Source organism: Pristis pectinata, chromosome 35 (assembly GCF_009764475.1).
Source record: "Pristis pectinata isolate sPriPec2 chromosome 35, sPriPec2.1.pri, whole genome shotgun sequence".
Taxonomy (NCBI): domain Eukaryota; kingdom Metazoa; phylum Chordata; class Chondrichthyes; order Rhinopristiformes; family Pristidae; genus Pristis; species Pristis pectinata.
The window spans coordinates 13,354,084-13,406,971 of NC_067439.1; the positions used below are offsets into that span (position 1 = coordinate 13,354,084).

At 46.3% G+C, this 52,888-nt stretch overlaps 1 protein-coding gene across 7 annotated transcripts; it reads left to right on the forward strand.

Moving 5' to 3' along the window:
* The first annotated feature begins 406 nt into the window (after positions 1-406).
* LOC127586350 (galectin-4-like) lies at positions 407-30,812 on the forward strand. Of its 7 annotated transcripts, XM_052044227.1 has the most exons (12): positions 407-416; positions 694-757; positions 10,188-10,276; positions 12,635-12,842; positions 12,990-13,109; positions 14,844-14,894; positions 16,392-16,454; positions 16,908-16,961; positions 20,743-20,775; positions 22,963-23,048; positions 25,656-25,821; positions 27,687-30,811. In XM_052044227.1, the coding sequence occupies exons 2-12, from the start codon at positions 728-730 to the stop codon at positions 27,831-27,833; spliced, it is 1,047 nt and encodes a 348-aa protein (XP_051900187.1). In that variant the 5' UTR covers positions 407-416; positions 694-727; the 3' UTR covers positions 27,834-30,811. The 7 variants fall into 7 exon arrangements, with proteins under 7 accessions (XP_051900187.1, XP_051900189.1, XP_051900190.1 ...); XM_052044229.1 differs by lacking the exons at positions 407-416; positions 16,908-16,961 and having other exon boundaries at positions 677-757; XM_052044230.1 differs by lacking the exons at positions 407-416; positions 16,392-16,454 and having other exon boundaries at positions 677-757.
* Positions 30,813-52,888: the final 22,076 nt, after the last annotated feature.

A 52,888-nucleotide genomic window follows, 5' to 3' on the forward strand; every position in this document is an offset into this window, starting at 1 on the left:
TCACCATTCAGATAATAATCTGTCTTTCATTTTTAGAACCAAGATGGGTAATCTCATCTTTAATCATGTGATTCATGCTAGAAAGAACAAGGGAGCTGGAGAGAAAGTGAATTCGGGGCACTGTGGTGGCTGATCCATAATGGTGAATGGTAGAGCAACCCAAAAATTCCTGCAACTGCTTTCTCTATTTTAAACCTTGGAAATGATGTCTTGGGAAAAAGGAAAGGGCAGGGTTCATCCTTCTAATGAAAGGAGCCCGAGTGGTTAAACACTTTCGCACTCGCTCCTTAGGTTACCACGTACCAAACCAAAAGATCAAACGGGGACAAACTAGCCTCAGGAAACCTTTCAGATCCGGATGCTAGTCACCACCTGGTTGACAAGTCTCTTGGATCTGGGCGTGGGAAGCTAAAGGGGTAAGTGGGAATTAAGGAGAAACTGTCAGCTTGGATGGCCCCTGAACCAAATAAAATGTTTGAGATCACAAGACTTCAGAAGTCAAAGGGTGAGGGGCCCTTTTTTGTAGCGTCCAAAGTGCGCTGGGGAGTGGAAGGTGGGAGTAGGTTGTTGAGTGGTTTTTCAAAGAACCGAAACTAACAACAGTTAGTTTCGTTTCTGTGTCGAGAAGGAGGCGGTTCACCTCTTATGATTATTTCCTGCTACTAACTCGTTACAGCAATCTCTGTCCCGCAGCGCCCAGAGCAGAGGTAACCCGAGAGCAAACAAGATGATGGAACAACAACCCGTCTATAACCCGGTAGGAACCCAGAAGACCCTCCCGGTTAGACCAGGAGCGGTTCCAGTCCGCTGTTCCGCTACTTGGTCATTTTCCTGACAACACCCGCGGTTTATTTCATTATTTCTCCTATTCTGGGAGTATCGAGCCAATGAGGAGGAGGGGGGGGGGGGGGGGGGGGGGGGTGGGGGTGGGGGGGGGGGGGGGGGGGGGGGGGGGGTGGGTGGGGGGGGGGGGGGGAGGGGAGAGTGATGGGTGGACTTGTGTTGGAAGAGCTTTCGGGATGGAGAGGGGGGAAATGGAGATGGAGGTGGTGAGTGTAAGAGCTGGGGAACTGAGGGAGAGAGAGGATTGGGAGTGTGAGAGTGAAGAGGGGAGGATTGAGAGTGGAGGGGGTGAGGAGAGGGTGAGGGAGAGTGAGGGGAGGAGAGTGAGGGAGGAGAGTGGAGGTGAGAGAGTGAGGGGAGGGAGTGAGGGGAGGGAGAGGGTGAGGGAGAGAGTGAGGGGAGGGAGAGTGAGGGTGAGGGAAGTGGAGGGTGAGGGAGAGAGTGAGGGGAGGGAGAGTGAGGGGAGGGAGAGGGTGAGGGAAGTGAGGGAGGGAGAGGGGTGAGGAGAGAGTGAGGGGAGGGAGAGTGGAGGGTGAGGGAGAGTGAGGGGAGGGAGATTGAGGGGAGGGAGAGTGGAGGGTGAGGGAGTGAGGGGAGAGTGGAGGGTGAGGGAGAGTGAGGGGAGGGAGAGAGTGAGGGAGGGAGAGAGTGAGGGGAGGGAGAGAGGAGGGTGAGGGAGAGTGGCGGTGAGGGAGAGTGAGGGGAGAGTGGAGGGTGAGGGAGAGTGGAGGGTGAGGGAGGGTGAGGGGAGGGAGAGTGAGGGGAGGAGAGGTGAGGGGGAGTGGAGGGTGAGGGAGGTGAGGGAGGTGGAGGGGAGGGGAGTGGAGGGTGAGGGAGAGAGGTGGAGGGTGAGGGAGAGAGTGGAGGGTGAGGAGAGAGTGGAGGGTGAGGGAGAGTGAGGGAGGGAGAGTGAGAGGGTGATATTGGCTCTGTGGAACTGCGGTGAGAGAGGAGCAGCCAGTTCACCAGGAAATAGCCATTTTGTCTTTTGTGTCTGTGCTGCCCTGCAGGGAGAACATTGTTGATCTGACTCCCACTTCAACCACGAGGCTCATTCGATGCTCTATCACTGTTTGGCTGCCAAGCTATATAATTTTTGGCCCAGCAACAATGTACTGTTCGCAGATCAGAAATGATTCATTTTGGGTCTCCAAGAACTTTCTCACCATTTATCCTATCCATTTCTTTCAACATTTTAAACAACTTGATTGAATCATCCTTTCATTTTTTATTTCTGGGAATGCAAACTTTAATTTCTTGTGTCTAACTCCTGGAGTCTTGGTGGGATTTTGGTGAGCTTCTATGGTTGTCCTTTCCAGTGGCAATATATTCTTTTGAAAGTGTTTACAGCCCTGTAGTCTTTTTAGTTTTTAGGAAACTAGGTTCTCTATTACTTAAGTCAAGTTAGAATTAAAAAAAATTTATTTACAACGTGGTAACAGGCCCTCCTGGCCCAACGAGTCCGCGCCGCCCATTTTACACCCAAATTAACCTACCCGTATGTCTTTGCAATGTGGGAGGAAACCGGAGCACCTGGAGGAAACCCACGCAGACACGGGAGAACGTATCTGAATTAGGGCAAGGCTAATTTTGAAGGCATTGAAACAGGAACTTGCAAAGGTTGATTGGGAGAGGATGTTAGGTAAAGGGACACCTGGCAAGTGCGAGGCTTTTAAAAGTGAGATAGAGTTCAGGGGCAGCATGTTCCTGTTAGAGCGAAGGGCAAGTGTGGCAGGATTAGGGAACCCAGGATGATGAGGGATATTGATCCTCTGGTTGGGTAAAAGAGCAAGGCATATGTCAGGTATAGGCAGCTGGGATCAAGTGAATCCATTGAGGAGTAGTATGAGACAGAAATCAGGAGAGCTAAAAGGGGACATGAGATATTTTTGGCAGAAAAGATGAAGGAGAAATCCTAAAAGATTCTATAAGTATATTAAGAGCGAAAGAGTAACAAGGGAGAGAATCAATAAATTGGTAAATTGGTTATTATTGTCACATGTACCAAGGTACAGTGAAAAACTTTGTTTTGCATGCCATGCATACAGATAATTTCATCACAACAGGGCACTGAGGCAGTACAAGGGAACGCAATAACAGAATGCAGAATGAAGTGGTACAGTTACAGAGAAAGTGCAGTGCAGGCAGACAATAAGGTACAAGGCCATGACGAGGTAGATTGTGAGGTTTAGAGTCCATTTTATTGTACTTGGGACCATTCAGTAGTCTCATTACAGTGGGATAGAAGCTGTCCTTGAGCCTGGTGGTTCGTGTTTTCAGGCTTTTGTATCTTCTGGCCGACGGGGGGGGGAGAAGAGGGAATGACCAGGGTGGTGGGGTCTTTGATTACGTTGGCTACTTTACTGAGGCAGCAAGAAGTGTAGACAGAGTCCGTGGAGGGGAGGCTGTTTTCTGTGATGCGCTGATCTGTGTCCGCAACTCCCTGCAGTTCTTTGCAGTCACAGGCAGCGCAGTTGCCATAGCAAGCTGTGATGCATCGGACAGGATGCTTTCTATGATGCATCAATAAAAATTGGTGAGGGTCAACGGGGACATGCCAAATTAAGTTCCCAATAAGTATCAGTGTGACCGTCTATGTGTGCAGCCACAGGAGATGGGTGAATAATTCTTGTCTGTATTTACCGTGAAGAAGGTCATGGAAGCTAGGGAGTTCAGGGAAGAGAACAGTGATGTCCTGAAACATATTGACATTATGAAAGAGGAGGTGTTGGCGGTCTTGAAGATTATAAGGTTGGATAGATCCTTGGGGCCTGACCAAGAGTACACTAGGACATTGTGGGTCACAATTCCAACTCTGTCTTCTGCAACCTAACCGGTCTCCTAATAGGGTGAATGATTTCCTCCTGATTTAAAATCATCTCTCATGGGAAACCATAGGTGAGCAAGACCTGGTCACTTTGGTGTAACTAACAAGTTTCCTCTGGCAAACAACTAGCCCCAAAGGACAAGAAATCATACATTCTTTCTTTGTAACTGTAATTGCAATGCTTATTCACTGTGCTGAATTAAGTGTAGTCATCTGGATTACAGCTAAGGTGCATGAAAAGGGAAGAAGAGAAACCACAGTGATCAGACTTTGAGAAATAAGTAACTAAAGAAGTAAGTGGACAAATGAGTTAGTTGAGTGCCAGCTGGAGGCACTATGGTGCATCCACAAGGCTTAGAGCTTCGTGGACAGCACATTTTTAGAGGTTGTCACCCCGCAGCCTAGGGAAAGGCATTCAGAGAAGATGTGTCTGCCCACCAGGCAGAGGAAGGGAGGCAGTCAGGAAACCTCAGAGTGCATCTCGCTCCAAAACCGTCTCTCCCTGTTGGAAATTGATGAGGCTGAATGTATCCGTGGGGAGTCCAGCCAGAACCAAGGTCATGGCCCTGAAGGTGGCTCAGCTGCACAAAGGGGAGACGATCAAGAGCCCAAGGGTAGTAGCGGTAGGAGACTTCATAGTGAGGGCAATAGACAGGCGCTTCTGTGGCTGAAGACGTGAATCCCAGATCGTGTGTTGCCTCCTGGTGCCAGGGTCAAGGATGTCGTGGAATGGTTGCCTGGCATTCTAAGGGGGGACGGTAAACAGCCAGAGGCTGTGGTTCACATTGGGACCAACAACACAGGTTAAAAAAAGGGATGAGGTCCTACAACATGACTCCGGGGAGTTAGGATGCAGATTAAAGAGCAGACCTCTATATACAGTATGTAATCTCCATCAGGCAGGAGGTACAGAAGCCCGAAGTCCCACACCATCAGGTTCAAGTACAGCAACTTCCCTTCAACCATTTATGTCTTGAACCAACCTGCACAACCCTCATCATTATCTCAGTACAGCAACACTGTGACCACTTAGATCACTTTGCACTATAATGAACTTTTATTTGTTCTAATTGTTCTTGCTAAAATTGTGTATAATTCATGTTTAATTTATGTTTTTCTTGTGAATGCTACTTATCTGATGCCTTTGTGTTGCTGCTGCAAGTACGTTTTTTCATATCAATTGTGCTCACGTGTACTTCTGTACATGACAATAAACGTGACTTTTTACTCTAGATTACCACATTGCCACATAGCAATGGGAGCAGCAGTCAGATGGATGAGTGGCTAGAGGGATGGTACAGAAAGGAGAGCTTTAGATTTCTGGGTCATGGGACCATTTCTGGGGAAGGAGGATAGGTTGGAGGTTGCACTTGAGCTGGAATGGGTCCAACATCCTTGCAGGCAAGTTTGCCCGTGCTGTAGGGGAGGGTTTAAGCTGATCTAGCAGGGGAATGGGACACAGAGTAAATGTATTGTTGGAGGGAGGTGCAGTCAAATAAAGGAGGAAAATTAAGTCTTGTAGACAGAGCAAACAGCGTGATAAGGCAGCTGGGCAGAATGTAAAGCTAAATTGCATCTATTTTAATGCAAGGAGTCTGATTTATCAAGCAGATAACCTTAGAATGTTGACCACCTTAGGTGCGTATGATATTATTGATATAGTAGAGACCTGGTTACTAGAAGGGCAATTGACTGGTAACTCAACATTCCAGAGTACAGGATCTTCAGGCATGACAGGGGGAGATGTAAAAGAGGTGATGACATTGTAGCACTGATTAAGGGGTCCATTACTGTGGTAATGAGGGAGAATATCCGAGAAGTTTCTTCAAATGAGACAATATGGTTAGAGTTTAGGAGCCAAAGGGGAAAATCACTGCCGACATTCTAACAGTCAGCAGGAGATAGAGCAGCATATTGCAGAGTGATGAAAGATTAATAGGGTTATAGTAGGAGGGGATTTCTACATCCCCAATGTTAACTTGGGATCACTTTAGTGTGAAAGTGGGAGAGATGGTAGAATTTCTAGAATGTGTCCAGGAGAGCTTTTTCATCGAGTACGTTGATACTCCTGCTGCATGGCATGATGTACTGGACCAAATCTCAAGTGTCAGTAGGAGAGCTTTTTGGAGATAGAGTGTAACTCTGTAAGTTTCAAGGTAGTCATTGGAAAGAAATAAGAATGGTCGAGAAGTTAAGGTCCAGAATTGGAGGAAGGCTGACTTCAGTATCATAAGGCAGGACCTGGCAAAAGTGGACTGGGTGCAGGTAGGTCTATGTCGGACAAGTGGGCATTAATCAAAAGTGAAGTATTGAGGGTTCAAGGGCAACCTAGTCCCATTAAGGTGAAAGGTAAGGACAGCAAATCCAAGGAACACTGGATATGAAGAGATATTGAATGTCGGATTAAGGAGGAAAGGAAGCAGATGGCAGGTGGAGATATCGAAAACAGGGGAAACCTTTCAGGAGTGTAGAATGTGTAGGGGAGGGTACTTAAAAAAGAAATTAGGAGGGCAAAGAGGGGGTGTGGAACATCATTGACAGACAAGATTAAGGAAAATTCCAAAGCAGCTTCAAAGTATATTAAAGACAAGAGGGTAAGCAGGGAAAGAGTGGGGCCCATTGAGGACCAAAGGGACAATCTGCAATGTGAACAAGAGGACACTGGTAAGATCTGAAATTAAACCTTCTCGTCTGTATTCACTATGGAGAAAGATATTGTACTTGGAGAATTCAGGAAAGTTGGGGGTGGGTAGTGAAATTCCAGAACACTTCATTAAAAAGAGGGATATATTAGACTTCTTAGTGGGCCTGATGTGGTGTATCCCAGGCTGCTATGGGAGACGAGGGAGAAAACTGCTGGGGTCCTGACAGAGATTTTTAAATCTTTGCTGGCCACAGGTAAAGTGCCGGATGACTGGAGGACAGTAAATGTGGTATCCTTAGTTCAAGAAAGGCAGTAGGAAAAAGCCAGGTCTGAGTCTAAAGTCAGTGGTAGGAAAGTTATTGGTAAAAAAAATCTGAGGGACAAGATTAATCTGCATTTGGAAAGGCAGGGATCAATTAAAGATAGTTTGGCTTTTATAGTGGGAGATCTTGTCTGACGAGTTTGATAGAATTTTTCAAAGAAGTAACAGAATGTATTGAGGGCAGTGCAGTTGGTGTAGTCTGCATGGACTTCAGTAAAGCCTTTGACAAGGTCCCACATGGGATACTGGTCCAAAAGGTTAGAGCCCTTTGGATCCAGGGCAAGTTGGCGAATTGGATCCAAAATTGGATTGGTAATAGGATGCAGAGGGTGATGGTGGAGGGTTGTTTTTGTGATTGGAGGCCTGTGACCAGTGATGTACCACGAGGTCCGGTGCTGGAATCCTTGGTTATATACATTAACAATATGGAAATGAATGTAGGAGGTATAATTAGTATGTTCACAGGTACATGTAAATATGTATGGTGTTGACAGGAGGATAATCATAGGCTACAGGATGATGTTGTCAATTAGTAAGACGGGCAGATCAATGGTGGATGGAATTTAATTCTGGTAAGAGTGAGGTGATGTACTTTGGGAAGACTAATAAGGGTAGGGCATAGACAATGAACAAGGGAATATTGGGGATCAGAGAGACCTTGGTGTGCAAGTCCAAGGATCCCGGAAGGTGGCAGCATAAGTAAGTAAGGCAGAAAAGAAGATATATGGGATACTCGCCGACATTAGCTGGGGGATAGAATACAAGAATAGAAAGGTAATGCTACAACCTTTATAAGACATTAGTTAGGCCACAGTAGAACTGTTGCCACACTGTGGAAAGAGTGTAAATGCACCACAGAAGGGATTTACCAGGATGTTGCCTGGGATGGAGTGTTCAGTTATGAGGAGAGATTGGATTGGCTGGGTTTGTTTTCCTTGGAGCAGTGGAGGCTGAGGGGGGGAGCTGATAGAAGTGTACAGGATTATGAGGAGCGTAGATAGGGTAGGGAGAAAACTTTTCCCCATAGCAGAGGTATGTAAAAGTAGAGAGCTTTTAGGGTAAGAGTTTTAGAGGGGATCTGAGTAAGAACTTCTTCTCCCAGAGGGTGGTTGGAATCTGGAACACACTGCCTGGGAAAGGTGGTGGATGCAGAAATTCTCACAACGTTTAAGAAGCATCTGGACAAGCACTTGAATCACTGAGGCACAGAAGCCCTCGGACCAAGAACTGGTAAATGGGACTACTGCAGATAGGTACTTGATGGTCGGCATGGAAATGAGGTAATGGAGGGGAAATGAGGTTAAAATGAGTTCAAGTCCAGGTAAAAATACCAACACAAAACCTCAGATTTCCACACGCAGGTTGTGAAACTGTCCACAACCAGACAACAGCAAAAGACAACGGGAGAATCTTTTATCCACTTTTAGGGGCTTGTTGTTAATTGGAATTTTATATCCATCAATTCCCATCTCATGGATGTACACAATTGTAGGCACAAATATATTTCGACTGTCTTTTTACAATGTGGCTTCTCTAAGGAGCATGAACTTGTTTTTCAAGAGATTAAGGCAGCAGTATATACTTTTGTTTCCTCTTTCTGTCAGCCTCACTTTAACCACATAAAACACTTTATGCTGCATTTTTAATCGTGCGACTAAACAAATCTGCGTGCTGTTCCTCACCTTCATTAGCGAGGGGAAATCAGGGTCATAAGATCACGGAATCTTGAAATCATAGTGTCACAGAGTCTTGGAGTATTAGAATCAGAGAGTGATACAGCACTGAAACAGGCCCTTCGGCCCACTATGTCTGCGCTGACCGTAACGTATTTATCTACACTCATCCCATTAACCAGCACTTGGTCTGCAGCTTTCTACATGAATCCCCTCACTGACTCTCCTCTCACCCCAAACCATGGGAGCTGAGGGCACAAGCAGTTTGAGGGGTATGGAAAATTTAGGTGAATTAGGTATTGAACCAGCATATAAGATTCCAGAAACTCAAGCATAAATGGTAATGAATGTAACACACTAATGTTTTAAATTCTGTAATTATTTATGCAGTTGCTGTCAATTCTGCCAAGATTGGGCAGAAACTCCCAATAGCTTATATCGGGTTATTGTGTTCCTAAGGAAGGCAGATCAGGCTAACACCATTTAACTGATGTATTTACCTGTTACGGAGCCACACACAGAACAGAAGCAAGCCCTCCGGCTCACCGAGTCTACATTGACCATCAAGCCCTCATTGTTTACACTAATCCTACCCTAACCCATATTATTCTTCCCACATTCCCATCAACTCTACCATTTATTAGGGGCAACTTATAGCAGCCAATCAATCTGCAAGCCCACACATTTTTGGGGTATGGGAGGAACCTGGAAGAAAAGCATATGGTCACAGGGAGAACGTGCAAACTCCACACAGAAAAATAGGGGGCTAGGTGGGAGGGAAAGGTTAGATGTATCTTAGAGCAGGATAAAATGACAGCACAACATTGTGGGCCGAAGGGCCTGTACTGTGCTGTAGTGTTCAATGTTCTATGTTCAGACAGCACTGGAGGTCAGGATTGGGTCGCTGGAGCTGTGAGTTGTTTAAACCTACAGCTCCCAACTGCTTTATTATTGCAGCCTCTCATGTCACACTGGGGTTTTATCCCATTTATATATTCCAGATTTCCTTACAACATAGGAGTCCATTTAAACCCATTAACTCTATGCTTGCTTACTGAGCAATCACATTCCCTGCAAACTTTCCCTGTAACATATTCTCCCCACGTTCCATTCAACTCACCCAGATTCTACCCCTCACCTACACACTAGGGGCAATATACAGCAGCCAGTTAACCTACCAACCCGCAGGTCTTTGGGATGTGGGAGGAAACCAGAGCACCCAGGGGAAACCCACACATGCTAGAACCAGAGATTACCGTCTCAGAGCAAGGGGCAGGTGATTCAGGACAGTGGAAAAACCTTTTCACCCAGAGGGTGGTGAATCTTTAGAATTCTCTACCCAAGAGGGCTGTGTAGGATCAGTGGCCAAGTATATTCAAGGCAGAAATTGGTAGTCTTTAAGATATTAAAGGAACTAAGGAATATGTGGTTAGTGCAGGAAAACGTCACTGAAGTAAAAGATCAGCCATGATCCTATTGAATGGTGGAAGGGCTATCAGTGAGTGAATGGCCTAGTCGTCCTCCCATTCCTTATAATCTTTTGTAGTACATGGGCAATGCTTCTTGTTGCTGTTATATTGAGTGTAGTGTTCATCTTCTCACTCCTAGTAATGAGTAACCAAAGTTTTGAAGTCACAACCAACCTCCTCTCCAGTAGTTTAGTCTATGATTTTCATAAGCAAAAGAAAAAAAATCACCGTCAGCTGGTGTGCAACCGTTTTATGGGGCCACGAGGAAGGAGTTGAGGGAAACTTTGGAAATGGTAATCTTGAGGAGGAGGATGATTTTCACATTGCAGCCACAGAATCACGAGGATAAAAAGGGGGGGGGGGGGTGGTGGGGTTTGAGTATCCTAAGCATTTTTGTTCCTTCTTTCAGATTATCCCATTTACTGGGAGTATACTTGGTGGACTTCAAGATGGGAAGCTGGTGATAATTCAAGGCCAGGTGCCAGGACACGCCAAGAGGTAACACAACTAGATCTTTGACAATCCAGGCTTAAAAGGTTATGAGATTTTGTCACTCCACCAGTTCTGGCCTCCTGACCATTCTCAGCTTCGTTTTTGGCCTGTCTTCATATACGAAGGTCATAAGCTTGGGAAAAAAAAACCCTGAAAGTCCTGAAAACACTCAGCAGGTCAGGCAGCATCTGGGAAGGAGAAACCGTCAAAGTTTCAGGTCAATGACCTTTCATCAGAATAGAGAAAGCTTTAGAAATCAAATATTTGAAGTTGCTCCCACTGTGGTCCAAATCAGACTCTTCTCTTGCTTGATGCTTCTGTTTCCATTTTAGGGGACAGGTCAATGACCAATGTCCATTACAAGCCCACAGACTCCCACACTATTGAGGTGACATCTTCTACCCTGCTTCCTGGAGGGTCTCCACTGCATTGTTCCAGTTTCCCTGGCTCTGACACCTTCTACGCCAGTGCTTCTGATATCTTGGTATTGGTATTAGTTTATCATTGTCACTTGTACTGAGGTACAGTGAAAAACTTGTCTTACTTTCTCCAAAGGAGCAACAGCACTTTCTCCATCATCCACACTTCCACACTTCAGCTCTCTCGAGTCGAGTTTATTGAGTCAAGTTTATTGTCATATGTACAAGTACATGTGTGCACAGGCGCAATGAAAATCTTACTTGCAGCAGCGTCATAGGCACATGGCATTGGAGATACAACATTCAAAGTAAAAACAAAATTATACATAAATTATACAAAAATTATATAATAAAGAACACAATTAGAACAAAAAATAAACAAAGTCCATTGTCTTTCCTTCCCACCCAGCGTAAGTACCTGGTCCTCCCCTCCCCCTATCCCCATACACCAGTCTCCGCATTCAGTGGATCATCCTCCATTATTTCCCCCAATATCAATGTGACATCACCTTCAACACATTTTCCCCTCTCTTTCCAGCATTCTAAGAGGACCACTCCCTGATCCAATCTTCCATCTCCATCTCATGGGATCACCCTGTGCAACAGCAGGTGATGTAGCACCTGTCCTTGTGTTGCATTCAGTGCTCACAATGTGGTCTCATCTGCACTGCAGAAACCAAGTGCAGATTGGATGGCCAATTTGAAGAACACCTCCGTTAAGTCCACAAGGGCGACCCTGATCTGCTGCTCATTCCTCACCATTGTCCATCCCACTCTCACTCTGCCCACTCTGTCTTTCACTCTCAGACTGTTCCAGTAAGCTCAGGGGACAGACTTTCACCATATTGCAGCCCAAAGGATGGCATTGAATTCAACAATTTCAGATAACCAGCCTTTCTAGTTTACTGGCCATTCCAATGAAGAGTCATTGACTTGAAAAGCTGAGTCTTCTCTCACCACAGATGCTGCCTGACCTGCTGAGTATTTTCAGCATTCTCCATTTTTATTTCAGATTTACAGCATCTGCGGCATTTTGCTTCTCCAATATGTATCTGACCTATCCAGCACTGTTTCCCCCCACCCCTCTCCGGCCTCATTCATTGCCTTCCATTTACACTTCCTGCAGACAGAGCAGCTGTGCTAAACAAACCTTCACCACCCTCTCAGCCAGAACCACCAACATTTTGTTGCCATTCAGTCACTTTGGTTTCCATCCTATCACAGACATTCCCTTTGTTCTCTCCATCACTCCTGCTTCTCTATAAATTAGAACATATTTGATTTCTAAATCATAGATCAATTTGAAATGAATCAATCTGTAGTTGATTGAAACATTAACTCTGTTTCCCTTTCCACAGATGCTGCCTGGCCTGTTGAATGTTTCCAGCATTTTCTGCTTTTATTTCAGATTTCCAGCATCTGCGTTTTTTTGCTTTCCTAAGCCTTCTCCCACAACGTCCGTTACATTCCCTGTAGAGCCTGACCCACACAAGTGTTTGTTATTAAAAACAAAAGATTCACTGAACTGGAAAGGAGGTACTGAGCCAAGAGCAAAACATTGCAGATGCTGGAAACCTGAAATAAATACAGAGAATGCTGGAAACACTCAGCAGGTCAGGCAGCATCTGTGGAGAGAGAAACAGAGTTAATGTATCAGGCCAATGACCTTTCTTAAGAAAGGAGAGAATTCAGCTTTTAATTTAAAGATATAAGAAAGATGTCTACCTTAAGAAAAAGCTCTCAATATGTGCTGTATATCAGCTCTTCCAAGTGACCTTCCTTAAGTAACAGTATTAGTCTGCAGATACTCCCTTAAAACTGGACAACAGGTTTCAGATATGACCTTGTTCCCAGTGCCCTGCCATAGGTAGTTCTCTGGCTATCCAGGCTGTTTGGGACCTGTGGGCATCTCAAGGAAGCTAACCGACTGAACTTTGCTTTGCAGGTTTGGGGTGGATTTCATGTGCGGTTGCTGTGAGAAGCCACGTTCTGACGTTGCCTTTCACTTCAACGTGCGCTACGATGAGTCCACCGTGGTCTGCAACACGCTGGAGCGTGAACGTTGGGGAACCGAAGAGAGGAAGCCCCACATTCCCATCAATGCGGGGTCATACTTCGAGCTGATTGTTAAAACACAGAGTTACTGTTTTCAGGTATGAGGACTGACCTCTGTTATAGCTACAGCAATACCAGTGTAAATGGTCGGCATGGATTCGGTGGGCTGAAGGGCCTGTTTCCATGCTGTTTGACTCTATGCCCTGACATTTTATAGGTAACAATGACCTTCCTATCTTCCACAGGTTTCTGTGAATGGACAACACTTCCTGGAGTACAACCACAGGCTGCCCTTGGTTAGAGTGGACACCCTGAAGATTTCAGGAGATGTTCACGTGAATGCCATCACCTTCAAAAACCCAAATGTAGGTAGCACACTGCTGCTTGTCAAGCCCAGACCAAGTGTGGAAGGCAGAGACCGAGGCAGCTGAGACCACTGCTGATGTTCAGTGCTGTTTCTGCTCAGGATGGAAGTTTGTTTGCAAATCTTCACGGCCAGTTATGTCCCTCAGTGGGAATATGCACAATGGAAAGCCAGGCCTTCTAGGGCTAGACCTACATCCAAAATAGGAGCAGGGGTAGCGCATTAACCTACCCCACCATTCAATTAGATCATGGCTAATCTGCTTCTCACCAACTCCACACTCCTGACCACTCTTGGTTACCTTTCACTGAGTCTCTGCTTCCACAGCCCTCTGAGCAAGGAGTTCCAGAGAGGGAAAAAATAACCTCATCTCTGCCTTTGTTTTTAATGCACGGGTTTTGGATCCTAGTTCTGTTGAAGAACCCTGCCAACGTAGGATACTGCCCTAATGTAGGTAAATGGGATTAGTGCAGGTGGGTAAAAAGGTGGGCGTGCATGTGGTGGGCTAAGGGGCCTGTTTCTGTGCTGTACAACTCTATGACTCTATAATGTTAATTTGCCCTCTTGACTTTGCACTGATATTACTGCCATGTGGTTTAAGAGCATGGGACCTCTTCTTTGGATTTCATAATGTAAGTGGTGCCAAGTCCAATTGCTCCTCACCTATGTGCTTGGTGAACTACATTGGCACGTGGATCCTGAACACATTTATTTATAGAATTCTTGCCACTGTTCAAACTCCTCCAGGGACTCATTATTCCCTAGGTGTAACCCTTCTTAGCACCACAGCCCGCTGACGTCTTGGCTTCCCTTCTGTCCATCACCTACCCCTCTCCTAACTTCCGTAGGCCCCTGAACTGTACTTTAACTTGCACCAGTTCTTGTACCCATCAACCCATCAGGTCCCTGACTTGCGATGGTTCTGAATGCAGCAACATCTCATAACATTCTCACCCTCTTGACGCAGCAACATAGAGTCATGGAGAGATGCAGCACAGAAACAGGCCCTTTGGCGCATCGTGTTTGTGGCAACCATCAACCATCCATTTACACTAGTCCTGTATTAATCCCATTTTTTAATTCTCCCCACATTCCCATCTCTCTCTAGATGCTACCATTCACCTACACACTATGGGTAAATTACAGGGGCCAATTCACCTAACAACCTGTACGTCTTTGGGATGTGGGAGGAAATGGGAGAACCCTGGGGGAAACCCATGTGGTCACAGGGAGAACATGCAAACTCCACACAGACAGCACCCGAGGTCAGGTTTGAACCCGGGTTTCTGGCGCTGTGAGGCTGCATCTCCACCAGCTGTGCCATATAACGGGTATGTTGTAATTCTAGTAATCCAGAGGCAAAAGATCCTAAGTTCAAATATCACCCCAACGGCTGTGGAAGTTAATTTCAGTTAACAGTATAATTCGGGTCTGAAAAGGTCCTGTCAATAATGGTTAGCATGAAACTGGTGTTCAGTAAGCCAGGGAAAAAAGTCTTGAAGGAGACTGCAGTTTCGTTAGGAATGGGAATGAACTATTTTTTCCAGCATCTTCAACAGGGTGCAGGGAGGGAATGCCGGGGACATCCACATGAGGAGATCTCTTTGACTGCCCCAATATGCCCCTGGATGTTGATGTTTGTCTGATAATTGCTTGTGTGAAGGACACTGTATAAATTCAAGCTGGTTTTTACTGCTGTTTGTCCTCACTGTCACTAACTCATTTTGTGTTTTAGGTTCCTCCAGCATATCCTCCTCCTGCTTACACTCCATCTCAGGCTTTTGCTGTAAGTTGTGTTGTTTTGCTTTGTTCTGCAATTATCTTCTGCCGAGTTTTATGTTGCATACTTGTCAGTTATTGACAGCAGGTTTGCTGAATTCCCCTGGTGAGATATCTGTCTCCCTTGACTTCCTTTTATTATTATTCATTCAAGGGATGTGGGCTTTGCAGGTCAGTGTTATAGTCGTACTGGAACAGCTTGGCCAAGGGCACACAAAGTTCTAGAGAATGAGCCTTAAATACTATTGCTGGAATGTTGTCAGGGCCCAGAGACATGCCCTGGAATTCACAAAAGCCCCTTGTGTGAATTAAATAACAAGTAAGGCCAAAACTGAATTGCCATCATGTGGATTTTGCAACATCACAATAAACCTGATCTTACTCCTGCTGCGTGCCTCCCCCCCCCCCAACCAACTACCTGGACTCCCACTCAGCCTCTCCCGATGCTTGCCCTTTGCCTGCCCAACCCCAATCCCCAACCCACCTGTTTCTGCAGAGAGATCCTGCAGAGTTTAAGCTGCTCCCCAGGGTTGAATGTACTGATTGCCTGTTGCAAATCACCTAATCAATAAAACTCAAATGTGTTATTTCTAACAAATTTGTTTCCTACCTTAAACGTTACACCTTCTCGACGAGCTGGTTGCTTCCAATGCTACTTTTCTGCATTTTTTTCCGTCTTGCCTGATACTCAGTCACAATTTTTGATGTTCTTCCTGCAGCAGAAGTCAAGCCTTAATAATGTCCCATTCACATGGTGCAGGCAGTGAGGCTAGATCATTTTCATCCCTGCATGGGGTGGAGATTGGGATTGCTCCAACTACCAATCTGCACTTGTTTGGGATGGGGGAGGAAATGGAAGCACTCGGGGAGATCCACGCGGTCACGGAGACTGCACCCGAGGTCAGGATCGAACCTGGGTCACTGGAGCTGTGAGGCAGCAGCTCAACCAACTGCTCCACTGTTGTTTTCTGTGGAATAGAAGAGGCTGAAGGGAGAGTCAATTGAAATGATTGAAGTTATGAGTGGCTCAGTGTAGAGTAAATATTCCCTTAGCTGAGAGCTCAAAACTCAGTGGCAGAGATTTATAGTAATTGGTAAAAAGATTGACGATGGGGGAAACAAAGAAAGTATCTTCCCCCAGAGGGAGGTGGGGGAGCTCGCTGCCTGAAAGGGTGAGAGAAGCAGACACCCTCACCACGTTTAAGTAATACTTTAGTGTGGACTTGAAGAGCTGTGGCCTGCAGGACTACACACGCAGTGCTGGGGCTTGGGAGAAGCCTGGGAGCTCTTTGAGGCAAGATTGATCTGATGGGGTGAAAACCTTCCATGATCCTATATTTTGCATAGTGGAAGGTATTATAAAATGCCTTGGAGTGAATTAAAGTATCTGGTCAACAGGAGTTGACTCTAAATTAGTTCCTCAGGTCTGTGTTTGGTGCACAATTGTGTTATTTCTCAGAATTTTGTTTTGTCTTAAAACGCTCCACATTATATTTTCTTGTAGGCCTATTCTGCAGTCAGTGTCAATCCTGCCTTCACCATGCCTGCCCAATGTGGCAAAAATATTGTAAGTGCCACAATTTTAACTTTGTTTTTAGAAAATGTTTCAGTTTCTTGAGGAAGTTGTATAAAGTCAGGCATGTGGCCAACATCGAGTGAACCACTGTAATCTGTCAGAGGCAGAGGCAAGTCTTTCAGATGGCACTGGATGAAACCCCCTGCATGTGTAACAGATAAAGTAAAGATGATTGAAATATATGAGACTGCATGGAAATTACAACAGGCCACTCAGCCCATGTTCTTGTACTGTGAGAGAATTGGGGAAGTTGCAAACAGTTCTGGGGCTCTGTTTTCACCATGATGCTATGGAAGCAATGGGATGAATCCTGAGCTCTTTGACCATCCAGTCACTGGAAGTCCTTCAGGAGTGTAACCGTGTATGACTGGGAGCTGGTTTCAGGCTGCCCCCATCGATGAGAAGCTTTGTAATTATATCAACTTTTCTCCCTCCTCACCACAGGCCTTGAATGTAGTGCCTAGACAAAAAAATAGGAACAGGCACACTCACGTCAAGGTGAGTCGAACTGAAGGGATATAGGGCCAGTGTGGCACTTACAAGCCTCAGCAATCACGAGATTTAGGATGTCTCAAACCACTTCACAGCCAATGAAGTATCTTTGAAGTGTGGTCACGTTTGGAATGTTGGGGATGTGGCAGCTAATTTGGTCACACAAACAACAGCCGGATAAATTATTTTTAATGCCTTTCACAGGCTTATTGCCTCCCCCTGCTCCTGCTCTTTTCTATGGGATCTTTTGTGTTCAGCTGAGAGAACTGAAGGGGTCTTGGTTCAGTCTAAAAGATGTCCCCTTCGGACAGTCCAGCACCCTCTCAGCACTGAACTGGAGTGTGGGCCCCCATTATTATGGTCAGGGCCCTGGGCATGTACTTGAAACCTGAACCTTTGGCTCAGCTGGAGGTTGGTCCCTACTGGGGACACATTTGCCTCCTGGTGTGGGACAACCTCAAGGTGAAGAGAGAAATAGAGAGAGAGAGAGAGAGAGAGAAAGTGTGAAGAAATGGTTGAGCTCAGAGAAGTTTAGGATGTTAAGGCTGCTGGATCATTGGAGGCTGAAGGTCCCACAGTACAGGACCAGGCCCTTCATCCCACCGTTGCCATGCCAACCATCAAGCACCCACTAACCTTGCTTTACTCTCTATTCAACTCCCGCCAGATTCCACCCCTCACCCACACACTAGGGCCAACTTACGGCAGCCAACTAACCCACCAACCTGCATGTCTTTGGTATGTGGGAGGGAACCGGAGTACCCGAAGGAAACCCATGCAGTCACGGGAAGAACGTGCAAACTCCACACAGCAGCGCCCGAGGTCAGAATTGAATCCGGGTTACCGGAGCTGTGAGGAAGTGGCTCTACCAGCTGTGCCACTTTGCCGCACACTATCGTATTGTGGTAATAAAGTTAGGTTCAGGCTGATATGTTTTTGGAGGGGCCGACTTTAGGATGAGGTGTTAAACCCGTCTTCTTTCTCAGATGGATATAAAAGCTCCCACAGCACTATTTTCATGAAGAACAGGTGTCCTGGTGTTCCAGCCAACATGTAGTAGCTAGTATCACTAAAACCAGTTAATTGGATCTTATCACACTGCCTGGCAGAAACCCCGCTGCATTTCCTACCTTAGATGAAAGCATATTTCATTGACTGTTGGTCACCTTGGGACTTCCTGAAGCCAGGATAGATGTAGAAATGCAACTCTTTTCCTTGTTAATTGAGAGGTGAATGCACTGGTAAGGACTGATTGCTGCACTTTCTTTAAATCAAATCTTTCTGCTTGAGAGCGGTCAACTGCAATTCCACACTGGTAAATCTGATTGAACAGCCAGTGAGGAAGGGAGGGAGAAGCCTTCTAGTTACTAGTCTGATTTTAAACTGCGCATAACTCCAGATCTCCTTAGATAACAGGAACAGAATCTGACCTGTTATTCCCATTGCTGATTATATCCAGTGACCCCTGAGCCCACAGGGATGGAGTGAATGTGGGATTAGCACTGGTGTGATGGCCTCTGTGGTTGAATAGAACGCCAACGCTCAATGTCAAACTGGAAGAATGTGTAAGGAATGGTTGGTGTGGGGAGGAAGAGGATGGGCATATGGGGGGGAGGCAACCATGTATAGGGAGAGGGAGGAGTAGGGGTTTGTACTTGGAAACACAAGAGACTGCAGATGCTGGTATCTGGAACAAAAACTGCTGGAGGAACTCAACAGATTAGAGGAACTAATCTCTGCAAGCATGGTCAATAGTTAGTCACAGAGGTGACAGCAGAGGAACTCAATTGGCTGCACTTGCAGAGACCTTAAAGGGTCTCGACCCAAACCGTTGAGTGTCCATTTCCCTCTGCAGATGCTGCCTGACCCCTGAGTTCCTCTAGCAGTTTGTTCATTGCACTTGGAAACTTGGGCTCACTGTTGGACTCCACTTCCAGAATTTGGTTCTATTGAAATAAATGAGCAAGGATTTGTAAGGAGAGTGCAATGTTTAAGTGTCTGAGGAAGAATTTCTCCCCTTGGGTGTTGAAGGGTGAAACAAAGACATAATTAGGCCACTTCTGGCTTCTTATTCCCCTGACCTTAAGTAAATTTAATTAAGCCCATCCTACAAGGAGTCGGGTTGTGTTTCACTTCCAATGTGTTCCTCCTTTTCCAAAGGTGCTGACATCAGGTGTGTCATGAGCTCCCCGATATCTCACCATCTTACTTATTCTTCCTGTGTGAGGCTAAACAAGAAGTGTTGGTTAGCTATTTGACTACAGGAGGCATCTCACGTGCTGAACCTATGTTCATCCAGCAGTAATATTCCTGCGTGTGTCAGGGGTCATTGGATGGGGAGTGAGAAATTCCACCCCATGGACCTACAGCACAATGTGTTGCCCATACCAATCACCTTGCTGGGATTGGCCAACTCAGTACAGAGTGGGGGAGAAGCTGGCAGCCAATTAGATCCACTCCCGGCTGTGCTTCCACCAACAGGGAGTTTTGATGCAAATTTAAACAGTGTTAAGCAACACACAAAAAGCTGGAGGAACTCAGCAGCAACTATGGAGGGAAATGGACAGTCGACGTTTTTTGTCGAGACCCTTGGTGATATCCTTTTTATACCAACGTGAAGTTCCTTCCTTTACTCCTTGCTCACTGCCACCCATTTGGAAGGGACGGAGCTCAAGAAATTGCTCAAGGCGCCCTTTATCGCTCTCAGTCCTTCCTCGGGTGAGACCAGCAGACTTGACCAGAGACAGTCTGCATGGAATTCTGCGCTCTTGGCATTTGTTTCTGGCTGTATGGACTGATAATGAATGGCTGATCACGGTTCTGTCTGCGCTGATTCAAGTGGGGGGTCAGGGTCCAACAGAGGGCTGGGTTTGTATGTGCTTTCGACGTTGGCTGCACAAATAATGGCCTTGTAGGGTAGGGCTGAGGCAGTTAATTTAACCCTTTCAGTTGGCAGCTCTGCTTATTAAATAAAGACCTTGGCTGAGGCAGAGCCTCCTTTAACTTGTTGTTGACTTGCAGTCTGAGTGTTTAGAGGGGAAAGTGCATCATATCCAACCGTATGAATCTAATTACTGGTACTAATGAACGCATTTCTCCTCGTTGCATGACTGTGATTGCATCCAAATCGCTGCAAAATTAAAGGTCAATACGTCTCTCCATCAGGCAGGAATCTGAAGTAGCAATCAAGTTGGTTTTTCCACCCTGGTAAAAGGATCATCATTGGCCCCTCCTCAGAACTAATACTGTTGGAAAACGTCAACGTTTTGAGTGTCAGGATCGAACCGGGGTCCTCTGGAGCTGTTGAGGCAGTGACTCTGGCCATCGTGCCACTGATATCTCCTTTGTCCTTCAAAATACTGGCTGCTTTCTCGACTAGCACTTTCCCCCAGGATGTAATGCAGGATCTGCGATCTCAGTGGTGCACCTTACCCTCTCACGCAACTCTCACCTTGTGAGAAACGGTCAGGAGAGATGGTCAGAGTCCAGGGTGTGGTGCCAAGTAGATTCCGAAGCCTGGGATGTTGCAGGAGAGGTGCGCGTAGTGTAGGGGGTGTAAAGTGCATGAGTACTAAGGAACATTATCGCTCTTACTGAGTGTCGGGTGGATTGGTTTGGCAAGTGTTCTAAGTATTATCTTGGGTAATTTTTTCAAGGAAATTCCAATCCTTTGCTGCTTCACTGTGCTTCCTGGTGATGGTATCTAGATACTGTGGCTTTGTTGGATTGTGGTGCCAATCATAACTCGTGATGTAAGTACTAACATATTTTATTATTTGTTTTACAGAGCACATCTACCCCAGTGACTGTGTCTAATCCGGTAAGTGTTTGTTTAGATTTTGTAAAAAATAGCTCTTGTTTTCTTTCCTGCCGCAATTGCTATTGTTTCTTTGTTTCCTCGTGACCTGTTCCTTTTCCTTTTATTCACACGCTTTCCTCTCCTCCCACCCCCTTCCCCCCGTCCCAGCTCCTTGCCCCCTTCCACCGCCTTCCCCTCCCACCGCCTTCCCCCCTCTTCCTTCTCTTCCCACCGCCTTCCCCCTCCCACTCCTTCCCCTCTTCCCACCCCCTTCCTCTCTGCGCACCCATCTCCTTCCTCTCCATTTCCTTCCCCCCCCCCCCATTTATCTGTATGCCACCCCCGTTTCCAGGATACAGGTTGTACATCCCATCACAAGATGGCCGTCTGCCACCCACTCCCTGCATTGTGCATGTACTTATCCTGGAACGGAGTGAACCACTGGGACTCGGTTCCCGTTGAGGAGGTCCTTGCAATCAGTGGCCTACTCCTTGAAACACCTCACAACATTCTGACAAGCTGCCTGTTGACTGGCCCCTGCCCATGAGGTGCTTTGTCCAGGAGGGATACTGGCAGTACCTGGGGAATCTCTGCAGCTCACCGTCTCCACAGTCTGGCTTGTTGATCCCTTCATCCCAACGGGGGCTTGAGGAACACGCATGGGAGCTGGGCTGTCCATTGACTCCTGTGTCACACAGCACAGAGACAGGCCATTTGGCCCACCGGGTCTGTGCTGACCATCAACCATGCAGTTACAGTAATCCTACACTAACCCCATTTTATTTCCCCCTATGTTTCCCTCAACCTCCCCTTCCCCACACCCCAGATTCTACCTACACACTGGGGCAATTTACGGTGCCCAATCTGCACATCTCTGGGATGTGGGAGGAAACCGGAGCACCCATGGGAAACCCACAGTCACAGGGAGAACGTGCAAACTCCACACAGACAGCACCGGAGGTCAGGATTGAACTCAGGTCACTGGAGCCCATGCTGCCTTTGGTGTGCTACTGCTGTGTGTTGGGTCCCTGAGTTACTCAGCAATTATAACATTGCTATAGTCACTGCCATATCCTTTGTCACCTTCCCCGTCAAGCTCTGCAGTTACTACGATAGAACGAATGGAAGGGAACTAATGATGGGCTATCATTTTACAGTGAATGGTGGGAGTCCATTCATGTGCAGCTTTTGAACTTACTGTGAAACAAAAGGAGGCCATTCGGCCCATTGGATTTATGCTGGCTGCCAGGGGAACAATCCCATCAGTTCCATTCTCCCCTTGTTTCCCTTCAGTTTTGCAGCTTATCCTCTCTCGCACATGCCCATTAACTCCCCTGTTGTTTCCCTTTTACTTTTAACCCACACTAAGTGCTAACTCACAGTGGCTAATTCACCTACCAGCACCTCTTTCGGATGTGGGAGGAAACCAGAGCACCTGGGGGGAAACCCACACGGTCACAAGGAGAACATGCAAACTCCACACAGACAGACAGTGTCGGACGTCGGGATTGAACCCGGGTTGCTGGCGCAGGGTGGTAGCAGTGCTAACTACTGCACTACTATATTTTATATGAACACACACCTTTTATACATCCAAAGTGAGCCCATAGTGTAGGTGAATGGTGTGGATTGGCCGCTGTAAATTGCCCCTAATATGTAGGTGGGGTAGAATCTGGGGGGGAGTTGTTGGGAATGTGGGGAGAGTGAAACGGGAGCAGTGCAGGATTAGTGTAAAATGGGTAGCTGACAGACAGCGGGACTCGGTGGGCTGAAGGTCCTGTTTCTGTGTTGTATGACTCCAAGACACAGGGGCCTGTGGACAGCCCGACTCCCAGGCATGTTCCTCAAACCCACCCCTCCACTAGCCCCCCCCCCCCCCCCGTAGGGAGGAAGGGGCCACCAGGCCTGATTGTGGGGGTGTTCTCCCATGTGACAAGGAGGCGGTCACTGGCCTATGATGGAGGCAGTGGGTTAGGCCAGTGGTCCATCACCCCCACAGTACTGAGGTGTGACTGACCTGTGTAGGGTGATATTTCACTCAGGTACTCACTGGCCAACTTTGCTTTCAACTATAATAGTTTTGTGTTTGCGTTTAACTCTCTCCATGACCCTACCTCTCCGTACTGCTGTCATCTCCTCCAGCCCTACAAACCTCAGCCATTTGCAACCTTGATCTCTCGTTGATGGACGTACCATTTCATTCCTCAGGTTGTTCCGTACCAGGCCTACATCGGAAGCATCCTGCCACAGCAGCTGATAAAGGTTATTGGGACTGTGAAGGTCAAGTCTCACAGGTAAGTTCTGATGAAGGGGTCTTCAGCCTGAAACATTAACCCCATCTCTATCTCCACAGATGTGGGCCTGAGTGGTTCCAGCATTTTCTGTGTTTATTTCAGATTTTTAGTGTCAGTTTTTTTAAAATTTTCACTCACTGGTAATTGTTTGTCCTTTGGTGAGGTGCTGGGGCTTAAAGCTGAGATCTGATTTTCTTTAGTGTGCGTGCGTGCGTGCGTGTGTGTGTGTGTGTGACTTTGTACGTATGTGTGTCTGTGACTGTGTGTGTGCTTGTTTGTGAGAGAGAAGGAGGTGTGTGTGTGACTGTGTGTGTGTGACTGTGTGTGTGAGACTGTGTGTGTGAGAGGGATGTACGTGAGAGAGAAGGAGGTGTGAGAGAGTGTGTGAGACAACCTTTAAAACTCTTGTATAGCTCTGCCCGGATCCCCACCATCTAAATGCAAAGGTGTGGGCTAGGAGTTGTGGCAGGTAGAAACCAACTGCCTATCTGATACATGTGGGTTGATACGGCAGCTGCTCTGCCCGAGACCGCAAGAAACTGCAGAGAGTTATGGACACAGCTCAACACATCACGGAAACCAGCCTCCACTCCTTGGACTCTGTCTGCACTTCCTGCTGCCTTGGGAAAGCAGCCAGCATAATCAAAGACCCCACCCACAACGGTCATTCTCTCTTCTCCCCCCTCCCATCAGGCAGAAGATACAAAAGCCTGAAAGCACGTACCACCAGGCTCAAGGACGGCTTCTATCCCGCTGTTTATAAGACTATTGAACGGTCCCCTAGTACGATAAGATGGACTCTTGACCTCACAATCAACCTCGTCATGGCCTTGCGCCTTATTGTCCTGCTTGCACGGCACCTTTTCTGTAATTGTAACACTTTATTCTGCATTCTGTTACAAGTTTTCCCTTGTACTACCTCGATGCACTGATGTGATGAAATGATCTGTATGGATGGCATGCAAAACAAAGTTTTTCACTGTACCTTGGTACATGTGACAATAATAAACCTATTTAATTTACCAATTACCAATGATACATCATTGGAAGTCATCAGCCAATTACTCTCATTCCCTACTTTCTCCCAATAGCCTGCAACTTCTCCTCTTTGTACTTATTCAATTCTCTTTTGGAAGTTACTAATGAATCGGCACCACCACCTTTTATTACAGCTTGGTATGCTTTATTTTACAAAATTAAGGGGTGTTATAGTCACAGAAACGTGCCCTTTGGCACACCACGTCCATGCCAGTCTTTGTGTCCATCCACACTAATCCCATTTGCCCACATCTGTCTACATCTCTGCCTTGCCTATTTAAGTGTCTGTCCAAATTATATCTGACTCCACCACCTCTTCTGGCGCATTCCAGATATCAACCACTCTCTGTGTAAAAAAAAAAACTTACCCATCAGATCTCCTTTAAAACTCCTTCCTTTCACAAACCTATGCCTCTTGTTTTTGATATCCCTACCATAGGGAAAAGATTTTGACTACCTATCCTATCTACGCCTCTCTTAATCTTATATACCTCTGTCAGGTCACCCCTCAGGCCCCTTCGCTCCAGGGAAAACAAGCCCAGCTTTTCTAATCTCTCCCCATAACTAGATTCCTCCAATCTGGTGAATGTCCTCTGCACTCTCTCCAATGCAATCACGTCCTCCTTATAGTGTAGGCCCAAGGTGAAAGCTTATTTAAAACCGAAGTGTGTGGAAAATTCTTCTCGCAGAGAGTGCTGAATCTCTGGAGGTTGGATTATTGGAGGTAGTTAAAAAGGAGGTGGACAAATTTTTGAAAGATTGGGGAATTGATAGTGCATTAGCGGAGTTGAGGCTAAGGGCAGGTTAGCCACGGTCACATTGAGGGGCCAAGTACCCTGCTCCTGCTCCTATTGTGTTCCTGTGCCAATCTTGTCTTTAAATCCAAATTCCTGACTGACAAACTGCCAATGGAACCAATTTCTCAAACATATTCTAATTCTGGACTGCACTATCATACCTCCTCTGCTGTCAGAATGATTCCTGCTTCTCCAGTCTCTCTATGTGAGTTAACATCTTGGTGATAAATCCAAACTTTCTCTGATGTCCCCCACTATACAAATTGGACAACCTTCTGGCCGATGTGGGGGGGTTAACATGGGGGGGGGGGGGTGGGTTGAGACCTAGGTCACACCAAGGGTAAATCAGGAAATGGAACTTATACCTGGGCAGTCTGTAAAGTGCCACCAGAAAGTTGTGGGAGTGAAGCTGTTGGATTAGCATAACAATAAGTTCCACCAGTTCACCAATGCCCTTCAGAGGAACAGTAGCACAGGGCGTAGAGCCGCTGCCTCACAGTGGCAGAGACCCGGGTTCAATCCTGACCTCCGGTGCCGTCTGTGTGGAGTTTGCATGTTCACCTTGTGGCCGTGTGGGCTCCCCCCCCCCCCCCCCCCGGGTGCTCCGGTTTCCTCCCGCATCCCAAAGACGTGCGGGTTGGTGGGTTAATTGGCCACTGTAAGTTGGCCCTGGTGTGTGGGTGAGGGGTAGAATGTGGGGGCAGGGAGTTGTTGAGAGAATAAACCAGGATGAGTAACCCACCGAGTCTTAGTCGTGTTATTTTTTTTTCAGGTTTACCGTGAATCTGATAGCGAGTTATTCCGATAACATTGCCCTCCACATCAACCAAAGATTCGACGAGAATGCGGTGGTGCGAAATAGCAGGATCAACCTGAACTGGGGAACAGAGGAGCGAGGTCTGCCATTCCTCCCTTTTATACCTGGCCAGACGTTTGAGGTATGTCATCCACCTGGGCACTGAATGAAGTGATGTCTCACGTACGCTGCAGATTAAGTCCCTGCCCCTGAGCGAACTGATAACGCTGCTGTCAACTACACCTAGCTCAGGAGAAATAAAATATCCAGAGCATAGTAACTTTTTCCTCCATGTAATTACTATGGATGTGAAAAGTTAGTCCTTGTGGGACAGAGTGACAAACCAAGAGGTTGTGTGGTCAAATCTCGCCATGGCAGTTCTGTAATTGGAACAGTACAGCACAGGAACAGGCCCTTCGGCCCACAACGTCTGTGCTGAACACGATGCTGAATTAAACTAATCCCTTCTGCCTGCACATGATCCATATCCCTCCATTCCCCGCATATTCATGTGTCTGTCTAACAGCCTCTTAAACACCACTGTTGTATCTGCTTCCCACCACCACCCCTGGCAGCCCGTTCCAGGCACCCACCACTCTCAGTGTAAAAAAACCCGCCCCGCACATCTCCCCCCTCTCACCTTAAAAGCATGTCCTTCTAGTACTTGACATTACTGCCTGGGAAAAAGATTCTGAGTGTCTAACCTATCTCTGCCTCTCATAACCTTATAAACTTCTATCAGGTCTCCCTCAGCCTCCGATCCAGAGAAAACAACCCAAGTTTGTCAATTAGCACCAGAATCCCAATTATTTTAGTCTTTATTATCCATGACAGATAGAGCCACTAAGGCCCCCTCTGATGTATCCAATATACCCCCCAAATAGACGTAAATGTATTTAATGTAGTGACACTCACAAGCAGTGATTGGTTTTGAGATTACAATATGCAATTGTGTAAGCAAAGGTAGTGGAGGGAGATACTCTTACAACTTTTAAGCAGCATCTAGACAAGCACTTGGATTATTAAGGCATAGGAGGCTATAGACCAAATGCAGGTAAATGGGACTAGTATAGATAAGTACAATGGTTGGCCTGTTTCTATGCTATATGACACTATGGATCTCAGTAAGACCACAGCTGTGATATTACACTGCCGGGAAACACATGGCGCAAGTGGACCATCTCCTTGTAACTTTATCCCCTTGTCTGAGATTCTCCCACCAGTGAAAACATCTCAACATCTACCCTGACAAGCCCACTTAGGATGTTATATGTTTCAATAACATCGCCCCTCAGTCTTCTAAACTCCAAAGAATACAGACCCAACCTGTTAGAGCCTCTCTTGAAGGGACAATCCTCTCATCCCAGGAACTGGCCTGGTGAATCTCCTTTGTGCTGCCTCCAATGCGACTGCATCCTGTGGAGACATCATCAGACTTGATGCAGGGTCTCGACCTGAAACGTCGATTGTTCATTTCCCTCCACAGATGCCGCTTGACCCATTGAAGTCTTCCAGCGGTTTGTTTTTTGTTGCTACCATATCCTTTCTAGGGACCAAAACTGTGCAAATATAGTGTCAGTCACAGAGAAAGTGCAGTGCAGGTAGACAAATAAAGTGCAAGGGCGATGACGAGGTAGACTGTGACGTCTTTATTGTATGAGAAGTCCAAGCAAGAGTCTTTCAACAGCTGGGTAGAAGCTGTCCTTGAGCCTGGTGGTACGTGTTTTCAAGCTTTTGCACCTTCTGCCTGACGGAGGGGGGAGAAGAGAGAATACCAGGGAGGGAGGGGTCCTTGATTATGTTGGCTGCTTCCTGAGGTAGCATGAACTGTAGACGGAGTCATTGGAGGGGAGGCTGGCTTGCGTGATGGACCGGGTAAGTGGTTAACTGTTTTATAATCAAAATAAACCATATATGAATGTACTTTGTATCTGATTAGATTGAAATGACTTTTTGATGTGTTGGTGAAGGGCCTTTGTGATTTATCTGCATTTCTTTTCCTGCCAGATGCAGATCCACATTCAACCAACCTGCTACAAAGTCTTGGTGAATGGAAGGCACCTGTTCAACTTCAACCATAGGGTCCAGCCCCTGAACCAGATTGATAAACTGGAGGTCACTGGTGATGTCACCCTTTCTCTTGTGCAGTACTAATGTCTTAAAGTAAATAATCTGTTTTATCCAGAAGATAAAATTAGAGTAGCATAATGTTCCCACATTTCTCATTTTTAAACTCTCTACCTTCCTTGGCGTACATTGATTGATCACCCATTTCACAAAGTCCAAAAGGAGGCCATCTTGTTGAGTGCAGTGAAGGTCAACCCCTCTTCTGCATGGATACATTAACCATTGGCATTGATTCCCATCAGGTTAGCTTTGGCTGGTGTTTACAATGTACTAGTGTAGTTCTGTATTAGTAAAATAGAATGAAACAGCTAAACGTTATCATGTGTTGATATAGAGCAAGAAGTGGGTGTAGACTTGTTTGCCACTCGACTCCCAATTTGACACTGCTAATGTCCCTTAAGACCAGAGAAGAGCCCAGCCATTCTTGAGTTTTCCTCTACCCCTGATAATTGCACGAGGGGACACTCATTGTAAAGTTGGGCTGCAAAATATACCACTCTGGGCAACCTGGTAGATTAAAGAAAAACAACACACTAGCAGTGGACAAACCATTGTCAGCCACCCATTCCACAGCACAATCTACATTAATCTTTGCTAAATTCAAATCTAGTGAAAATGATGTTTCAGAGTTTAGTCTAATTTGGGAAAAGAGTGGCTGTTTCAGGGTGTTCCAACTAAGGTTTATCCAATAAAAATCTGTTCAATATTGTGGAGGAAACACAAGGATGAGAATCTTCTTATCATATCCCAATGATTATAGAATTGTAGATTAGCAGAACACAGCAGATCCTTCAGATCATCAGGTTCATTCTGGGTCTTGGAAAAAGCTGTGCAATTAGTTCCAGTCCTTTGTGCCTTCTCCGTCACCCCAAGACACATACCACCAGTTTTTTGATTCCATTTCATTTGTTTGGTCTTTTTTGCAACATTTCAATGTCTTCAATTCTGCTGCCTAGTTCAGACTGTTGCCTGTTTTATGTTTAATCCCAGGGATTTTCTGCAGTTGTCAATTTGAGATCACGGTCAGAGGGCAGTATGTAATAACGAGATGAACTTCAGTCCTGGTCCATGTTGGGCACTCAGAGTTGGTGTGAGGGAGTGATGTACAATACTTTGGTGGGGAGGACCAAACTTACAATTCACACCTCTTCCAAGGGCTACTCATGATAAACACACTTTAGTGTGACTGTACATCACCAGATACTGATACTTCTAGTGAAGTTTCAAGACACAAATGCCAATCAAACCACCTCTTCCCCTCACCTCTATCTTTCAGTCCAGATGAAGGGTTTCAACCCAAAATTTCTACTGTCCAACTCCCTCCACAGATGTTGCCTGACCCGCTGAGTTCCTCCAGCAGCTTGTTTTTTGTTCCGTCATTCTTACTGTCCGTTCTCAGGGTCCTCGCTGCTACACTCACAGACCCTCATTATCACTACCCTGCTGACTCTTCCAGTTGATGCTCCATGAGCCATGCCCCTGGTGCTCCTTTCCACCTCAGCCCTGTGCTAACTGGAACTAGTACTGTACACTAACACACCACAGCCCCCAGGATTGTACTTCAGTGTTAGACAGCAACAGGCCTACACCCACCACTACCATACCTGTGTTATAGTGACAGACCCAGAACGGGGTCTTGAGCTAAATACGGACTCCTTGGATCTGAATGCTGTCCCAAAACCATGGTCATGGGCCTCTGGTGCTTGGGTCCCGGGATCCTGAGCCCAGTCAGGTTTCTCTTCCAGGTCCCATCAGAGAGTGGGAAGGATTCCATTCCTATGCCACAGCCTCTGAAGTTTTCCTCCTCGTCCTCCAGGCATTTTCTCATGGTCTCCTTTGAGATAGAGGCCGTGGCGCTTTGCATCTCCTGCCTGTTCCATAGCTCAGGTTTCGAGGGGCAAGTCATCCTTGACTCACGGTCCACGGTTTCCTTGCACCCAGAGGTACGTCTGCGTCGTAATGACACTGTTGGCACCTGCTACAACTTTGGTTTTACAACTGGTCCAATTGTGCCCTCTAGTGTGGCTAAGCAGGAGTACAACTGGGCAGACGCAAAACTTACAACCTACTAGCTCCCAGTACCATTCTCTCCCCCTCCATTGTCCCCAGTTGGCTCAAGTCTTTGAGCACATCCTTCTCCACTCCAGAGTAAGTCTGTCTCATCCGGGTAGACATGCTCTGCCTGCCATAGAAACAATGGCACTTGTGTCTTGAAACGTCACTAAAAATGTCAGTATCTGGTTATGTACAGTCACACTAGAGCGTGTTTATCATGGCTGCAGATGCTGGAATCTGGAGCAACAAACAATCTGCATCCTGATGCAGGGTTTTGGATGTAAACATCAACAATTCCTTTCCCCCCCACAGATGCTGCTCGATCCACTAAGTTCCTCCAGCAGATTGTTTGCTGTTTGTAGCTACCCTGGACTGTTATAATTATCTTGGACACCAGCTTATCCACATGCTGACCCACCATCAAGTTTAGATTCAACAGGAAAAAAGCAATGCTCAGCTTTGTCCTTAGAAAGGTCCAATCTTGACTCTCTAACCTTTCCACAAGAGTGGAGACCATAATCTCTTGAGGCAGGAGGGATGGTAGGGATTAGTTCTCCAATTAATACCTTGAAGTTAACTCAGGAGTCCAGAATGTGATATTACTGCACAAAACCTTACCCTTTTGGGGATCAATTACCTTCAGCTGTTTTGAGGGAGGTGCTCTCCACTTACTACATTTAGATTAATTGCTCGATGTGAATATATGAGATGTGCAAAATGATGTTAAGTTTATTTAGTCCTGATTGTGGTCAGAGGTATTCTGGCAGAGGCTGAGATGGGCTTCAGAACACAGATTTAACCTCTCATCTGACATATGTGTTACCAAAGCAAATCATTGCAATTAATGCTTTATGACATTTCACTGTAAGGAGATAACTAAGAAGCTTCTGACTGATAAAGTGTTTTTATGTCTTTTTCGCCGGATGTCTTTTAAGCAAATACATCATTGCAAAAAAAAAGTGCCTGTTGTCCTTTATTGCTTTTCTTGCCAGGCAGGTTAAATCAGCCCAAGTCAGCCAAGAGCACCGGGAAGTGTTGGAAATCTGTGCTGGAAGGTGCTGGCCACACAGGTGTCTTGGCATCCACAGGAGAAAGGGCACGGGCTTTTCTGCCACGGGAGATTGCTGTGTGGTACACGTTACCATATCATACAGTGACAAAGCTCACTGATCACAAAGTCCATGGTGGTGGAAAGTGGTTGAAGTGGTCATAGTGTTGGTATACTGAGGGAGTGATTAGGGTTGTGGCAGTTGGTTCTTCTCATTTCCATTTCTGCTGTGGACTGGGAAGAAGGCATGACTGGTTGTTTTTAACTTCTGTGACAAAGAACAATGACTTCACACTGCACTTGCTGCTTCTTGGACAAGGAACATGGTTGAATCATGTCTTTAAAGAACTGAATAAAGGTTTTGACTAACCTTCCATCGTCATAGAGGATCCAAACATAATGGAGCTGTTCCCTCACATCTCCAGTGACCCGGGTTTGATCCCAACCTCCGGTGCTGTCTGTGTGGAGTTTGCACATTCTCCCTGTGACCACGAGGGTTTCCTCAGGGTGCTCTGGTTTCCTCCCATATCTCAACGACAGACAGGTTGGTAGGTTAATATGCCACTGTAAATTACCCTGGCACAGCTAGCTGGTAGAATCAAGGAGTTCATAGTTTGTAGTGGAATAGGATTGATGGGATTGCTCTGAGGACCATGGACTAATTGGCCAAATGCCCTGAGGGAAGATGAAATATAAATGAACAGACAATGTAGTGAGGTGTAATTCCACTGAAGAATAGTTCCTGCATCTTCTCTCTTGATTCCAAGTTCTCAGTGTCATTGACTTGATAAATCAGACGAGCCATTGCTGGCTATTTCACTGGTTTAAGAGCTGGTGAACCAGCTGTCAAGACATTGATGGATGGAACCACACACTTATGATGGGAAAGGTGCTGAGCTGTGGAGGAACTAGCTGATTGGCTGGGGCTAGTTCCAGAAGATGCAGCATACTCCAAAGGCATGTGACTGGGCAACCCGGGCAGCTGCTGGAAGTTGAAAGATCCATCAATGTGTGTGTACAAATCCATAGTTCCTTTAAAGTAGCAACACAGGTTGAGAGGGTGTTGAAGAAGGCATGTGGCATGTTTGTCTTCATGCTAGGACATGGAATCTAAGAGTTGGGATGTCATGTGACAAACCATGGGCTAGGCCACACTTGGAGTATTGCGTGCAGTTTTAGTTGCCACATGATGCCAAGAACGTGATTGTGCCGGACAGAGTGTGAAGATTCACCAGGATGTTGCCTGGGTTCTCACCACATTCTAAAGGGGTACCATTGAGAGTGTCCTGACCAGCTGCATCTCTGTCTGGGACAGTAACTGTAACATCGCTGACCGTAAGACTTTGCAGAGAATTGTGAGTACAGCGGGAAAGATCATTGGAGTACCTCTTCCCTCCATCCTGGACGTCTACAACACGCGATGCACACACAAGGTCTGCAGAATCATAGACGACCCTTCTCATCCCTCCCACAACCTTTTTGTCCCACTGCCGTCTGGCAAGTGGTACCGGAGCAACCGGGCCAGAGCTACTAGACTGTACAACAGTTTCGTCTCCCAGGCTGTCAGGCTCCTGAATACCCTGGAGACAGTTTCAGACAAATGCCGCGTCAAAAGCCCTGGTTTGCACAACAGTGTATAAGAACTTTGGCTGCTGCTGAACACGTTTATACACTTAGTGCAACAACACCGAGTTCTGTATTTTTTCGTCCAACTCGGTTTTGCACTAACCCTGCGCTAACTTTGTATCCTGTATATACCGTTTTTTGCACTATTTGTACTTAGTCTGGGGGAAATGACATTTCTTTCCTCCATGTGATTTTACAGCATATAGGTGAATGACAATAAAGGAACTTGAACTTGAACTTGGAGGACTTCAGTTATAAGGAAAGATTGGATGGACTGGGTTCATAGACTGGGAGCAAAAGGGAGGCTGAGGGGGTGACATGATAGATATATGGAAAGTTATAAGAGGCAGATATAGGGTAGACATTAAGAATCCTTTTCCCCTTTGGTGGGGTGTCTAAAACAAGAGGGCATAGGTTGAAGATGAGAGGGAGGAGGTTCAGAGGGATTAAAGGAGAAGGTTTTTCACACAGGGAGCGATTGCTGCCTGAGGAGGTGGGGGAGGCAGATATGATCACAATATTTAAGAGGCATCTGAATGGCCAAGACACAGGGCTTCAGACCTAGTGGGGGCAACTGGGATTAGTGCAGATAGGGACCACGGTGGGCATGGATGTGGTGGGCTGAAGGGCCCATTTCTGTGCTGTATGACTCCATGTGTGGATGTCCTTTCCTCCACTAACAACCAGCTGTAGGGAAAATCTTACAATGGCCTCTCGGCACTTGGCTGCCCTTCATCTCATAGGGTCATAGAGTAATACAGCAGGGAAACAGGCCCTTCAGCCCAACTCATCCATGCCGACTATGGTGCCCATCAAGCTGGTCCCACTTGGCCCACATCCCTCTAAACCCCACCTATCCATGGACTTATCCAAATGTCTTTTAAATGTCAATATTGTCCCTGCCTCACCCACTCCCTCTGGCAGCTCGTTCCACACACGCACCACCCTCTGTACGAAGAGGTTGCCCCTCAGGTCCCTCTTAAATCTTTCACCTCCCGCTTTAACCCTAAGCTCTCTAGTTTTTGATACCCTTACCTTGAGAAAAAGACAGTGTGCAGTCACCCTCTATGCCCCTCATGATCTTATACATCTCCATACGGTCACACCTGAACCTCCTAAATTCCAAGGAATAAAGTCCTAGCCTCCCCAACCTCTCCCTGTAACTCAGGCCCTTGAGTCCTGGCAGCATCCTCGTAAATCTTCTGTGCACTCTTGGAGACACAGAGACTGCAGACGCTGGAATCTGGAGCAACAAACAATCTGCTGGAGGAACTCAGCGGGTCGAGCAGCATCTGCGGAAGGAAACGTCGACGTTTTTGGATCGAAACCCTGCATCAGGACTGAGAGTGGAGAGGGGAGATGGCCGGTGTAAAGAGGAGGGGGAGGAGTGGCGAGACAGGAGTCTGAGGTGATTGTTGGACCGAGGAGGGGTGTGACGGGCAGGTGGTGCCAGGTAGGGGAGGGGAGCAGGAGTGGAGCTGGGAGACGGTGGCAGGTGGATGATAGATGGAGGCAGACAGAGAGAGAGAGAAAAGGGGGAAGAAGGAGCAAGGTGGGAGGAGGGGAGGGTGAAGGTTGGACACAGCTGCTGGAGGGAGATCAGCAGGAACACAAGGGCTCCCAGTGCTGGACTCTGATAAGTAAAGGAGGTGAGACCGGAATCATTAGGGGAGAGGCGTACGGCAGTTGGAACCAGATGGTGGGGGTGGAGGGTGGAGTGAAATCTGTGTGTGAAGTGGGTGGATGGAGCCAGGAGGGAGAAAGGGATGAAGATGGGTGAAGGAGGCTGGGGGCGGGGGGGGGGGGGTGGGAGGTGGTGGGTAGGAGGACAAAAATGGGAGGACTGGAGAGTCAGAAGGAGAGGGAGAGAGGTGGAAAAAGGGGGACGGAGAAGGAAGATAAAGAAAAGAGGAGGTTACTTAAAACTGGAAAAACTCCATATTCATGCCATTGGGTTGTAGGCTATCCCGGCGTTGCCCCTCCAGTTGCGTTGGGCTTCATCCTGGCAGTAGAGAAGGCCAAGGATGGACAGGTCAGTGTGGAAATGGGAAGGGTCTGCAACTGGGAGCTCGGGACGGCCATTGCAGACTCAGAGTAGGTGTTCTGTGAAATGGTCGCTGAGTCTGCGCTTGTCTCGCTGATGTAGAGGAGGCCACATCGGATGCACCGAATGCAGCCGACAATGTTGGAGGAGATGTACGTGAACCTTTGCCTCACCTGGAAGGACTGTATAGGTCCCTGGATGGTGGTGAGGGAAGAGGTGTAAGGACAAGTGTTACATCTACTGTGAGGGCAGGGAAAAGTGCCAGGGGTCAGGGAGGAATGGGTGTTCAGGGACAAGCGGACCATTCCCCTGGCCTGCTCCAACATCACCCCCTCTGAACGTGCAGCCCTCCATTCACTTCGCACCAATCGCAACCTAGTCATCAAGCCCACAGACAATGGCGGTGCCATTGTAGTCTGGCAGACTGACCTCTATCTTGCATAGGCCAGACGACCGCTCCCAGATACCTCCTCTTACCAACCGCTGGACAATGATCCCACCAATAAACACCAGGCCATCATCTCCCGCACTCTCACAGATCTCAATACCTCAGGAGATCTCTGCTCCACAGCCTCTATCCTGACAGTGCCTCAATCCTGCACTTCCTGCTTCTATCTCTTACCCAAGATCCACAAACAGGACTGTCCTGGTAGACCCATTGTTTCTGCCTGCTCTTGCCCCACTGAACTTATCTCTTCGTACCTCGACTTCATCCTGTCTCCCCTTGTCCAGTCCCTTCCCACCTACATCCAGGACCACCTCGCATGCCCTTCACATTTGGACAACTTCCAATTCCCCAGCCCTCACTGCCTCATCTTCACTCTGGATGTCCAGACTTTATACACCTCCATCCCCCATCAGAAGGTCTAAAAGCCCTCTGCTTCTTTCTCCAACAAAGATGTCCATCCCTGCCACATATACTCTCAAGACGAGGCTTTCTGTTCCAGGACATCTGAAATGTCCTCCTTTTTCAGGAGACACAAGAGAGACTGCAGATGCTGGAAATCTGGAGTAACACACACTGTCCACAGTCTCCTCCACTGCTAAGTTGAGGTTAAATGTAGATTGAGGAACAACACCTCATGGTAGTCTCCAACCTGATGGCATCACATCGATTTTTCTAACTTCCGTTGATGGAGCCCCAATCTCTCCTGTTTCTCGTACCTCTGCTCTCACTTCATCTCCTCCCAGATAGAACAGTGTTAGAACTCCCCTGGTCTTTACCTTTCACCTATGAGTCTCCACAACTCGGTGACCATTTTGCAGACACCTACTCTCAGTCTGCAATGGCCTCCCGAGCTCCCAGTTGCAGAGCACTTCACTCCCTTCCATTCCCACAATGACCTGCCCATCCTTGGCCTCTCTACTGCCAGGATGAAGCCCAACGCAAACTGGAGGAGCAACACTTATATTCTGCCTGGGTAGCCAAAGGCATGAATATGAGTTTTTCCAATTTTAGGTAAACCCTTTTTCTTTTTTATTCCCCTCTCTCTCCCCCCGCAACTTTCTGTGCCCCCCCCTCCTGACGCTCCGGTCCTCCCATTTTTTCCCCCCTTCCCACCTTCCCCCCAGACCCCCCTCCCCCTCCTGGCTCAATCCACCCACTTCACACACAGGTTTCACTCACCACCCCACCCTCCCCATCTGGTTCCATCTGCCGTACACCTCTCCTCAATGGGTCCTATTCTCACCTCCTTTACTTATCCGAACCTAGCACTGGGAGCCCTTAGTGTTCCTGCTCATCTCCTTCCAGCAGTTATGTCCAACCTTCACCCTCCCCACTTCCCACCTTGATCCTGTGCTGTGCATCTGTCGTTTTTTCTCTTCTTCCTCTCTCTCTCTGTCTGTCTCCATCCACCATCCACCCGCCACTGTCTCCCAACTCCAACCCTGCTCCCCTCCCCTACCTGGCACCACCTGCCTGTCAACTTACACCCCTCCTCAGTCCACCAATTGCCTCGGGCTCCCTTCTCGTCACCCCCCCCCCCCCGCCTCTTTACACCGGCCATCTCCCCTCTCCACTCTCAGTCCTGATGTAGGGTTTCGACCCGAAAACGTTGACGATTTGTTTCCTCCCAACAGATGCTGCTCGACCCCCTGAGTTCCTCAGCACATTGTTTGCTTCCCTGCACTCTTTTCAGTTGAATGTTGTTTTTCCTATAACAGGGTGACCAAAGCTGTACACAGAACTCTGTGCGGTCTCACGTGTACAACTGCAACATAACGTCCCAACTCCCAGACTCAATGCCCTGACTGATGAAGGCCGGTGTGCCTTGGTGATCTCGCGTGCCTTGGTGATCTCACGGCCCTTTTTTGGGGCTGGTTCCCTCTACTGGTGGTCCAGGCAGCTTCAACATGGGTCAGCACACCCGGTTACTGCAAGTGTGAGGCACAACAACCCTCTTGGCCATTGGAGGCAGATTAACCTGAGCCAAACCCTCAGGGTGTCCTGTGCCAAGAATCTGGAGCCTTGCTAATTTGATTCATAATATTTTTAAAAGTATAAGACAATACATCCGTTTACTGTCATTCACAGCACATCTTACAAGATGTACATTATGTCAGCTTCAAAGAACAATAAACAGTACAGCACAGGAACATGCCCTCAGGTTCACAATGTTGTGCTGAGCTAATTAAGCTAGTAATTAAATGCTGAACTAAACTAATCCCTTCTGCTGACACAGTGCCATCTCCCTCCATTCTCTGCACATCCATGTGCCTATCTAAGTGCCTCTTAAATGCCTCTATTGTACCTGCCTCCACCACCACCCCTGGCAGCACATTCCAGACACCCACCACACTCCATGCAAAAAACTTGCCCCGCACATCTCCTTTGAACTTACCCCCTCTCACCTTAAATGCACGCCCTCTGGTATTAGACATTTTGACCCTGGGAAAAAGACACCGGCTGTCAACTCTATCTATGCCGCTCATAATTTTATAAACTTCTATCAGGTCTCCCCTCAGCCTCCGATTCTCCAGAGAAAACAACCCAAGTTTGTCCAACCTCTCCTTATAGCACATGCCCTCTAATCCAGGCAGCACCCTGGTAAACCTCTTCTGCACCTTCTCCAAAGCCTCCACATCCTTCCTATAATGGGGGTGACCAGAATTGAATGCAACACTCCAGAAGTGACCTAACTAGAGTCTTATAAAGCTTCAGATGAATTTTCCTTGCATGTAACCTCCCGGGCGACATCGGAGGGTTTTTACCCTAATTCCAGCCCCTCATGACGCAGTGGTGGAAGGGTCTTGAATTGTGACCTTTCCCCGTAGACCCACTGTGATGGCTGAACGTGGTCCTGCACCACTATGTTTAACAACATATGACATATAATGTTATATGTTTAACAAGTTTAGCCACACTATGACCATTTTGATCACTTTGCACTAAAATGGACTTTGTTTTTTTTTTGTTCTAATTGTGTTCATTCTCGTAAAAATTGTGTATAATTTATGTTTTTCCTGTGAATGCTGCTTATGTGATGCTATGTGCAGTGATGCTGCTGCAAGTAAGTTTTTCATTGCACCTGTGTACACATGTACTTGTGCATATGGCAATAAACTTTTGACTTTGACCTTGGGAATGTGCTGGTTCACAACCTTCGGTGGTGGGTGAGCTCTTTGTGCTGGAAGACCAGTGAGTTTCGGGCAGACCAGAGGGCAGTTTCCCACCCCACTGATGGTCTCCCAGTGGCAGTTGATGCTTCTCTTTGGGAAGAGTCTGTAGAGCAGAGGCCTGTGTCCTGCAGCTGTTCAGGGCGAACCTCAGTGAAGCCCACTGCACCTCCTGGATGGTTGTCGAGGGAGAGAGCAGTATTGGTATTGGTTTATTATTGTCACTTGTACCGAGGTACAGTGAAAAACTTGTCTTGCCACCGATCGTATAGGTCAATTCATTACACAGTGCAGTTACATTGAGTTAGTACGGAGTGCATTGAGGTACCACAGGTAAAAACAATAACAGTACAGAGTAAAGTGTCACAGCTACAGAGAAAGTGCAGTGCAATAAGGTGCAAGGTCACAACAAGGTAGATCGTGAGGTCAGAGTCCATCTCATTGTATAAGGGAACTGTTTGATAGTCTTACCACAGTGGGGTAGGACTCCAAATGAAACTCCAAGTGCTCATGGGGTCCTTCTCACCACCAGCCAAGCGGGGTCTTGGCGCTTGTTCGAAAGTTCTGATGATGAGGCATTCTGCCAGGTGACCTCAATCGGTTGCTTGAGGAGCCAGCCAATAGGATCTACCGTCTCCTTCCCCCTCAAGCTTGCCAGGATGTCCTGTGACTTGAGGTCTAAGGTGACCTTCTGCACAAACTTTTCCATGAGGGACAGGTGATACAGCAATTCATGGAATGTTCAAATGCCAGTTTACAGGGCACATGCATCGTGTATATGCGTGATATTCTGCTAAAGTTCTTGTCCAAGAGTTGGGACTCTTGGTCCAAGAGTTCCCACCCCGTATCCAGCAAGACAGTAATAAGGTATCTTTATAAGATAAGATATCTTTATTAGTCACATGTACATCGAAACACACAGTGAAATACATCTTTTTGCGTAGTGTTCTGGGGGCAGCCCGCAAGTGTCGCCATGCTTCTGGCGCCAACATAGCATGCCCACAACTTCCTAACCTGTACGTCTTTGGAACGTGGGAGGAAACAGGACCACCCGGAGGAAGCCCACGCAGACACACCTGGAGAACTTACAAACTCCTTACAGACAGTGGCCGGAATTGAACCCAGGTCACTGGTGCTGTAAAGTGTTATGCTAACCGCTATGCTACCGTGCCTTGCACAAGGCTATCAGAGATCTTTCTGCTGGGGATTGGAGGTCTAATCTGAGTGAATCATCAGCTCAGCTCAGACTTGACTAAAATGGCCACAATAAGCAGGTTGCCAATTTCTTCTTCACAGGGAAACATGGGGAAAGAGGCTGACGGGATTGCTGAGAGTCAGCATAGATGGACTCAATGGCCTCCTTTAATGCCAAAAGGTGATGTGGGAGGGCATGAGCTCAGTTAATGCAAATCCCTTAATAGGGGACAATGGGGAATCAAGATTCTTTATTGAAATACGGAGAGGTTGTGCTTTGCTTTACAATATGTGAGAGTTTTGCACATAGACAAGTATTTAATAAATTACTGAAATTATTTAGGTTTTCTCCAACTGGACCAGGTCTGCCACATTCCTAACAATGAAACAAAAGATTCTTTTGTGTTTTGAAGTTTATATTTTGATGAGTGCAATTTTCTTTATCATCTTTTAAATTGCCCTTAAATTCTCTCAATCAAACATATCATCACAGCAAAGCGTGTGATAGAGACAGAGTCATACAGCATAGATACAGGCACTTTGGCCTACTGTATCCATGCCAACTATCTATACTAATCTCGTTTACTAACACTTGGTCTGTGGCCTTCTTCTTGTCAGGTACTTGTCTAGATACTTATTAAATACTGTGAGAGTCTCTGCCTCCACCATCCACTCAGGCAGTGCGTTCCAGATTCCAAGCACTGTCAGGGGAAAAAAATTCCTCCTCAGATCCCCTCTAAACCTTTTACCCCTCGTCCTAAACCTATGCCCCCCCTAATCCTTAGACACCTGTGCTGTGGCGAAAATTTCCTACCATCTACCCTATCTGTGTGTGTGTGTGTGTGTGTGTGTGTGTGTGGTGTGTGTGTGTGTGTGTGTCTGTGTGTGTGTGTCTGTGTGTGTGTGTGTGTGCATAGTTTCTCATCGGTCGTTAGCTGAATTCTGTTGTACGACTTGAAGCCTATAGTTTGGGGAGTGAAACCACAACTGACACTGACTTCACACTAGCCAGTTGCTCCCCATGGTGCTGCGCAGATCTCTTCCTTTCCCCCATACCTATGTCCTCAGATATTTTAGATACCTTTGTATCTCATCCTCCAACACACACCAGTGACGTACAGATAGGCTGTCTCATGGCAACTGGGAGGCCTGCTGCAGCTGACCAGCTGCTCAGAGCTCTTGGGCCATGAGCATGCAGTGGGACTTGGAGGACATTTTTGGCAGTGGTAAGTTTCACCAGTAACTGATGATGATTTATTTCAAGTATCAGTGGCAGAGGGTCAAGACGCAATGACTGACCTGCACAAGGACATATTTACACACAGCTGCGGGCTCCCTCCCCACTCTCCCTGCTTGGCAAAGCCAGGATCAATAAACAACAGTGAACACGGGAAATACTTGACAAGTTAGCCAGCTTCTGTGGAGAGAGGGACAGTGAATGTTTACACAAGAGACTGCCGATGCTGGAATCTGGGGCAACGCACAAAACGCTGGAGGAACTCAGCAGGTCAGGCAGCATCTATGGAGGGGAATGGACAGTCGACGTTTTTGGGTTGAGACCCTTCATCTGGACTGGCTTATAGGTGGTCAGGGCCAGGGAACTGAAAGTTGTCGAGATGAAGGGTCTTGCCCCGAAACGTTGACTGTCCATTTCCCTCCATTGATGCTGCCTGACCCACTGAGTTCCTCCAGCATCTTCACAAAACGCTGGAGGAACTCAGCAGGTTGAGCAGCATCTGTGGAGGGAACTGGACAGTCGAGGTTTTGGATCAAGACCCTTCATCTAAGGGTCCCGGTCAGAGACGTCGACTGTCCATTTCCCTCCACAGATGCTGCCCGACCCACTGAGTTCCTCCAGCATCTTGTTGGTTTGCAACAGTTAATGTTGCTGCTCAGGACCTTTTGTCGGAAATAAAGTGATGTCATGTTCAAAAACCAAAGAAGCACAACAAGGAGGAGGGCATTCGGCTCATAGAACACACAGCACAGAAACAGGCCCTTCAGCCTGCTGTGTCCGCACCATCATTTACACTAATCCTACACTTATCCCTCTTTTCCTCTCACATCCCCATTCATTTCCACCAGATTCCCCCACTGCCCTTCCACACCAGGGATAATTTACAGCAGCCAATTAACCTCCCAGTCAGCATATATTTGGGATGTGGGGAGGAAACTGGAGCACCCGGGGGAAACCCACACGGTCACAGGAGAATGTGCAAACTCCACATGGGCAGCAGCAGAAGTCGGGATCGAAGCCAGGTCACTGGAGCTGTGAGGCAGCAGTATTAACCACTGCACTATGGTGCCACGCAGTGTCACGCCCAAGTGGTTCCTTTGCTAGAACTGTTCTATTAGTCCCATCCCCTGCTGTCTTTTTCATATCCTGATTATTTTCTCTGTGACTGTCTGTTAATGTCCTTCTCCATGACAAGGTGCAATCGTACTGAATTATGGTCAATATCTCAGAACTGCTCTCCCACTGATACCCCCTCCCACTGGTCCAGCTACATTGCCAAAAATTAGATCCAGTACTATCCCTTCTCTAGTAGGTCAATCTACTTAGTGGCCAAGAAAGCTCTTCTGCACGTACATAGAATGTTTGGACCACTCTCAGTGTTTCACACTAGGTTGACCCCAGTTAATAGTGGGGAAGTTGAAACCCGTCCTGTCATTACCCTACTGGTTTTACACCCTGCTGAGATTTGCCTACATGTCTCCTCCTCTATCTTCCATGAATTGTTTGAAGGCCTGTAGTATACCCCAGCAAAGTGATCGCCCCATTTTTACTTCTAAGCTCTACTCAGTTGGCCTGATTTGAAAAACTTTCCATGATATTGTCACACATTAATGCAATAATGGACTCCTTGATTAATATGCAATGCTATTTCCTCTTTCAGTCCTCTCCCCTCTTCCTGTCCCACCCTGGAATGTTGAGCTGCCAGTCCTGCACTTCTTTCATCCAAGTGCATCCTCACCAACATCTTGTATAATTACAACATGACATCCCATCTGCTATACTCAGTGCCCTGATTGATGAAATCCCATGTGCCAAAAGTGGATTAGGAGCAGCTACTTGCAGGTAAGTCATAGTCCGACCAGTGGGAGTCACTCAACAATAAAATCAGAAGAGTTTGGGGCCAATGTGTTCCCATAACGCTGAAAGGTAAAGCCAACAAGTGCAAGGAAGCCTGGATGCCAAGGGTTATTGAGGATGAGATAAAGGAGGAAAAGTTTTCATGGGGGTTTGAGAACTGAAACCGGAAAAGCCCAAACAGGAATTTACAAAAAATAAAGAGGGGGCAAAAAACAGCACTGGCAGAAAGATTAAGGAAAATCCCAAAGTGTTTTTTATATATTAAAGGCAAGAGAGCAACCAGAGAAAGTGTAGGGCCCATCAGGGACCTAAGTGGCAGTCTGAAGGAAGCTGGAGCACGTAGGTGAGGTCTTCAATGAATAATCCTCAACTGTATTCACGAAGAAGAAAGACATTGTAGTTGGAGAATTCAGGGAGTGCAATGGTGGAATTCTAGAACCAATTACTATCGAAATGGAGGTGGTATTAGAAGTCTTACTGGGCTTTAAGATGATAAATTTGTGGGGCCTGATATGATGTATCCCATGCTAGAGTTGGAAGACAGTGGTAGGTGGAAGGTAGATGGAGGCAGACAAAGAGAGAGAGAGGAAAACGGGGAAAAAAATCTGCGACTGTCTTCCAACCCCACCCCCGCTCACCTCCCCTACCTGGCACTACCTGCCCGACATCTACTCACCTCGGAATCCCTTCTCGCCCCTCCCCTTCTCCTCTTTACAGAGGCCATCTCGCCTCTCCACTCTCAGTCCTGATGCAGGCTTTCAACCCGAAACATCGACAATTCTTTCCCCCCCACAGATGCTGCTCGACCTGCTGAGCTCCTCCAGCAGATCGTCTGTTGCTCCAGATTCCAGCATCTGCAGCCTCTTGTGTCTCCAATTCCAAAATGATCAGTGGGTAAGATGGGCTGGGAAATGGCAGATGAATTTAATTCTGAAAAATGTGAGGTGATGCATTATAAGATGAATAGGACTGGGATATTCACACTGAACGGTAGGAAGAACTGAGGAACAGAGGGGCCTAGGCCCAAGGATCTTTAAAGGTAGCAGGACCAGTAGATAAGGTGGTACTTGTCTTCAATAGGCAGGCCTTGGATTATGAGAGCAGGGAGGTTATGGTACAACTATATAAATACTGGTACAGTTTTGGTCTTGTAGAATTGTAGCAAAGATTCACGGGATTGTATTTTAGGATGATGGGTTTGCCGTATGAGGAGAGATTGAGCAATTTCGGTCTGAAGTGAGAAATTTCTCAATTCAGAGAGAGGTAAATCTTTGGAATTTTCAATTCAGGAGGAATGTCATTCAAAACAGAGGTTAATAGATTTCCGGATATTAAAAGAATCAGGGGATATGGAGATAGGGCAGGGAAATGGGCCTGATAGATAATCGGCCATGATCTTGATGAATGGCAGAGCAAGCTCGAAGGGACAGAATGTCTACTCCTACTGATTTCTCTTATGTCTTATATCTTAAATCAAGGAGAAGAACGTTGGAGTTCGAAAGTTCCGGGATGGGAACGATGACATTCCAGAATGTGTTATCATTAAAAAGGAGTTATTAGATGTCATAGCAGTGGATAAATCCCCAGGGTTGATGAGGGTTATCTCAGGCTGCTATGGGAGGCAAGAGAGGAGATTGCTGGGGTCCTGACAGAGATTTATAAATCTTCGCTGGTCACAGGTGAGGTGTCAGATGACTGGAGGATGGCAAATGTGGTTCCTTTATTCAGGGAATTACAGGCCTGTGAGTTTAACATCAGTGGTAGGGAAGTTATTGGAAACAATTTTGAGGGACAGGATTACTCTACACTTGGAAAGGCAGGGATTGATCGGGGATAATCAGTGGGAGATTTTGTCTAACCAAACTGATTGAATTTTTCGAACAGAGAACAAGAGGGGAGGAAAGCTTGAAAGGGGATCTAAGGGGCAAGTCTTTCACACAGAGGGTGGTGGGTATATGGAACGAGCTGCCAGAGGAAGTGGTAGAGGCAGGTACAGTTACAACATTTGAAAGACATTTGGTCAGGATAGGAAAGATTTAGAGGGATACGGGACAAAGTAGGCAAATGTGAACTAGCTCAGGAAGCACCTTGGTCGATATGGACAAATTGGGCCAAAGGGCCTATTTCCATGCTGTATAGCTCTGTAACTCTATCTTACTTCAAAGATCCCAGAGGGTCTATCCTGGGCCCAACACATTGATGCAATCATGAAGAAGGCACGCCAGCAGCTCTACTTCATTAGGAGTTTAAGGAGATTTGGTACGTCACCAAAGACTCTTACACATTTCTATAGATATACGGTGGAGAGCATCCTGACTGGTTGCATCACTGCCTGGTACGGAGGCTCCAATGCGCAGGTTCACAAAAGGCTGCAGAGGGTTGTAGACTCAACTGGCTCCATCACAGGCACAACCCTCTGCACCATCGAGGACATCTTCCAGAGGCAATGCGTCAAGAAGACGGCATCCATCATTAAGGACCCTCACTATCCAGAACATCTTCTTCTTGTTACTACCATCGGGGAGGAGGTACAGGAGCCTGAAGACCCACACTCAACGATTCAGGAACAGCTTCTTCTCTTCCGCCATCAGATTTCTGAACAATCCATGAACCCATGAACACTACCTCATTATTCTTTTTTTTTGCACTATTTATTTTGTAATTTATAGATTTTTATGTATTTACACTGTACTGCTGCTGCAAAACAACAAATTTCACGTCGTATGTCAGTGATAATAAATCTGATTCTGAGCCTCCTTGACAAATGGTAGCATCATAGAACATAGACAGTACAGCACAGCAACAGGCCCTTCAGCCACGATGTCTGATGTTACCATGATGCCAATTTAATCTACACATCTGCCTGCACATGATCTATATCCCTCAATTCCCTGGCTGTTGATGCGCCTGTCTAGCTGTTTCTTAAATGTTGCTATTGTAAACATTTCTATCCTCACTGACCCATGGAAATCCTTAGCCTGCAATTGCTCAAAGTGGTGAAGAAGCATCTGGGAAATTCTTGAGTCTCTATGAAGACGGGAAGGCCATCTGCAGATGGCGGAAGGAGAACCGACCTCACAAACATGCCATCGAACTGCCAAGCATCACTTGTCCCATGGGTGGCAGGGTCAGTAGACCTCCTGTATCACCCTCATCACCCACACACTGCAGTGGAAGCAAGTGATTCTCAATGCTAAGAAACTTCAAAAGAAGAAGAACCACATCTCTTTCACAATCTGTCCTACATATCACTGTCACTCATTACTTGTGGCCTATCCTACCTCACAATAACTTGCAGAACAAGTATCTTTACAATTGTTTAGGCAATACAAGAATAATAATGTATAATAAAGAACAGTATATCCTTTGTAGCTCCTTCTTGAAAGCCCAGAATATGTTACTTTGCATAACAAGCATTATTTACTTAAATTCAGCATGCCTTTTCAACCGTGGGAAATGCAGTTGGTAAGAATTCCATTCAAGTTAAATCCTGGCAACACCTTAAAGCTGCAAGTTCAAGCAAAGTCTTGACCCAGATTTACCTGCCTCATCAATAAAAGTATGCAGTTAATTACAATGTGCTAAATCCTTGGGAAGAAACCAGATGTCATAAGAGATTTACTGCATACCCTTCTACTTTAAAAAAAACTTTCTAAAATGAATCTGCTTCTGAAAATAACTGGCAACCAATATCCAAATATTTTGGTATATTACCAGATAGCCACTTTGAAGACTCATTTAAAACAAGCCCTTCAGCACACAAAGGAGTTTTTCGTGTTAGAACGCAGACCAGAGAACAGTACAGCACTGGGACAGGCCCTTCGGCCCACCATGTCTGCACTGACCATGATGCCAAATTAAATTAATCCCGTCTGCCTGCTCATGGACTGTATTCATCTAATCCTTGCTTGTTCATGTGTCCGTATAAATGCCTCTTAAATGTACTGTTGTATCTGCTACTACCACTTCCTCTGGCAGGGTGTTCCAGGCACCTACCACCCTCCGTGTTGCCTTGCATATCTCCTATAAACTTTCCTCCTTTCATTTGTGCCCAACACATTGATGCAATCACGAAGAAGGCATGCCAGCGGCTCTACGTTGTTAGGAGTTTGAGGAGATTTGGTATGTCACCAAAGACTCTTATAAATTTCTATATATTTCTATGGAACTGTGGAGAGCCGCCTGGTATGGAGGGTCCAATGCACAGGACCACAAGAGGCTGCAGAGGGTTGTAGACTCAGCCAGTTTCATCATGGACACAACCCTCCCCACCAGCAAGGACATCGTCAAGAAGGTGGCATCCATCACTAAGGTCCCTCACCATCTGGGACATGTCCTCTTCTCATTACTACCATCGGGGAGGAGGTACAGGAGCCTGAAGACTCACACTCAACAATTCAGGAACAGCTTCTTCTCCGCCGCTATCAAATTTCTGAACAATCCATGAACCCATGAACACTATCTCGTTGTACCTTTTTTTCTGCACTATTTATTTATTTTTGTAATTTATAGTAACTTTACATCTTTGCACTATACTCCTCCCGCAAAACAACAAATTGCACGTCATACAAGTCAGTGATAATAAATCTGATTCGGATTGTTAAACCTATGCACTCGAGTATTTGATATTTCCGCCTTGTGAAAAAGACAGTGACTATCTACCCTATCTGTGCCTCCCATAACTTTATATACCTCCCTCAGGTTGCCTCTCAGCCTCCGACACTCCAGGGAAAAAAAATCCAAGTGTGTCCAACCTCTCATGGCTAATACACTCAAATTCAGGCAGCATCCCAGTGACTCTCTTCTGTACCCTCTCCAAAGCCTCCACATCCTTCCTATAGTGTAGCGACCAGAACTGCACACAATATTCCAAATGTGGCTTAACCTAAGTTTTATACAGCTGCAACATGACTTCCCAACTTTTATACTCAATGCTCCATCCGATGAAGCCAAGCATGCCGTACGCCTTCTTCAGCACCCTATCTACATGTGTTGCCACTTTAGGGAGCTATGGACTTGGACCCCAAGATCCCTCCGTACATCAGTGCTCCCCAGGGTCCTGTCATTTACTGTATCCTTTCCTCTTGCATTTGACCTCTCAAAATGCATCATCTCACACTTGTCCAGATTAAACTCCAGCTGCCATTTCTTTGCCCAGATTTCCAACTGATCTACATCCTGCTGTATACTATGGCAGCCTTCCTTGCTATCAACAACTCCACCAATTTTCATGTCATCTGCAAACTTACTTATCAGACCACCTACTTTTTCATCCAAATCATTAGTACATATTGCAAACAACAGAGGTCCCAGCACTGATCCTTGTGTTACACCACTGGTTGCGGACCCTTGGTCTGAAAAACACTCATTTACTACCCTTAACTACCCTTTATCTTGAATGACAAAGCCAATTTTGGATTCAATTTACCAACTCATTGCATCCATTGTGACTTAATCTTCTGGTCCAGCCGAGGGACCTTGTCAAAAGCTTTATTAAAGTCCATGGAGACAATATCCACTGTCACATCCTCATCGATCATAGAACGTAGAACAGTACAGCACAGGAACAGGCCCTTCGGCCCATGATGTTATGCTGAACTAATTAAACACCTCACTAAGCTAGTCTCTTCTGTCTATACGATGTCCATATCCCTCCATTCTCTGCATATTCATGAGAGCCTCTTAAATACCTCTATCGTATCTGCCGCCACCATCACTCCTGGCAGCAGATTCCAGGCACCCACCACTCTCTGTGTAAAAAACCTGCCCTGCACATCTCCTTTGAACTTACCCTCTCTCACCTTAAATGCATGCCCTCTAGTATGAGATATTTCGACCCTGGGAAAATGATACTGGCTGTCTCCTCTATCTATGCCTCTCATAATCTTATAGACTTCTATCAGGTCTCTCTTCAGCCTCTGCCACTCCAGAGAAAACAAACCCAAGTTTGTCCAACCTCATAGCACATGCCCTCTAATCTAGGCGGCATCCTGGTAAACCTCTTCTGCACTCTTTCCAAAGCCTCCACACCCTTTCTGTAATGGGGCGACCAGAATTCAATGCACCAGATGTGGCCCAACCAGAGTTTTATAAAGGTGCATCGTAACTTCCTGACTCTTGAACTCGATGTCTCAACTAATAAAGGCCAGCATGCCACACTCCTTCTTTACCTCCTTATCAACTTGTGCAGCCAATTTCAGGAAGCTATGGACTTGGACTCCAAGATCCCTCTGTACATCAATGCTGTTAAGGAGCCTGCCATTAATCTATGTAACTTTATATTCTTTATCCATATTACAGAAACATTGTTAACAATATATAGCTTGTAGGAAAGCAATGAATTTAGAAAGATATCTTTATTTCAGAGACAAAATCATATACTATCCACTCTGAGATAAAGGAAATGTGAATCTGTTATAACAAAATGAAACCAAGAGTAACATCACTGTTAACCTTTATATTTCTATTAAACAAAATTCTGCCTGACACTTAAAAGTGATTTTTTTTCTTGGCATTATTTAATATACTGAAAGAAAACCTAAAATAAACCACTTTTTATTAACTAATCTATACTTCTTTTGTAAAACATCTTAACTTTTTAACCCCTTGGCACTGTCCAAAATAAGACTGTTACTTTCAATATGCTTCTATACTTTCTTGGACTTGAGAGACACAAAGGACGGTAGATGCCAGAATCTGGAGCAACAATCTGCTGGAAGAACTCAGCAGGTTGAGCAGCATCTGTGATGGAGTGGAATCGTCAACGTTCCTGCATTAGAACTTGGACTTGAGTCTTTTTTGACCGTAGTCAATTTCAAGAATCCCAGAGGGGTGCTTGGAAAGAGCAAATAAGGAGAAACTGTTGCCAGCTCTTCCAGTGTCGGTATCCAGATAGGTTGGTTGGACACCGATTTAAGGTAATAAGAACCAGAAATGAGAGATGACATTGACTTGCACAATGCGTTTTTGTAACCTGGATGCAGGCCCTGAAATGGTTAGAGAAGCAGATTCAATATTTAAAAGTGAATTGAATAAGTAACTACATAAAGGTAAAATGTTATAGAAAGAACAGAGACTGGTATTATGGAGACACAAGAGACTGCAGATGCTGTAATCTGGAGCAACATAGAAACAAACTGCTGCAGGAATTCTCTGGGTCAGGCAGTATCTGAAGAAGCAAAATTTTACACTGAGCTACACGGGGGAGATTTCAAAGTTTGGTCAGGGACGTGGATTTTGAAGAGCAATTTAAAGGATAATGACATGGAGGAGAGGTTCAAGGAGGGAATTCCAGAGCTTAGGGTCTTTGCAGCTGAAGGCATCACTGCCAGTGATGGATTGATTCTACTTGGAGATGACGCAGAGCCCAGATTTGGAGAAACACGGAGTTTGAAACAGGGGGGAGGTTTCAGACAGAGGGAGGTACGGGGTCAAAGTGGCATTTGAAAACAAGGGTAAGAATTTCAATATTGAGATGCTGCATATTCAGGAGTTAATGTTGTTTGGCAAGTACAAGGGTGTTGATGAATGGAGCTTGGCATTGGTTAAGAAATGGGCAGCAAACTTCTGAATGACCAAGCTTATGGAGGGCAAAATGAGGGAGGCTGACCAGAGCTTTGGAATGGACAAGTTAGAAGTTATAAAGTTTTCTCTGGAGCGGTGGAGGCTGAGGGGAGACCTGATAGGAGTTTATAAGATTATGAGAGGCATAGACAGAGCAGACAGCCGGTATTTTTTTCCTAGAATCGAAATGTCTAATATTAGAGACAAGCATTCAAGGTGAGAGGGGGAAGGTTCAAAGGAGATGGGTGGGGCAAGTTTTTTTTACACACAGATAATGGTGAGTGCCTGGAATGCGCTGCCAGGGGTGGTGGTGGAGGCAGATACGATAGAGATGTTTAAGAGGCTCTTGAATGGGCACATGAAAATGCAGAGAATGGAGGGATATGGACCAGCTGCAGGCAGAAGGGATTAGGTGTCATTAGCTTAATTAGTTCAGCACAACAGTGTGGGCTGAAGGGCCTGTTCCTGTGCTGTACTAGTCTATGTTCTATGTTTTAAGACAAGGATGAGGGTTTCATTAGCAAATAAGCTGAGGTAGGGGTGAGTCAGTTCATGTCATGGAAATAGAAGTAGGTGGGATTAGTGATTGCATTGTTGGGGTCAAGTGTGCAACCAAATACTCGAGTTCAGTTTCAGACAGTTGCAGGGGATGGGATGGAATCTGTGGCCAGAAAAGATAATGGGGGGGCGTGGGTCTTTTCTCCACTAGACCACTGCCTCATAAGTCTCCAGATCAACTCCTGACTTCTTGCCCAGAAAACACTTGAGGTGAAATTGGGCACAGTAGTACCTGTTTGGGTGGCAGGTACACTCGTGGAGCACTGAGATAGCATCAGCGACAAACGTATTGCTGTTGCTCAAATTGTACCTGATGCCAATGTGGTGAGGTCACGCTGGGATGGTCCAGGTATGAGTCATGGTCAAAACATGGGTCAGGTGTGATCTGAGGCCATGTCCAAGCCCAGGATACTTGGGACCAAGCTTGGGTCTGATGGTAGGAAGGCACGGATGTGCCTCCTGCCATTCAGCAGTCTGAGTGTGCAAGAGCAGGTTGGTGATACGTGGATTGCCAGTAGTGGGAACCGCCCACCAAAAACAGGGCCGGGAGCTTCTGCTTAGCTCTATGGAGGGCTCTGAGTCCCAGCAGTGGCCGGTTGGACCGGTGACTGATCAGAGAAAAGCAAACTCTGGGACTGCTGTTCATTCATGGTGTGGAAAATGTGACTGGTTTTACCCAATTAGTTCTTGAAGTAAACAACTAACAAAACTAAGGGTTGTTCACCTCAGTGAGTGGGACCTTGTGAAAGACCACCATTCTAAAACAACACAAGGATGAACTATGAGGCAATACACAAAGCAAAGCTTATAGCAAGCACATCCAAGCTAACACTGGAGCATGCTGACTCTTTGTGAGATGCTCTCAGCAGTTCCATTCATTACATCTATTATAATTGTTCTACTCTTTTATATTTAAATTCTAAGACAGTAAGAATTACTCTTTCTTTGTAATTGTAACATTATCTTCTGTTTTCCTTTTTACTACCCTGATGTACAGTATTTATGTATGGAACGATCTGTCTGGATGGCACACAGTCAAATGCTTTTCACTGTACATGTGACGATAATAAACCAATACCAATACGAATGTACAAAATGTAAAAGCAAAGATACAAGGGCGGACTTAAAAACTCAGTTGTCCGAAGTAATACATTCCAATTCACGGCACAGGTAAGTGAAAGAGAAAGACTTGCATTTACATAGTGCCTTTCACAACCTCAAGCGTCCCTGGAACTCTCACATTTTTGGAGAAGGGCAAAAGTGGAATAAAATGTTTGGAAGAGGAGAAATGCCATTTGAATTGAAGCCTCGTTTTACCACAATAAAGTTTGATTCCCAATATTATTTGAGGGAGGAGAGAAGGTCAAACACACCAACAACAACCTCCGGTGCTGTCTGTGTGGAGTTTGCATGTTCTCCCTGTGACCAGGTGGGTTTCCCCGGGGTGCTTTGGTTTTCTCCCCCCCAGTCTCAAAAACATGCAGGTTGGTGGGTTAATTGACCACTGTAAGTTGTCTCCAATGTGTAGATGAGTGGTGGAATCTGGAGAGAGTTGGTTGGAATGTGGGAGAATAAAATGGGTTTTGGGGTAGGATTTGTGGAGAAAACAAACTGGTGCTTAATGGTCAGCACAGACTCTGTGGGCTAAATGGCCTGTTTCAGTGCTTTATCTCTCTATGACTGGATGGCACAGATCAACAGCTTAATGTCAGAGGTGGAAAAACCTTTAGAGGCGATAATCCAGAACAAAATTAACTGCTGCTGCTGAATGTGTGGGATAATAAATGGATCCAGCATGGATTTATTAAATGGCTGACTGCCTCCTTAACATCGTAAATGGGTCGATGAGGACAATGTGCTGGTATTGTGCATATGAACTTCTGAAAGGCATTTGACAAAGCATTACCTAAGAGACAACTTAGCTGAGCTGGGGCCCATTGAACTACAGGGGCAGCTCAGCAGAGATTCAAAACTGGCCAAGAATGAAGAGCAGAAAAAAAGAAGTGAATGGCTATTAATCCTGATGGTGTTATCCAGTGGTTTTCCCAAGATTACTGTTCGTTTTGATATATCACTGATCTAGACCTACTTTTACAGTTCATAATATCAGTCCAAAAGATAGTAGAAAGAATTGTGAAATGGGCAAACACAAGGTAGATCAAATTAATATATGAAGTGAAACATTTTAGTTGGAAGGATAAACAAAAAGGCAGCATGAAGGAATTGTAACATCTAAAAGGGCTGCAGAAACAAGGAGAGCTGGAGTCGTAGACCAACAGAGC

Bases quoted from the DNA above. Each gene is read 5' to 3' on its own strand.
- LOC127586350 (XM_052044227.1), top strand. From the start codon at position 728: ATGATGGAACAACAACCCGTCTATAACCCG. The intron at 10,277-12,634 runs GTAACACAACTA...TTTGCTTTGCAG, and splicing joins GTGCCAGGACACGCCAAGAG to GTTTGGGGTGGATTTCATGT. The intron at 16,962-20,742 runs GTGAGTCGAACT...TTTGTTTTACAG, and splicing joins ACAGGCACACTCACGTCAAG to AGCACATCTACCCCAGTGAC.